Genomic DNA, 72,089 nt, shown 5'->3' on the forward strand with positions numbered 1-72,089 from the left:
AGTACTAAACATGGTGACACTAATAAATTACCATTTGAATTTGTGTATTTGCATTGTTCTAAACATGTCCTTGATCTCATACTAGTTTAGAAAGTTGTTGTATCTAACATTGTTGTTAAGAAAATAACTATATATATGCAAGCTACATTGGATGGATGATGTAAGTCTAAAATTATTAAAAACCAATGCCAAACATACGAAAGCAATCAATAGACACTAGTGAGCTAAAGTATTTAAGGAATGAGATATGTTGATGGTTTTTCTATATAAAGAGAGATTTTTTGTAGGATTGTATGATAATTTTTAGTAGAAGAAATATGATCCTTACACTATAGAATATGTTTGTTTTAGAGGTTGAGGTTGAGTTTTATGTATAAGACTCACCAAAAAAGCTTGAAAAAGCAAGAAAAACTAGCTTTTGTGATTGAGTTTTGTGTATAATTGGGTTTTATCCAACTTCAACCTTTAAAACAAACAATTTATAATAAAGAATATTAATGATAATGCTTATATATAAATATGCTAGATATATGGATATTTTTAGAACCTTTAATATTTTCCAATACTATCTTTATTATGATGACGAGGTATTATATCTAATATTTGATGTGTATTCAAGGTTAAGTCTTTTGTATGTGGAGGGGATTAATATAAAATATGTTATAAATATATTTATATAATATATAAATAATATAAAGCTAGCAAAGAAGCCTATAAATAAGTTTAGACAAGTCAAACACACAACCTAACAAAAACATTTATAATTTTATATCTCATCGTTACATTGAACCATAATTTTAAGACCCGGCCTGGTCCAAGACCCGAGTTTTGAGTTTTGACCTGATCACTGGGTTGGCTGGGTCAAATTTTATTTTTTTAAAAAAATTAAAACGACGTCGTTTTAATAAAAAACAAAAGTTAACAGATTTGCAATCGGGTCTTGCAAGGTCAACCGGGTTGCCGATCAACCAACCAGGTCAGCCAGGTTACACTGAGTTTTTTTTTTCTTTAACCCGACCCGGTTCCAACCTTGGGTCGGTCGGGTCCCAGGTCAGGTTTCAAAATCATACATCAAACTCAAATTTTATCAGATAATTCTGCAGGTATATTTTTATAGAAAAAGGAATTGAATGTAACCATTTAAGGTTTGGAAGACCCTTAAATTAGACCTGATTTAAACCTGAAATATGTTATTTTTTCTATTTTAATTATTTTTCTAGTTAAATTTGGATTTTAATCACTTTTCTTACTTAGATTTAGATTCATTTTGGTTATGTCAATTTTAAATTTTATATAAACAATTAGTTTAATAATTTTTTGTTTGATTATTGAATTTTAAACTTTTCAAAAAATATCATAATTTTCTTTTCCAATTTCTTTACAATTTATTGGTGTATTCTTGGGGATTGAGAATCATAGTTTTTATCCATGATATATATTGCATCATTAACTATCTAGTCCAGGCATCGATTCTATAAATACCAAGAAGATTAGGCACAAAATCGAGTTAATCATCCTTTTTATTTTTCATGATCACATTATGGTGCTATGGTGTTATAGAGAGTTTACACCAACTAAGTTGATCGTAAAATCCAAAGAGAAATACCTTTGATTCCTTACTCATTGAAAATGATATGTCTTCTTCAAGTGTAACTTTTCACCATGGCTTTTCAAAGCCATACACAAAAACAAATGAAATGAGTTCTCATGACATATCCTTTTTATCCATTCACTATTTTACGATGCTTATTATTAGCCAAACTCATCAAAAAACTGTAGGCTTTACAATGACCAAGATAGATTGTGTTGGTTGGCTGGCTACTTTTGTAGTTTAGAAATTGAGAGGATAAATTAGGTAATTAGAATATAAAATTAAAAAAAAATTAATATAAAAGTAAAATTTTTTGGTGAAATAGCATAGTTTGATTATGTCATGCTTTTAAAATGTGATATTGACTAAATATCATTATTTCTAAGTATAGCAAAATAGTTATCATACTTTAAAACAACAATAGTTTGACCACGTCACATTTTTGAAAGTATCACATGGTCAAACTATACTATTTTTAATTTAACTGGTTAATCAATTCATAATAGTTAGTGAAATCAAGAGATCAATTTCAAAAATAATATGAAAAATCTAAAAACTAATAAAACTAAAGGGTCTAGCTTGATTTTTAATATTTAAAGATTTGATGGTTCATATAGTGACATAGTCACAAATATAAGAAAATCAATATTCAAAAACTCTTGTAAAAATAATTTTTAAGATTTTAATTAAAATTTATTTTTTAGTTTATAATGTGGACAAAAACAATTTTGATTTATAAAATATATTTAGAAGAAAAATTTCATAAAATTATGGTTTTATATGAAATAATGGATTAGTTAATATAACTGAATTCAACTAATCAACTAGTTAAGGTAAGAGATTGGAGTTTTACCATGTTGCATTTTAAATAAATATCATATTTTTAAAACTCTATATGATTTTACTGAATTTTTTTGAAACAATGATATTCTGCCAGGTATTTACATTTACCGCGCCAATTGTTTTTTAAAAAATTCCAAATGAAGATGGCAATATGATGAGTCGGTGGGTCGGTCTTTTTGGTTCCATTTGAATTATAAAAGGAGCTAGAAAAAGGCTAGTAGAAGTCAAAAAGGGTGAGGATAACAAGAGTGAGTGCCACTTTATATCAATTTTCACTCTCTTTAAGCGGTGGGGTTTATAGAAGGTTGAACAGTGGGATATAAAAGAGAAACAAACAAAACGCCCCTTAATTTGCCGGCTTAAGGCCCCCAAAAAGCGTCCAAAAGAATGAGTCGACATGTCTTCCTTTTTTTTTTTCCTCCAATCCTCTTTATTTCTTCAAAGTTCTGACAAACACGACACCATCACCACCACCACCACCACCAAGAGAATTATTGAAAAAACACTCTCTCCTCCAAGTTAATTTACCTTATAGTAATTCAAGTGAGTAATTTTTCGTTGCAAGTTAATGGCAGAAAGCTAATCCATTTGACACGGTATGGGTTCGAAGACAAGCTAAGGAACAGTCAACATCCAAGCCACTTGATAAAGCATTTGCAATGGGACTTGGCATGACCTTCTCCACGTGCATATGTTGGTATTGTAGTTCTGGGTTTTTATATCTATATTTGATACTTTACTACGTTGTGAAGCCTCCTTGAGCAAACCATGTTTTCTAGGAATTTTTTAAGATATGGCAGTAAAGGGAAATTCTTTGTATCGAACTTTTTAACAGAACGAAAATGGAATTGGACTAAATTAACGCTAGTTAAAGTCGAGGGACCAAAATTACCAATATATGTCAATGCCTACTAGATAGATTTCTTGGGCTGCGGGATGAAGCTTCTTTCTTTTTCTTTTTTCACAACGCCAAAAAAACAATGTGGGCATTGTTAACGTCTTTTAATCGTCAAGAACAAAAAATTAATTTAAATTAAAAGGATTATATATGCATTTAATAACATAAATTAAAAATTATGTGTTTATAAATGATATAACAAGTATGTTGATTTCAATTAAAGATTGAGTTGAGAAGGGAAAGTATAATGAATATTTATTTCAGTTTTAAATAGAATCTTTGAAATTTTAATTGTTTTAAATAAATAAAATAAAATTTTATTTTATTAAATTGAGAATTAATTCAACATCAAAATCTATTTTAAACATGATGAGAGCCTTATATAAACTCAATCTCAAGTTAACTTAATATGAAATGATTAAATTGAAAAAAAAAAATCAAGTGATAAAAAAATATTAAAAAAAAAAGAAAAAGAAAATAGTGTTGATCATTATTGCAACCCATAGTGTTGGTTATTATTGTAACTCATAATTAATTGTATATTTTTTTATGTTGTATTTTCATTATTTTTTTATTATTTCTTTAATCCCACATTATCTTGCATTTTCATAAGTTCAAATATCATTTTATGGTTTGTTGAGGATCAATTTTATAAAACCGAACTACAATTGTTAAATAAAAAGAAAAATAATTCAATAAAAAAAGGTTATAAAAATTAAAAAATTAAAGGACCCAAAAAAAATATGAAAGTAAAAAAAAAGAAGAAGAAGAAAGAAATGAGGTGGTAAAAAAAGTTGAAGGACCCAATTAAAAAAGAGGATTCAAATGGAAAAAGAAAAACTTAAGGTGATTCAATGTTAATATAAACAATGTTACCACGCCAAGTTTTTTAATATATGATACAATATTTCAATTGGATTTATACCTCTCATTCTTTAAGAGATCTTAGGTACGAAGCTCTTTTTTGTTTTAAAAAAATTGGGATATCGTGTTGATGAATGAATGCAAAATGTCGATCTTTACCTTAGTATCGTTACAATCACAATTACATGGATGGCAATTAATTGTACCGGCCTTTATGAAAATTCATCTCTATTTATTTGAATGTAGCTAGGTACAAAGGAGCTTTTGCCTTTATATGTAGAAGATGAGGACAACTAAAAATACATGGTTTTTTTTTTTTTGGCATGGAGGTGAAGATGTTACCTTTTGACTTGATAATAATTATTATATATAATATACTAGGAGGAAACTCACTTTCGTGGTAGCAATCAACCGTAGAAATCACAGATTTGTAATTTAATTCAATTCTTTAAAGAATGTAGTATTGTCAAATCTGTAATTTAAAAAAAAAAAATTCTTTATGTTTGTTCTATTTATCACCTTTCTTTTTTTTCTTTTTTTTTTTCATTCATTCATTCACTATTTTGTTAATTTTTAAGTTTTCATTAAGACAAAATACCTTTTCAATTCCATGGCACAACCATGGCATGCTTGATGTGAAATTACTTAGAATTTAGTGGACTCCTTAATTATCGTTTATTTTCTTTGTATTATCACTAACAACTACTTTTATATTGGTTTGATTTGTAGGTGCTTCTCCCTTTGTATTATTACCAACAACTGCTTTTACTTTCGATACTATCTTTTTTATTATGTGTGGCTTCTTTTGGTTTGTATTTACTTTTAAAAGACACTGGATTTACACATGTTATATCTAGTGCTTAAGGTTGTGTTTATATTCATAGATTTGGTTGTCTCTCTCTCTCTCTCTCTCTCTCTCTCTCTAAGTTGGTGCCGAGGATGTGGACTAGAAAGGAAAAGAAAATGTATTCTTACTGGTATTTTATAACAGTATTCAACCATTCAGTCCCTTGCTCTTTTTTTATTTGTATTTTCATTATTACATAATAAAATTGAAATAGGTTTTAGAAATCCACCCGCAGCAGCGAGCAATTTTTTTTATATAGTTAAATATATCAAAATGAAGTTTGTTAAAAAAAAAAAATAGATAAACTGACCAGATAAGATATTCAATATTTAAAGGTAGAAATTCCTTGGTAACATGCACAAATAATTAACAATATTTGGCTGATAAACAAGTGCGAAATCTAGGAATCATCAAGTTATCCTATTCTTGGCCGCTACCAATGTGCACGACAAAGCCAAAAAAAAAAAAAAGTCAAACAGGTTTAGTAAAAAACTAGTTCACAGATCAGTGCTACAATTCTGCTCTCAAAATAAAATATATATATATATTTAAAAAAATTCAGACTATAAAGAATTATTATTATTATTATTTTAAAACTAGTTTAACAATCTTGAAATCAGCTTTTTAATTAATTTAAATTTAAAATTAAATTATATGAAAGTTGTTTTGACAACGCTTTGTCATCTAGATAGATGTAACGAGAAAAAAAAAAGATCAAGTTAATTTGTCAAACTCATGACCCGGATTATGGATTTCATTGATTCAAATTAATTTTTTTATTTTATTATATGATAGAAAATATAAAAAAATATATTGTTATCTATCTAATATATATTAAAGAATAAAATTAAATAAAAATATCAAATTAGAAGATAAAATAAAAAAAAACTAAAAGAATAAAAAAAGGCTCAAAAAACTCAAAGGGTCAATTGAAAAATCCAATCTAAATATTAAAAGATATAATTATTATCAATGATTATATTTTATGTCCTTAAATTTAATTTTTCACAAATTAATATAGACGATCTCAATGCAAGTAGCTTACCATAATTCTAGCAATATTATCTTAAAATGATGCATTTTTAATCTTTAATCAAGTTCTACAAACTAGAAAATTTACTTCTATGATGACAGAACCTAAAACTAGAGAGAAAAAGAACAAGATAATAGGCAGAGAGTACCAAAAAAACTTGTGTCTCAAAACAAAGTCCTCCACCCCTATTTATACAAGAGATCAGGGATGCAAAATCAATTCAAACGCCTAAAAAATAAAGACAAAAATTTGAAACATGAACACCAAAACTGTTTAGGAAATAAAACTTATTAGACATGACACATTCAATGATTATCATATATAAATAATCATGGGTCAGCAAAAAATACTTTTCTATACCAAAAATTATTTTACAGGTAGCTCTAGCCCAAGCCAAGCATGTATTTTGCACACAATGCCTTTTCATCCCTAGCTAAGAAATATTTTTTACATTTGATAGAAGGCATAGAAAACTGTTGAAAGAAAAGTTTATAATAATCTTCCAATATGGATATGTTAATATTTTATATTATAGAATTTATGTTGGGGAATATTTTTCAACAAGTTTGTAACCCCAAATGAATCTATTTTTAGTTTGGCTTCAAACATATTAATTCATTAATTATGTAATAACCAAATTTGTAATACTTAATTACAAACTTTACAGCCTAACTGCCATTAAGCAGAGAGACCTTTCATGACTTTTATTACAAGAAGATTTCCATTACCTAACATGTGATATATCGAGCAAGTCCCCAACAGCCAAACCTTTGAAAAATGACACATCCTTGCAGCCTCGGCTTGGATAATCCAAAGTCGCACAAGACGTACGCCTATGCCCCTAAATATTTGACAAGAAGAGATCCATTTTTTCTCTCTCTCTCTAATTCTCAGCAAGCAAGCAAAGGATTTGAACTTCAAGAATAGGTTTGTATTTAATCATAAAAATGGCTCCTTGACCACTTGTTACCATAAATTTAGGACATCTAAAAGAAAGGATCTTTCTTTCTGGGTTGCATTCGTTCTTCCACATGTTTCTTTTGGTTCCCTTCCTTCTTTTCGGGCTCGTTAGCTATGAACTATTTTATTGCTTTAATATCTTTCTTTATGCCATATGTAGACGACATTGCCTTTGGTTCACGCCACAAACACCATGATTCCATGCCCCTCCCTGGCCATACACACTCGAATGCCTCTCACACTACCAAGCTACTAGCGTTGTGTCTCACATGTGATCTTTAATCCTTGGTGACTGCAACAACCCATATACCTTTTGTTTTGACGAAAGTGGAGTACAAGTTGCTCTGCTTAGTGAGGGAAATCTGCAATGAACACACCACTCTATATATTAATATTTTAATTAAAATCTGATTCTGAAAAAAAAAATCATTTTATTGTGCGAAAACAGTTGGTTCTAATATACCTTCGGATCTCCGGCCTCATGTCATTATTTCAGAAGTTGCTGCATGCTTACCCCAAACTATATGACCCATTTGAGAGATGGCTCTAGATTTAATTCCCTTTACTTCAAATTTGAGCAAAAAATAACTTATCATAAAAAAGAAATTAAAACAGTCGGTTCGGAAATATCCTATAATATACGAGCCGCTTTAGAGATTTCCCTTTCTTCTTTTGTACTTCACTACGTTTAAACATGTGCAATGTCTAATAAAATTGTTCGATATCTGAAGTGATTTAAAATCAAACTTGGCTTAGATCACAATGACACCCACCATAATATTGATTGTTTTATAATTAAACTTTTAATTTGATATTAAATTAAATTGATTTATTAAAAATTTAATTAAGTTTTTAAATTTAATTTTTTATACAAATTCTTTCAATAATGATTTAATTTAACCTTAAATTTGCATTATTTCTCTAATTTTTTATTCAATAAGGTATGATCAAGTTCATAATTCTATTGGAAATTTTAGTTCGATTCTCCTACCTATTTGAAACCTTCCTTAATTTTGTTTTTTTTTTTATTGAAGTTGTTAGTCTTTTTATTATTGTTGTAAACCTTCCTTAATTTTGTTTTTTTTTTTTTATTGAAGTTGTTAGTTTTTTTATTATTGTTGTTTTTTTTTAATTTCTAATTTTAAAAAAATTATAAATTTAAAGAAAAAAACCTGAAAATAAATTATGACACCACAAGTAAAAGAAGTCAAATCTCAATATCAACCCTATGACTCAATCTGTACTTTGAGATTGAACCGATATTCTTTCCTTCTCTAAAATCAACCTTGGGTTATGCCACAATTTTCCATTCACTCTTTTTTCATCTCCCAAATTTCAATATTTAGTTTTACGCTTGAATAAAACCAAAAAGCAATAGCCCAACAATTTCATAATCTTTCACTCTATTAAAAGCTCATCAAATCTGCAGACGTAGAGATTTTGGGCATATAATAACAAGAGAACCAGGCATGGCTTGAGGAAGATTCTTGACTGAATACTCTTGTATTGAAGGTGGTGGACTGGTGGTGGTTTTTTTTTTTTTCCTTCTACGGTGATGGTAATGCGGGCGTGATTTGGTTTTTTATTTCTTAATTTCATCTTTGAATAAGTTTCTAGGTGATGAAAGAGCAAGAAAGATGAGGAAAGTATTGAGTCTTCAACTGTTCTTAGATCTTGAATTTCTAAATTTTCAATATCTTATTGTAATACAGTGAAATAAATCAATGAAAATAACTTGCAATGGTGTTGACAGGCTCACATAGAATAGCCCTTGCTCATTTTACTAATATCCAAGTCTAAACTGATGAGTTCGTGAAGGGTCCAGGAGTCCCCACCCCCATCTCTAGACGTGCTCCAGGAGCCACAATTCAAGGTTATTGCCCGGGTCTATATTCTGGCCACCAACCTCTACATTTTTTATCCCTAACATTAAATATTTATGTGACACCTCACCACTCCTTGTTATCTGAACATAAAATTCCCTAGCTCATTTTACTAAAATCGAGGTCTAAAGTGATGGGCTCGGGAAAGGGTTCACGAGTTCAGCCATCCCTAGAGTCCTAGACGCGCTGATCCTTAACGGGCTGTTTAGAATAATGTGAATTGAATTAAGTTTATATAGTTAAATCCTTTTTTTTTGGAAGTATTAATCTGAATTTTAAATAAAATTTAATTTATGAAAAATATACAAAGTCAAATCATAAAGAAGATTACCAGTAATTTCTTTTAAAATTAACATTGCAAATGACATTCCAAAAATACCAATGCCTTAGCAAGGGATAGTGTTACAGTAACGTTTAAAGAAGCATCAGTTATAGTTGTAAGACAAAATTTTAGCAGATTAGGGGGGAGTAGTTGGATTTGCAGAAGAACATGTATATTTAAATGCTAGCATAGCGGGAGAAAGAGAGCCTACTGCATCTGGTTTCTTCTTTCAAGAGCTTCAGCAACCATATTCTGATTGCCTTCCTACTAGATACAATAGCTTTTCCACTATCAAGACTTCTATTTCTCGTGTTAGCCTTCCTAATTTTATAAAGGACTTTGACAATTATTGGGGTGCTAGTTGCGGAGATTTTCCAGGGGATTTCAGATTGATTAAGCAGCTTGTTGTTATGGGCAAAAGTTTGTGTATCTGGAACAAAACAGTGTTTGGAAATCAGAATCTCAAGCTTGTTGGAGTTTTTTTTACGAACTCTGGTCTCTTAAAAAGTTGGGTGATAACCGGCCTCTTTCTTAGTCCAAAAAAGGAAAGGAATAAGAATCTTTTTATTTATTGAAAAATAATTTTTTTTAGAAAATAAATTTTAAAAAAATAAATTATTTTTTGTTTAATCATATATTAAAAACTAAGTTAGAAAATATTTTCCAGTATTTAGTTATATAATAAAAAATAAGCTAAAAATAACTTATTAATGTTTTATTTTCTTCAAGTTTATTAAAATAATTAGGAACAGATCTTACAAATTAAAAAGTTAAATAAGAATGAAATTGAAAAAAATATAATTTCATAAATTATTTTTTTAATAATAAATAATTACAAAAAAAATTAAAAATTATTTGTTTTTAAATTATTTTTCAAGAAACAATCGTATCCTTGTTTCTTTCTTCCGAGCATTGGGATATCACTGGGAGGATGGAGGATATCTGGAGGCAGAAATCTAGTCTGAATTGGTGTAAATTGGGTGGCAGAAATACCTCATTTTTCCATATATCAACTAGTCTGCGCAAGTCTAGGAAAAGGATCTCTCAGATTGAGCATGAAGGAAGGGTTTTGATTACTCCTAAAGAAATCAAAGATGCTGCTGTGGCTTTTTATTCTAATCTCTTCACAAAGACGACATGCCTAGAATTTCTATGGGTAGCTCATGGTTCAAAAAAAAATATCTTTGGCAGTTTCGGATTGGTTGGACCGAGCTCCCGATCTAGAGGAAGTGAAGCGAGTCGTTTGGGATTGTGATAACTCTAAAGCTCCAGAGCCTGATGGATACACTTTCGCTTTCTACAAAAAGACTCGGCAAAGAGATTTTCTTGATGGTGACAGAGTTCTTCAGAAACTGTAAGTTACTTAAAGGTATTAGCTCCTCTTTTGTTGCTTTAATCCCTAAGAATAAAAATCCTGAAAGTATTTCTGTGTACTTGCCTATCCTTCCCATACATGGTCTTTACAAAATTGTGGCGAAGCAGCTTTCTTCTCGGCTGAGGATTGCAATGTCAGATATTAAAAGTGTGAATCAGTCAGCATTTATTGCGGGGCGGCAGATTCTGGATGGTTTTATGATAGAAAACGAGGTTGTTCATAAAATTAAAAAAGAGGTGGCCACGGTTTCTTGTTTAAGGTGAATTCTCACAAGGCTTTTGACTCCATCCCGTGGGAGCACCTTGATCAAACTTTGGGTTAAATGGGTTTTAGTGGCCATTGAAGGGGTTTAATTTATGAGTGCCTTTCCACTTCCAAGATGGTTGTCCTGATCAATGGATCTCCTAATAATGAATTCAGTTTACAGAGGGGGTTAAGGCAGGGTGATCCTCTTTCTCCATTCTTGTTTGGCATTGCAGTGGAAGGTCTGACGGTTCTTTTTAATAGAGCCTATTCAATCAGATACTTTAAGGGATTAGAGATTGATCATGGTTTTATCAATCATCTGCAATATACCTCTCGTACTAACCATGAATCCCTTCAACATGTCGAAAGAATTCCACGCTGGTATGAAATTATTTCAGGGTGTCAAGTTAAGTCTTACAAGAGCTCTCTGATTGGCATAAATCTGGAGGAGAACTTCACTTCAGGGATTGCTAGGGGTATTTTCTGTCGTAATGATCATTTTCCTGTTAATTGCCTAGGCTTGCCTTTGGGTGTGAATCCGGGCAGATTACCGACCTGGAAGCCGGTGTTAACATCTATTCGGGTCAAACTAGGATCATGGAAAGGATCTTTGCTGAGTATGGCGGGGAGAATCTGCTTGATTAAGTCTGTTTTAAGCTCTTTGCCAATTTATTATGTCTGTTTTTCTAATTTCCCGAGGCATTATTAAGACAATTTCTTCGATCCTTAGGAGATTTCTTTGGAGTGGAAGCTCAAACGTCAGTAAAATGTGTAAAGTTGCATGGAATAAGGTTATTAAACCGAAAGATCCTGGAGGGTTGGGGCTCGGTTCTTTACAAGGGAAAAACTTGGCTTTGATGTTCAAGTGGATTTGGCACCTTGATAGTTGAAATGTTGGCGGGTGGCTGGAGATTATTTAGCAACGGCCTTCCATCCTTTAACCACCATCTATCCCCTACGTGGCGTGCTATTCAGAGTTCATTTTCCTCAGCAAGATCAATTGCAGCTCTCAATTCCGGCGTTTGTTTCAAACTTGGTAATGGGTGGACAACCAGGTTTTGGGAGGATTGTTGGTGTGGCATTGCTCCATTGAAGTCCTAATTTCCGAGACTTTACCGTCTCTCAAATCAACAGCAGGCAACAGTTTGTGCGGTACTTTGTCCAGCTAATAACTGCTTTAATCTTAGCTGGAGTCGTGACCTGATGAACAGAGAATCAGATTTGCGTGAGTCTCTAATTGCTGAAGTTGAGGGGCATTTTATTTTACATGGTAGCGAGGATATAAAATTGTGGAAGCACAACACCTCGGTTGCATATTCAACAAAATCAGGCACCAATTTTTTTTATTATTATTGTATTTTGTCTCCAGGAGAACATTCCTTTCCTAATATCCTTTGGAATTGTCAAGCACCTCCAAAAATTGATGTCTTCATGTGGTTACTACTTCATGGTAGTCTCAGCACTCGGGATTTCCTTGCTAGCAGAGGACTTATTAGGTGGGAAGATGCTCGGTGTCCTTCCTGTAATGTTGAGGGTGAAAGTATTGATCATTTATTTCTTCACTGCCATGTTACTTAGAGGTTATGGACAAGTATTATATATTAGGTGGATTGGCTTTCAAGGTTGTATTCAGTTTAATGTGGATTGGTCCTGACAGAATGGTAGTCTTCTAAAAGGTCAGTTTCGGTGTCAGGCAGTTTTTTGGCTTTGTCATGGCATCTTCTGGGTTATTTGGGTGGCGCGTGATAAGTTAATTTCTGAGGGTAAAGTGCCGGACTGAGAGTCTATATATGACTCTAGCTTGAACTGCAGATGGTATTCGCTTTCGGTCTAACAGCAGCATGTTAGCAATTATGTGATTTCAAGCGGATTTGGCTATGCCAGTGGATTCGGGCTTCCAAACCCACCTTCAGCTACACAAGAAATTATCTAGCTTGAACTGCAGATGGTATTCGCTTTCGGTCTAACAGCAGCATGTTAGCAATTATGTGATTTCAAGCGGTCATTTCTTATGGGTTTTGGCTTTTGGATAGATGACTTTTGCTTTTGGATGTTTTCTCCAACTGGATCTTTTCTTCGACTTGTTCTTTTTTCGGTGTGTGTGTTGTGTTTTGGGGGGTTTGGGTAGTTCTTGGGCTAGGTTAATGTGGTTTGTGTGGAGAGTTTGTTGGTGTTTAGCTGTGAGAATGGGTTTTGATCTGTTATTGGATTGTTCAGACTGCTGAACTATGCTAGAACTTAGCTTCTTTTTTTTTACTTGTTTTTTTTTTTTTTCCGGTTCATCCTTTTTGTATCAGACTCCAGTTTTTTTGTCTTTAACTAAATGGCTATTTTTAATGTAATTATAGATTATTATTATAAAAAACTAAAAGAAAGGGAAAGTGGTGTTAATCCAACTCATAGATCCACTAATACATACATATTTGTAGTCTGTAGAAAGATAAAAGAGTTGTGATGCAATATTCACCGCACAGGAAATAATTTTTAGAGAGTAATTAGGCCATTAATAGGGTTAGTTGCATTTTGCCATCTCCTGCTGTCACGGGCATCGGTGTGGCCAGTGGAAAGATTAGATTCCACTAGTGTGGAGTCTATTATGGTGTAGTTTTATGTTGACAACTCTGATAGAGAAAGGGGATTTCTATCTCTGCTCATGATTCAGATATGATGATATTTGTTAAATTATTAGAACTAAGAATTATAATGTTTTTTTCAGCTATAACTTCTAAATACGTAAGTTCAAGGGTGGGTGGTGCAAGGAGCTTCCTCTCCCTGGCTTTCATGTACTATTTTACACAATTTGTGCAGAAGAAAGAGAACATTTACGACAAGAGCTTCTTGTCAGCTCCTTATTTATTGTTCTTTTTTGTTCCAACATGAATTTGTTTTTCTTGTAGTCCACCCTTCTGGGGTGTTTCGTACAATTTGGAGGATTCTTCACGTAATTTCCTGTGACGAAGCTTTTTTCTCTTTTAATTTCATCATGGGGTCTGGATTTTGTCCATCAGCATGCAATTTGTATTCATGGAAGAGCAAGTTGGTATGATTTGATCAAACATTGGAATTTTTTCACGTAGCGAGTTAGAATGTTGCATCGACCTCTAATTTACCTTCAGCTCTGATTAATTGCGATCAAGAGCATATAAGACTATTGTTCTTCACAAGATCTCTCGTTCTTCTTCAATTATATACTCAAACTATTTTTTTTCCCCCTTTAAATCTCAAATGCCACAGCTTCGAACTTGGATTAACGAAAAGAGGAAGAAGAAATACGTTTTTTTCACAAATTTGTGGAACCATCACAAAAGAGAGAACAAAAATAAGAAAGAGACTGATTTTCTTTCTTTAGGTGGCGTTTGATTTTAGATTAAAAAATGAGGATGAAATATTTCAAGAACAATCTTTAAGGGTATAAAAATTAATTTTTAAAGATATGTTAACAAATTGAAAGATAAATGGTTAATGGAAAGAGAGAAATAGTTGAAATATTATTAATGGTTGGACAAAATATTAATAGAAATTAGGGGTTAAAATTTTATTTAACCCACTTTTGGCCATTTTAAGGGTAAATTTTACACTCTCTTGGAGAGTGGGGATGACAATGTTTTGAATAGTAGAAGGGCAGCAGTGAGAAACTCAAAAACCATAGGGGTGGAAATGGAACATTGAAGAAAAAATCTACTATTAATTAATTACATCTTCTCTTATACTTCTCATCTTGGGTCACAAATATAATATTATTCACTTCTTTATAATTTTATTTAATTTCAACATTGATTTGATTTATATTAGGATCCACTTTTATCACTATTTTTTTCATTTTTTATCAAATATCCTTAATATTTCTCATGCTTAACACTTTAACTTTACATCTCTAATGCTTTATCTTTAAATTTTAGTTTATTAGTATTTAAATTTTAAATTCTTGACCATAAAAAATGAAGAATCTCATCGGCAAATGTGGAGAGGGAAGAAACGACACAGGACGTCGAAAGCGGATATTGGAAAGGAAAAAAGCAAGGGTTTGCACGTGTAAGCTGAGACGTTCAGTCGTTCACCTAAGAGTTGAGACGAGTGAAGACAAAAACACAAATAGAAATAATAATATTTGGATTGAGACGTTCTTGCTCCGTACTTCTTCTTTTTTAAGGAAAAGATGCCAAAATCACAATTATATTATAAAAATATACTAAAATATCTAAGTAATATACATCAACAATTCACAATAGTTTGAACGTTTTTTTTTCATCCTAAGTTTTTTTTAATTGTAATCTTCTATATCTAAATTAATGATTAATTTATTAAAATTTGTTAAGAAAAAAAAATCAACAATAGATGACCACAATGTAAAACAAAAAAAAATCTCATTATCCATATCAATTTTGCTAGAAAAATTAAGTTCTTTTTATTTTATTTTTTCTTACTTTACAATCCATTTAGTTTTTACAATGTTAATTTTCACCCAAAAGTATATTCTTTTAATATTTTAGTCTCCAGATTAAAAAAAAAAGAGTATATTCTTTTAATATTTTAGTCTCCAGGTTAAAAAAAAAAATTCATATAAAACAACAAAGAAAAAGGAAAGTTAAGAAATAGCTTTTTTTTTAGCAACAAAACTCGCTAAATGTTAATATTAATAAATTTTATTCGATGAAAAAATTTGATGGTGGTAATTTTTTTTAAACATACATAAAACAATAAATTGGGTTTCATTTATATTTCTTTGATTCACTTATTTTTTAATAAATTGGGTTTCATTTATATTTCTTTTATTCACTTATTTTTTAAGTGATTTTGAGGTATTTTTTGTTTGGTAAGTAATTTATAAAAAAAATTTATAGTATTTATCATGTATTTTGGGGTGAGAATTGGTTGAAAATAGATTTTCATGCTAAAAAAACTTCAATCCTACTTTTTTAGCTAACATAATGGGTGCTAAATTATAGACACACAACTTAATTGGCAACAGGTTGCCTGCTTAATAATAATAATAAAAAAAACAAATAGGTGCTGGCCTGGGCCGTCAATGTCTAATTTTTTTCTTTGTTTTTTTATTCCTTTCCATTAATTATTTATGCTGAGTAAGTTTTGTGCTTTTTTAATTTTTTTAATTGCATGATATTTCAAAGAGATTAGTTTGATTTATAATGAGTTTTATTTTTTTATATTATTTATAAATTAGATGTATTTGTATAAAGTTTTTATAAAAATAAAAATCATTTTTTATTAACAATAAAAATTAGCAGGTAAGATAGAATGAATGAAAATATTTAAAATAAAAGTTTAAAACATTTTAAATGGATGAAAATATTTAAAATAAACTAGACAACCTCAAGACCCAGTAAGTTGTCCCATTTGCTAAAATTTAATATAGAAACATACCATAAAGTAATTTTTCATAAATCTGGTCTTTGCCGAGACTATAGTAACCGAATATGCTCTTCGAAATCTCATGCCCCAACGACTCCTCACATAGCTTTTCTGACCCTCACTTCACCACGCCAAGCATATGCCCTCCGATATTCTACTACTCCTTTGCTAATAAATACCCCCACTAGCTAAGTCATCTCTTTCCCACAGCACAACACACTCTTTACAATTCCAGTTTTTTGGCCTTGCATTTTTGAAACTCTGGTAAGAAAGTATTAGGAGTTGATTTTTCGAGACACATAGTTTCAGACATAACAATGAAGTTCGGTAAGAGATTGAAGCAACAAGTCCAAGAAACTTTGCCAGATTGGCGTGACAAGTTTTTGTCTTACAAGGAATTGAAGAAGCTTGTTCGTTTGATTTCATCGGCACCACCTTTCTTGAATGGATCGAGTGAATATGGAAAGTCGGAGGCTGAGTTTGTGCGTTTGCTGAATTGTGAAATCGACAAGTTCAATGCTTTTTTCATGGAACAAGAAGAGGATTTCATTATCCGGCATGAGGTAAGCTCTTCTTTCTTTTACCAGTTTTTCCTCTTCTTGCTTTCTTTCAAACTGAAGTACGAGAGAAGATATGAAGTTGGATATCCATGCTAGTTTTGGTGGGTAATTAAGGGAGGCAAAGTAAGTTGAGTAAAAAATTACTAAGCTATCATGTTAGTTATACTTGTCAGGTTAGATAATGAAATTGATCATCAACTAGAGTTCTAAAATGAGGTCAAAAGGTTTCTTGAAAACTGGTGAGTCAACCGAGTTGACCCAATAAAAACGTTTTATCTTGATGAAATTTAGAAATAACAGCTTCACGAGCAATTAAAGAAGGCTATGAAATTCATGAGTGTGGATCCTACATAAAAAAACTCCATGTAATTTTTTATGATTGGTTGTCGAACAGCATTCTTCCAAGACTAGCGTATTTTGAACAATTTTTATTACGCCGCTCTCGAATCTTTGATAACTCTTTAACATTTTATGTCTTGAAGAAGATATTTGATATTCGAAAATAACCTTGTGCATGGGAATCCTGAATTATTTTTTTATACCAAGATACTAGACGCAACATGAATGTATATATAAAATAACCTTATAAGAGAAAAATCTATAGCAACTTTTGAAGACCCGCAACAGTGGGCCAGCGAAGTAATTACAGAAAATCTGTAAATGCAGGAGTTAAAGCAGCGGATTCAGAAAGTGATTGATGCTTGGGGGCCCAGTGCAAAACAGCCTTCAGAGGCAGAGTATAAAGAGGAGATGGGTAAGATTAGAGTAGAAATCGTCAACTTCCATGGTGAGATGGTGCTTTTGGAGAATTACAGCAATATCAATTACACAGGTATTTAGATTTTTGCCGAGCAAGCTCAATTTCATCTTTTAAAGATCAATTAAATTCTAGAAAAAAGCTAATAACATTTGATTTATTAAACATTTGTGATAAATTATACCCACACAATGTGATCTAGTAATCTAATGGCAGAAAAGTCACTTAACTTTACTATCCCCTAGTCAATAAGCTTTTAGCTATGTATTAATCTTGCATAAATAAAAGGGGTGAAGTGTCTCATGTTGGAAGCTCAACTTTAACATAAACCTAGTAAAACTGGAACATAGAAAAACAAAACAAAAACCCACCACCATCCCCTCCGCGTGGAAGGAGAAAGCGTCCAAGCTTAAATATAAGATTTAGACATTGCTACTATTTCAATGAATAAATTTCCCGCTTTTTCATTGATAAATATTGTGTGCTATATATACAGTGGTAGGGAAGCCAATTTAGAAAACATATAAATAATAATGCTAAAACTATACTTCTATTACAATGAACAACTACAAAATTCAAGTTTAGAATCAGCTTCAAATATAGCATTGATGATAAAATCTTGGCCATGATTTTTGGCTACACATGCTTTGTTTTGATTTAAGTAGATTCTCTACAAGTTTCCCTAATAAACTCCCACAATATTAAGCTTTCATCGGCAAGACCAACCTTGTTACGTAGGACAGTCATTTGTTGTTTGGACAATGGCTTAGTTAACAAATCAGCTAGTTGATCTTGTATGTGTACATGTCGGACTTAAAGACTTCCTTATTGTACTAAATCACACACAAATTAAAGGTTAATTTGAATATGTTTCATACACGAGTGGTTCACTAAATTAAAGCTGAGGTGTGTGGCTTCGAGATTCTCACATAACAGTAGAGAAGATTCTTGGATTGGAAAAGTAAGTTCTTTGAAAAGAGTGGACAACCATATTGTTTCTGAGGCCACATTGGTCAATGCCCAGTATTCAGCCTCTGTTGTGAATCGTGTAGCTACTCTTTGTTTCTTAGATATCTACAAAATGGGATTAGATCCTAAAAAACTGATGTATGCAGACTTCGACGTGCGACCATCCATATTCCCAGCCTAATTGGCATCAAAGTATGTTTTTAAAATTGAAGTTCCAATTTTGTGGATTTGAATACCATAAAAAATTGTTTGTTTTAAATATCACAAAAGCCGTTTGGTTGCTACCCAATAAGTTGCAATAGGCTTATGCATAAATTAAGAGAGTTTGTTAATAGCAAATGATATATCTGGTCATGTCAAAGAGAGGTATTAAAGGTTACCTATAATTCGATGAAATTATATGTTGTCCACAACAGCAATGCCATCAACCAGTTGAAGTGATTGTGTTGTAAATAGGGGTATGGAGATATCTTTTGCACCACTCATGTTGGTATTAGCTAGAAGTTCATGAACATATTTGTGTTGTGTGCGGAATAAGTTTGCCCAAGTAGGAATTACCTTAACTCCCAAGAAGAAGTGAAGAGAGCCAAGAAAACGTGTCTCCTAACTACTAAATAATAGTGGTCACAACAGTTGGATTATTCCATGTTATGATAAAATTATCAACATAAACCAATAAGTAACAAAGATTGGATTCATTGTTGTAAATGAATAGAGAAGAGTCTGTTTTGGAGTTGTGAGATTCCAACTGAAAGATAGCAGTTTTGAGTGTTGTATACCAAGCTCTTGGTGCTTGTTAAGCCCATAAATGGCCTTGTTTAACCTGTAAACATGGTTAGGTTTGGACAAATCTCTAAACCCAATCATATCTTATGACCTCATCTAGCTAAAAGCTTAAGCTATTAGGTTAAGATGGTTTTTTGACATGGTATCAAAACATTGATGACTAAGCGATCATAATTTTGAATCTTACTGTCTCTATTTATTTGATAAAAATTAAGCATAAGATAATATGGACTTGTGCAAGTTTCAAGCCCAAAGGGCTTTCACTTGAAGAGGTGTGTTAGGGAACAATATAAATCATATCTTAGGACCTCATCTAAAAATTTAAGCTATTTGGTTGAGATGTTTTTTTTTTTAAATTAAAAAAAAAATGGTTGTCATTTGGTTTGAGGGATCACTATTGATTCCCTCTATACATAGAATGTTTCCTCTTTGTGTAGTTAGCGGGAGCTACCAGTTGCTGCGTTGCTATTTCCAATCATCTCAGATATGCCTCGTGTCTCACCAACAAATCATGCAGCTCCTCAAAGGCTAGTGATGATTCTCAGGCTCGAATAGGCGTTACAATCTCTTGTAATTTTAAACCTAAGCCATTCAATACATAAAGAGTTAGGTCATTATTTGAAATTGAGTGATCAATAATGGCTATTTTATCAACCATGGTCTTTACAATGTCGTGATATTCTGTGATTGACCGATGTCCATGCTGGATTAAGGTGAGTTCCTCCTTTAACTACATAGCACGTGTTCTTAATCAGCTAGCATGTAGATTTTTTAGCTTTTTCCAAGCTTCATGAGATGTCTTTACTGTAGCAATAAATGGTGTGATTGAAGGTGATGTGGAGGCTAAAATGGCACTCAGGATAAGTTTGTCCTGTCAAACCTAGTAAATCTTACAGAGCTCATTAGTGGCGGTTCCAAAGGAGGAGGGACACAAAAATGTGCCTTTGACATAGTCGAGTAAATCATAACTAATAAGGAGTACTTGAAATTAAGCACGCCATTAAGGAAAGGTGGAGGGGATTAATTTTTCATTGATTCGTGCAATAATATTGAAAGTAATGAGTGGTTTATTTGTTGTGGAAGGGGGTTGGATATTAAAGGTAAAGTGTAGGTTTTGATCGGAGGATAATGACATTATGGTGTCTTAGATTGGTTGTTTGTTAGAAATTAGCAACTCTGATACCATATAAGATTTAGACATTGTTGTTATTTCAATGAATAAATTTCTCGCACCTTTATTGATAAATTTTTTATGCTATATATACAGTGGTGAGAAAGCAAGTTTAAAAAACATATAAATGGTAATACTAAAACTATGTTCCCATTATAATGTACAACTGCAGAATTCAAGTTTAGAATCAGCTCCAGATATAATGTTAATGGCAAAATCTTTTCCATGATTTTCAGCTACACATGCTTTGTTTTGATTTGAGCAGATTCTTTGCCAGTTTCCTTGATAACAAACCCATTAAAGATTGGCATATGGTGTTGTGTTAATTGTGGAAACATGACTAAAATGTAAAATAAACTTATTTTAAAATTAACTAGAGTTAACGAGTTTATATATGCAGGATTGGCCAAGATATTGAAAAAATATGACAAGCGAACTGGTGGATTACTACGTTGTGCGTTCATTCAAAAGGTATTGGAGCAACCTTTTTTCATCACCGATCTCATATCAAAGCTTGTCAAGCAATGCGAAAACATGATAGAAGCAGTCTTCCCAGTAAAGGAAGAAGAAAAGGGAAATAAAGGAAGAGAAACAATAACAGTTGCTGGAGAAGAAATTTTTAGGAATGCAATTACAGCTCTAATGACCATGAAAGAAATTAGAAGAGGCAGCTCTACTTATAGTCATTTCTCCCTACCTCCTCTAAACTTAACAGACTCTGATCTAATCCCATCATTCCAGCTAAACTCTCCCATATCCATTGTCCAATAAAATTGGATTTATGAGATATTGTTGTCACATGACAGTATAGTTCACATTTTATTTTACTCGTGCTATATATATAAATATATAGTCAAAAGCACTTATTTATGTAGTTATAATGTGCTGTTTTTTCAAAGATGCAAATATATTTGATTATTAGTGAGTAAAATTTAGTTTATTATCATAAACTAATGAAATAGTAAAAAAAATTCACACACAAAAGATTTTGGGGTTTCCATATGAAATTTGGTCATATGAGCTAGGAATTTCTGAAAAAAAACAAGTTTTTTATGTCGAATGATAGATTCTCTTATATTTAAGTTAGTACCTATGGAGAGAAAAAAATGATGTATAGAAAAGGAAAGGTAAAGGTATGTTCTAGGCATGTATGGGTTCATTCCTTTATTTGGCTTTGTAAAAAAAAAAATCGATCCTCTTACTTACTAAGACTGAAATCGATCCTCTTACTTGTTGAGACCAAGTGTATTTGTACAGTACCTACCTTCAAATTTCTTCTTCAATAAGGAAATCATGTCATTGGTAAACAATAGTGACTCATTAATAGTTGTGATCTGTCATGGGTTTTGTGCATGATATATGATTGAAGGAGAAGTTGGTGCACCATAAATATATTTATTTTTAGATACTGTTTGGAAACACGGTTGAAACTGCTAAAAATTATTTTTTTATGTTTTCAAATCATTTTGATCTATTAATCTTAAAAATAATTTTTAAAAAATAAAAAATATTATTTTAATATATTTTTAAGTGAAAAATACTTTGAACTGTCACTGCTATCTCAATACTAAATAAGCTCTTATTGGCATTCATGTTGGGTGGTAAGTGTACAAAAAAGTAACTATTGGTGATAAAATATGACACATATCCTACAATAATCTTGTGTGGACAAGACATAAAAAGTGTTTGCTGCATATAAAAATATCTTACAATAATTCATAAAATAGTATATAAAGTACATGTCATGTAGTTTTATTTGTTAAAAAAATAAAATAGAAAATAAAGGAAAAAATAAAAGAGAGAAAAAAAAATTGTTTGATTACTAAGCCAGCCAGGCCAATCAATTTTGTTGCCTAATAGGTGACCTATTGTCGTGGTTGCCCAAAAAAGGGCCAACCATGATAGTTGCCCACTTATGGGCACTTGAGTGAGTAGCTTATGACAACTGAAAAGATTAGTCGTTGGGACTAGGCCAAGAATAATTTAAAATTTAAGTTTTTTTTAATGATTTTTTTTTTGTATACCATCTCATATAAAACATAAAAAAAAAAGTTATTTAATGAAAGTCTAGAGTGCGTATAATTTTAAATCTATAAAAATATAAAAATCAAAATCAAAACAAGCATACTTTCAAGACAAATATAATAAAAGAATACTAACATGTAAATTAATATATATTCAAACTTAAAATTGATATAAAATCAAAGTCCTAGCTAGCCTGCATACTAATAATAAAAATAATTAATAATTATACTTAAATTAAAATAAAAAATAATACCTACTTATTAGAGCATTTTAAAGTAATAATTTTTTGTTGTTGTAAAATGAGTCATTTATCCTTAATGATTTATTGTTCCTTACTTGTATAACTAGAATATTTTCAATATGCCTTCCAATATTACAACACCATCACCTTGATTTAGATGCATTTTTAAATAAAAATCTTTGAACTAAAGTAAAATGATTTAATTATCTCTCAACAAAATAAACATAAACTCTAGATTTGAAAAGAAAGCTAAAGCATAAAAAAAGAAGAAAAACACTAAAAATGAGGTAAGGAAGAAATTGTAAAATTTTTAAAAACAATATTTTAAACTCTTCTTTCACCTCCTTTTTTTATAGTAGATTTTGAAAATTAACAAATTGAAGAATTAATTTTGGCATCAATCAAAATTAGTTCCCACCATTATTAATATTTAATTATCTACCATAAACCAAGAATAGTATCTAAACATATTGGTCATCTATAAATTTGAATTTTTTGAGTTGAAAAAAACTATCCAGATTTGCAATAAAAGCTTTCAGAAGAGGCTACTTATGGACTAAAAGAAAAAATTCTTTATATAGACTAAACTCCAGTTCAGATTTAAGTTAGTAAAAATTATTTTTTTGTGGCCCAAAATATTATTATACAACCAAAGCATACTTTATCTAGGATCTCTCATCTCTAAAGGTTTGGGTGATTTATAGGCTCAATTTTAATTTTTCAATTATCCACTTTATAAATAGTAAGAAATTTTTATTTTTTTTCTATATAGAATATAGATCTTTTAAAGGGATTTGAGTTTTATTAAAACATCATATAAACAAAGTACTATTTGATATTAATTTACCATTCATTATAATTTGTTTAAAACATAATAGTATTATTCTATGTTAAAAGATTTACATTACAGATTAAACTCCAACAAAATTTTTTAAAAAAAAACGTTATTTCTAATTTAATTTAATCTTAAATATATTCATTAATCATGTTTTAACAATTTTTCTAATACTTACAAGTGTCTTTATTGGTTAATTTAAAATATAGCATTTAATTTCCTAAAAATATATTGGAAAGTATTTGACGGGGGGTACAAGAATCGGACAATGGTCACTCCTGCTATGGAGTTTAAGGTCCATTGTACCTTCCATTAAACAAGAAATCGTGACGTTCGTAATTAGTAGTAGATTGTTAGCAAATTGAGATTGTCAATGATGAGCTCGTACATAAGTTGAGTAATTGTTTAGACCCTGCAAGCACAGCAGCAGCCTGGCGAGAGTGTAGGAAGAATAAATATATGGTACCCTAAACTTTTTAATCTTGATCGTTTTAACTTTAATTATGACGTGTCAATGCTCATAATTCCATATATTTGTGTTTGACATGTAGCCCATTCATTCACTTGTAGGCAAAAATGTAATAACAAATGGTAGCATTTGATGAAAACATTAATTGTATAATTAAAGACATCAGATGTTACTATAAATCGAAGTTACGAGGCTTATCATGCATGGTACAGGATTAAAATGATGGGGAGAAAGTTTAATAGTCAAACCCAAACATTCAACTCCACAAGCAGCCGTGAAAAGCCGAAGATATAAATTAGAAGAATGGTCTTCTAATATAAATTAATCATATAAATTAGAAGACCATGCTACCATGTGATGATTGAGTTAGCATAACGAAGAGGAGAAAAATAAAGGGGATTAGATAAATAATGGGGAGACCGTTTAATATAATGGTTGAGAGGGGTTGTTTTAATTCGTCCGTGTGTGTGTGGGTATGGGTAGCCGGACAAATAAAGTTTGTTTGTTTTTATTTTTTAAAAAATATTTTTGAACTTTTGAATTATTTTTTTATGGTTTTGGTAGGTTAATGTTAAAAATAAATTTTAAAAAATAAAAAAAATATTATTTTAATATATTTTTAAATTAAAATTATTTTAAAAAATAATTACTTATATATTAGTCACTAAAGTTACATGGCTTAGAAATTTATTGAATGGAACTGGGAGTAGTGAGTATTAAACCCTATCTGATTAATAGTTAAGAATGATATTAAAATAAAATTTAATTAATCAATTTTTAAATTTATTTTTTAGATTAATTTAAATGTTATAAGCTTTAAAACTATTAAATATTTATCTAATTATTAATTTTAAAATTTTAAAAAATTAATTAAAATACATGTAAACTATTCTATACACTAAAAAAACAGAGGGGGTCAAGAATGATGTTACGAAATCGTTTGATTCCTGAGCAATTAAAAGAGCAAAGACCGCGCATTTAGCAAACAATTAAGGGAATATTCTTTTCACATACATGGATTAATTAGAAGACTTGTACAGTGAAAATCTTTCACGCTGCAATTACTTCCAAAATCGACGATCAGATGGCGTCACACTGGCTTCTTAGAAGTCGTCACACAATATTGTTTGGTGTCCTCACATCCACTCATCGACGAGGACCGAGGCTTAGGACTCTGTTTGGGGTAGGCCCAAACAGACAGTGGTGGACAACCACTGTGTTTGTTTGGGCTGCCTAAACGAGAATGGCTGCCTTTTCTTTTCTTTTCTTTTCTTTTTTAAAACAACTGAGATCATCGATGATCAAATAATTCCTGGTACAGTCATTTCATTTCTTTTCTGCTCACTGTAAATTTGTGTTTTTTTTTATTTTTATTTATATGGATGTTCGGACTAATTTGTGTATATCATGACTAATTTTACGATTCATTGAACATCTTACAAACTCAATGGGCATATGAAGCACCGCGAGGATGACAAGTTTGCAAATGAGGACTCGAATCTAGAAGCAGTGAAAGGAGACAAGTTCCTCCCACCACCATGCTAAGATTCTTAATGTAAAATTTTATATTTTTATCTATAAAAAATGATGTATATTTATATTAAACACGTTATTTATTATGTCAAGAGGCTGATTGATATAGTTGTCAAAGTATTTTTTATTTAAAAATATATTAATTATTTTTATTTTTATTTTTATAAAATTATTATTGATATCAATGTATTAAAATGATTTAAAAACACTAAAAATTATTAATTTAAAATAAAAAATTAAATAATTTTAAAATACAAAATCAGACGGACAAAACCCATATAAACAAGATAGTGTTGGCAACAATTGAGCTCCTACCTTTCGCAGCATAATATTGTTGTTATTATAGAAAAACTAGAAGAGATGGTAGCTTTACTGTGGAGAAAACATGGTTCTCCCGTGAACAAATCATTCTGGATTTTAAAAATGATTTTTTTTTAGTTATCAAACTTCTTTTGTTTCATTGACTGAGTTTTTCTATTGCAAAATTGATATTCAATTGCTTCTGAGATCTGTTAACCAAGAGCAATTCATAGTAAAACGAATGATGAGCCCTTCATGACCAAAAAAACGAGCACACATCTAGAGGTAGAATTGTATTTTTATATATTTATTACATAGTAAAATTTCTGAAAGAAAGCAACAAAACTAATGTCGGAGGAGTGTTTTTGAATTTTTATATTTTTTTATATAGTATAATTACTGCATAGCCTCTCGGATCAACATTTTTTCTATGATCACTCAAGATAACAGAGAAGTGCTATTGCTAGATGTTTGGAATGAAAAGTAGTTATAAATATTGACATAGATAGGGAGTTTTGGATCTTTTGAGCAACGGACTCGATCGGGACAGTGTAGCTCAGCAGTATATTGACAGAGGAATTCTAGATGTTGACATGAAGAGGAAGATATGTTTAATCGGAGCAGTGAACATGGGATTGGACAAGCAAAGTTCAGAGGGGCACTGTTATGTTTAATCGGAGCAGTGAACATGGGATTGGACGAGCGAAGTTCAGAGGGGCACTGTTTCCACTCTCCACTCCTACCCAAGATATACTCAACAGTCACTGCTATTCATTGCATGTTCATGTCTGCACTGTGCTACAAAAGCTCCCATGTTGTTTCCCTTTGAGCCCAAGTTTCGTAGATTCTTAAGCTTGTTGTCATCATCCCATTAACCAGATGGCTCCATTCTTCATCACTAAGGAAGCATCATAGAGGGAAGGTTCATGAAGAATGAACTGCTTCATCTTGATTTTCCTACTTTCCCAGAATTAAACTCAAATCTGCGAAACTGCTGTACAAGGCTGCCTAACCGTATCAAAACATATCAGTGCTCATCCCACCTGTTTGCAGGATCATCATGAGTCAAATTTGACTATTATCCCAGCGCAATGATTCTCAACCTTCTTTTTGTTTTTTCCCTGTAGCCGTTCTTTTTTATTTTTTACTCGGTTGATGGAGTGCTTTTCAACTTTATATTATTGTGTTCATTGTTGCAGGTTGACCATGGTCAGAAATTATAAAAATAAAACTACATGGAAAGACAACAAGGACCCGATTATCAATAGCATACCATTCTTTTATTCCGCGTCCACAATGAACTTGCAGAAGTATCTGCTTAGAAAATTATTTTTTAATTAAAATTATATTTTTTTCATGTTTTTTAATTCTCACCACTCACATGTTATCCTGAGGTGAATCTACTGTTCATGGAAGAATTCTTTTGTTTTTTTATTTAGTTTTTTTTTATTTTATTTTTTAATATTAAGTTGGTTAGAAATGAACTTTATAATTTCTTTCAACATATTTTTTATAGAATTATATTGATTTTATAACTCAAGTTACGAGTTTATTTGCTTAATTTAAATTGGTTCAGGTTGATTTTTTTCAATTTAATTCCTTTAATATTGAGTTAATTAAAAATTAAATTTTATAATTTATTTTGATTTTTTATGGGGTTATCCTGATTTTATAATCTGAGTCACGAGTTTTACTGGTTAACTCGTGTTATTTTTTATTTTTTAATTTATTTATTTTTTAATTTTATTATTAAACATTGACTTAATTGAAAATCATGATTCATAATTTATTTCTATTTATTTTTTATAAAATTATCATGATTGCATGACACAGATTATAGATTTGATAGATTAATATAGAACAATTTAACTTTTTATTATTTCAGTATTTAAAAAAAATATCGTTTTAAAATTATTGAATCCAACCATGATTTCATAGATCATAAAAAATATTATTGGAACCATAAATTTTTTTAAATAACATTAAGTTAATTTTTATAGTTTAATTTTTTTTATTTATTAAAAAACATGCTCACAATGTAACAAAAAAATTACAATAATGGAAACAAAATTTAATTTGATTTATTTTATTTTTTAAAAAAAAATTAATTTAATTTGCAACATAGCTTGAATCAATGATCAGTAACATCCAAACGAGATGATGAGAATATGTTTCCAAGGCGTTGCTCCGAAATGGGTGTCCTCCCATCACGACGAAAAATAATTTCCACCATCAATGAGCTTAATAAGCAATCAAGATTTTGAACGCTTTCGACAATGATGGCTGGACCCCTCAATGACAATAACCTTACAAATTATTATTATTATTTTGTTTTTGGTTCGGCCATAAGTATATTAATCGATATCACCACCAAATTTTTTTATATAACATAGATATACTTTTAGAGTTCAAAATCAAATCAAAATATATCTTAACAGGTGTGTTTGGGATTTTTTTAAAAAATGTTTTTAACTTGAAAAATATTAAATTAATATTTTTTATAATTTTATTAACTTTAATATAAAAATAAAAATTTTAAAAATTATTTTAATATATTTTAAATAAAAAATTATTTTAATATATTTTAATATATTTTAAATAAAAAATTATTTAAAAAACACCTCTTATCTCAAAAATTCTAATGGTTAATAAGATGAGATAAGTGAACCCAAGTTAGATGGAAACTCCAACATGACATGGCATCACTGTCCCAGGTAAGTAACGTCGTTACTTTACAAATTCTACTCCTCTTCTAGGATTCCACTTGCGTCTCTCCCTCACTCTCATTCCTTTCTTCTCACTCCCTCGTCTCTCTCTCACCGTAAGACCAGACTCTCCTCCCTCCTTCACGGCAAACCACTTTACTCTCAAGGGAGACCATCTCCAGCTTCTATCTCCGGTGACTCTCGCCGATCCCATCAAAATGAGTACCGATGAGCTTCTCAGCATCGAGCCTCAAGAGCTCCAATTCCCTTGTACGTACCATTTTGTGAAGAAATTATTGTTGTTGTTGTTGTATCTGTTTCCTTTGAAGATTTTTTTTAAGAAAACCTTGTCTTTGCTATGAATGTGCTTTTATTTTTTACATGATTTTTGTAGTTGAATTAAGGAAGCAGATCTCGTGTTCTCTCCGGTTGTTAAATAAGAGTGAATATTATGTTGCTTTCAAGGTAATAATTAATTAATCCAAAATTTAGTTAATATTTTGCATTTCTTTTTTCAAATGGGTTTGTTTCATAATCTTGATTTGCATGTTTTATTATTATAGATTAAGACAACAAATCCAAAGAAGTATTGTGTTAGGCCTAACACTGGAGTTGTGTTACCAGGGTCCACTTGTGATGTTATAGGTTTGTCTCTTCAATCTTTGTGCTTTAACTATTAACAATTTTACTAATTGTATCTTACTTAATTTGTGTTTATTTATTGATGGGATGTTTGTTTATGTCAGTTACAATGCAAGCACAAAAGGAGATGCCACCTGATATGCAATGCAAGGACAAGTTCTTACTTCAGAGTGTAATTACAAGTCCTGGAGCTACTCATAAGGATGTCACTCCAGAGATGGTAACGATACAATTGCGAGCATTTTATGCTTTTGAGTTTTGATTAGTTTGTTTTATGGGTTATGCAAATTGTTTCTTAATGTTCTGTGTTTTGCAGTTTAATAAGGAGGCAGGACATGAAGTTGAAGAGTGCAAATTGAGGGTTGCTTATGGTGCTCCACCTAGACCACCGTCTCCGGTGCATGAAGGATCAGAGGAAGGTTCTTCACCTAGAGTTTCTATGTCGGATAATGGGAATCTTAGTTCTTCTGAACAGACTGCTGTCAGTGTCTGATGCCCTGGTCTTTGAGTTGAATAATGGCTGGCTTTAGTTTTTATATTTGCCTTTTCATTTTGATTGATTGTTTCTCTGTAACGTGGATCATTTCTGTAGGTTTCACGGTCTTATGTCCAGGGACCAGAACCTGAAGAAAACTCGTCTGAGGTATGTCATTTTTTCCTATGTTAATAAATTTTGGAGCCCAAATGTTGGAAAAACTAAGAATGATGCATGATTGGACATGTTAAATGAGTGGTTGATGTTTTCATTTGTTTATCTTGTATAATATGGTCAATTTTGTGTTTGATGAGTGTCGTTACATTTAACAAAAAATATTCTTTTGCTTGTGAAGCAGCTATCTTGGCAGCATCGCTGCCCCTAAGTGATAATCTTCTCTTTTCCTATTTAATCCCAGTTCTTGGGATTTTCATTGTTTTTTTAAATTGTACCAATTATCTCTTGAGTGGGAGGGGATATGTGTTAGGATGAAACATGCTGTTGGTACTAGTAGGGGTCTTTTGATAAGAGGAAGAAAATCCTCCTGTTTTGGTTGATTGGCGCATCACTATGATTGATGGAGCTACTCAGATTCCACATCTATCCTCTAGTATGAACCAGTTTTGATAATGAGGTAGTCCTTCCTCTCGTTAGATCTCAAAATACCTCGTTAGCTGTTCAGCCAAGCCAGTTTGAACAAGCTTTGATAATTAGGTAGTCCTGCCTTGCATTAGATTCTATTACATCTCAGCCAAGCCATTTATCAATTCCAACTTCTGGGCTGCATTTGTCTCCCATTCATTGACAATTGCATGACTAGGCTTTGGCCACCACTCGTGATATTTTATGCAACCTCTGGATAATTTTGATGAGACTGCACCTCTAATTTTCTCCACATTATGGGATATATCACAGAGATACTATTCTCCCTGCTTCTTATTTCAGCGTCACATGCATAGAAAACAAAAAAAATTATGAACTCATGGTGTATGAATGCTGTTTCTTTGACACTGAATAGACTTGTTAGGATGTAGATGGGAAGACCTTGTCATGTGCATGAACAGATACTTGTGATTTCAGGAAAGGGCTCTTATTTCCAAGCTGACAGAGGAAAGAAATTCTGCTATTCAGGAAAAAAAGCAACTTCAGCAAGAACTGGTAAGGCACTTAGTTTGTGAATATATCATGTAAGCTTAATTGGTGAAATTCTTTTAGGACCACCTTTTGCCTTTAGATCAGTTGTGACTCCAAGAAATATTAGGTACCAAGTAAAGAAAAATGCTAAGAGAAATCCGTATTCTTCGATGAATTCAGTAAGGGAGGATTAGAGGAAGCTTATCTAGCAAATGCTACAAATTATACAACAATTTTGAGTCAATTTCTGGTTAAACTTTTTTAGAGATGGCAAATAAATGTGTTTTTATGCACTTGATCCTGTTGCTTTGTATGCATTTTTCTCTGTATGGAAGCAATTTTATACTTAAGTGTGATACCTCTTTTCATTTCTTGTGCGAGGAAATATATGCATAACATGTTTTCTTGTATTTCACCTTTAATGGTGAAATGTTATGAAAAACGACAGCCATGATCCAGTTTGTATTTTCCTGATTATGATCATTATACTTGCACTCCCTCTCCCAATCCAAAAAATGAAAAAACTAAACAGAATTACGATCTAGTTTCTGTGATATAAAATTAATAGCAGTTAACATTAATGGCAGTATGAGCGGAGCCCATTTTTAAAATGAATTCGTGTGCAATGTATGCAGGAGCTGTTGAGGCATCATTCTAGCAAAAGTCGAGGAGGTATCCCCTTCATGTACATAATTCTTGTTGGCTTGGTAGGCATCATTTTGGGGTACCTCATGAAATGGGCATGACCAGTATCTGTCAGTCATGACTCACATCTGTAGCGAAATAGTCGAAATGTGGAATACTTGGGTCATCAGATTTGTGGATGATCGGATGTGGAATACTAGGGTCATGAGATGTGTGGATGATCGGATGGAACTCTGTATTGTACTGGTCTGTATCTATCCTAGGGGAACATGCCAAAAGTGACTGGTAAGATGGAACTGCTGTTCCTTTTTTTACTTTTTACCAGAAATTGACATCAAGGAACTGAGTGTTTTGTGATTGCCGACGCCCCAGGTTTGCTAAATTGTGACCGATTTCGAAAGAAATTATATCACTCCACCAGTAACTTTTTGTGTCTCTCTATGAAGTAAATATGGAGTAACAAAGTTTCTCGAGTTTCGAGGAACCTCTCTTGGGAAACTCTTTCTCGTACCAGCATCGCCAGTGCTTGAACAAAACAAAGAAGTAGAGGCTAAATATGCTTAAGGTTTTCCTGAAGTAAAAACAAGATAATATTGATCAGACCTTGCAGTCTGCTCCGAGGAGTAATCTCAGATTCTCAGCCAGAGGGCGGAACCATTGCGCGACCAGAGCCATCACCTAGTGCCATCAGGTGATGGCTCTGGTACTGATAATGACGGGTCGCCCGCAATCACCTCCATGGACGCACCACATCGTGGTCTCAGTGATCACTAGCCTCTGTTGCTGCTGCTGCCTAAGAGCTCAGAGAGAATTAAAGCCTAATAATTTCAACCCATCGAACTGTTCTTTTCATAATGTCCTTAACAAGTAGAAATTCTCTAGGAAGAAATAAAGTTGGGCATGGAGTTCTGAACGTCTCGAATATCAATTTGGTTCCCACCAATTTAATATGAAAATCGGGGGTTTATTTATTTATTTACCATTATGTATTCTGCACAAACTCATGCACAAGAATATGCGATAAAGATAATAAAACAATCGTCTACGTTCTATATGACAATTTGGAAGCATAAATTATGGTTGAAGGCGAAGAATGTACTGATAGGGTAGGCAACGGCTTCATACAGTTCGGTAAAAAGTGATCCAATAAGCAAATATGAAGTGGGCATCGAACCAAATTTGATTGACGTTGCATGAAAGGGTTTCCTGCACAAATTTGGCAAAGGTGAAAGGAGAAGAAATCCATAGAATTTTTGCAGTCACTTGGTATCTAAAACTGTTACGTACACGAAAATTTGAGTTTACTCCAACACAACTTCATTACTTTGGCATCAAGGGTCGGATGTCACAACCTTTCACCGAACCATTTCTGCAATTGCGCTACCATTACAATTCCATCTTTTGCTGTCATCTTAGCTTTGGGGTCAGTTTATGGTTACTTATCTCTGACAGAGAAATTGGGGTTCAGAGACATTTCAATCTCCTGCAGAGATCGCCCTTCAGTTTCCACTATGGAATACTTGCAAATATTGCTGCTAACAAGGACACGCTACCAAGGCCAGTATAAACTCCAAAAATCTCGAAGTCAAGAAATAATAAACCCACCAAGAAATTGCAAGCCTGAAAGAAGATACATCAAATGTCCAAGGAGAATTCACAAGGAGCATCATGAAGCAGAAATCATAGGATATGAAAGCACTTGCAATCAAAATACACAAGAAAGGAAACAGCAACGGTGCTGCTTCTTTTCTGTTTTCCATTACAATTCCAATTAGAAACGTGGAAAAAAAGCCACTGCTTTAAATGCTAGATATTTTGACATGGACTTTCAACAAGATTTGGTAAAACTTTTCTTTTCCTTTCTCCAGAGAATAAATTATGAAAAATTACCGAGTACCTACCCAATGAACAGAAAAACTGAACCCCATAATCTTCCCACGCATCTTGGCACTGATAAGTTCTGGTATGATAAGACCAGTTACTGGGCCAGCTCCAATGGCAACCGTGAAAATGTACATAGATGCGAGAACCAAAAGCGATATCAACAAAAAGGCAGCTTTCTGTGTTGTTCCCTGATCCAAAGAACTTTTTATTTTCTACTCTTTTCTTCGTCCTCCTTCCCGCATCTCCTTGAACATGAGCATCTCCCTTTATTTCTTTAGAAGTCACATCATTTGCAGAATCTTGTAATGACAGGGCAATTGCCTGTGCAAGAATATTCAACAATTAAATTTACCAACATCTCTACAATAATGTGGAATACAAATAGTATAACCTGGCAAAAAAACTACACCGTACGCTTCAAAATATACCTGCATTAATTCACCATCATCTTCATCAATGTAATCTGCACTACTAAGATGCTTGTGAACAGCAATTCTTAGGTTTTGAGCCTTTCCTCTTACCCTGGAATAAAAAAGATACGCAAATAGACTCCCCATTATAACAAGCAAAGTACTTCAAGGCAAAGCTCAAAGGTCATAGCCTTGCAAATCTAAAATCGAAAAAATACACAAGACAACACAATAAAATAGAGAGCTGTGCACTAACAATGGTCAGATAGAGAGGCAAATAGATGAGTGCGAGGCATGATATGAGAAGCGGACAATCGGAATTCTTAACGTGATAGGATTTACGTGGAAGGGGAAGAAAGCATGCATGGAAGGGTGTGTATAATATAAATTAAATGTGGAAACAAGGGCGCACACCATATCAAGTAGAGGAGGAGTTCATGCCATCACACCATCAGTGTCCGTTTGTGAAAACTGTGGCTTTTAGCTATGATTGTGACTTTTGAATAGCTAAAAACTGTAGCTTCTGAAAACAACACATGGAAAAGACTGTCATATTAGCTTTTAAAATATTTAACAACAAACACTTGGAAGAAACAGCAACAGCTAAAATGGTGATTCACAATCGAACAGAAAAAGTCTCCACGTTGCGTGATCATGAGTTCCAGCTTGAGCCCGAGGTATCCTAGTGGCCCTCGAGGGCACGCCTCCTTCGATTTGGACCTGGGGTGCCTTGATAGCCCAACACGCCACAAGATGCTAACACCCTCGGGCAAGAAGAGTTTCCTATGGACCGTTCAAATTCCAGATGAGGCATCTATACCCAAGTATAAATAGCTCTGTGATTAATTATAAGCGATGTAACTTATTTTTCATGTAATAGATTTATTTTTACAAAATTATCAATTTAAATTTTATATATTTTAAGATTATTGAAAGTTTAAATAGTTATTAATTTTAAAACTCATGTGATTAATTAAAATATACATAACTTATTCAAATATTCATATTAATAAATAAATAAAAAGTAGTTTTTGTAATGACTTCAGTGTCATTTTAGACACTTTTCCTAACTTACGGGTGGCAAATGTATAGACCATTTAGCCCCTACATAGACATGCCCACTTGGATTCGAAGTTATATAAATAGTCTTAAACTCTACGGTAAAAACCATTCATCTTCATCTTCATGCGTATTTGGTATCATGAGGTACAGGGTGTTTTAAACTTTTTTTTAATAACATAGTAAAATAAATTTATTTTTTTTATTTTCAATATCAATAAATTAAAAATATTAATTTAATACTTTTTTAAAACATACCCAAAAAAACTAAATATTAAACAGACACATTCATTTCTTTTTCTTTCAACCTTAATATTTTTTTATGCAGTAAGGCACACAAAATTACAATCTTACTGGGTTTTAATCCCTTACCTAAACTAACTTACGTATTATACGATCCTCAAAAATTCATGATGTGATTTATTTTGGAAATGTTGTAGCTTCTCCAACTTAGCATTGTTAACTTTTATTATGTAGTATTTATTTTAAAAAAATTAGTTATTTAGAAATTTATTAAATTAATATTTTTTTTATTTTTAATATCAGCACATAAAAAAGATTTAAAATTGAAAAAAAATTATTTGAAGCAAAAAAATTCAAATTAAAAAAAAAAGCTTCAAAATGAAAAAAACAAACATTTTTATAATTAAGGTTTTCAACAACATCGATGTCTAATTGAAAACCAACTATTCTTTCAATACATAAAACAAATAAGGTGGTCATAGTTACATATGACTAGAATTGGGAGAAATTATACTTATTTAATAGTTAATAATTGCTCTTAGATTGAGTTCTGCACTTGGAAATTATTTATATATTCAGAGAAACTATAAATAACTCTCAAATTATTGTATCATAAAACTATACTCTTTGACGTGACCAAGCCTGTAGCCAAGTACTAAGCACTTGTAATTTCTTCCAAATACAATTTATTAGAGTAGTTTTAGTGTATGTATGCTAAAACGGTGCATAGTGATTGTGTAAAAATACTTCTTAATTAGAAATATATAAAAATAATATCTTTTATGTTTTTTAAATTTTTAATGTTAACATATTAAAATTATTAAATATATATATAAAATAAAATTATTTTTGAAAAAAAAGTTGAATAAAAAAACACAGCTTACATGGAGTTGAGAGGTTGGAACCAAAGAAATTCATGCAGAGTTTAATCACAGAGCTCACTTTGTTAAAAAAAAATATCATAAAACGATCCCAAATCATGACGTTTCGCTATGGAGGGGTAAAGTATCAGTAAAACGAGCATGTATCCATGTCGGATGTACTACGGTGGGCTGGCAGATGTGGGAGCCCTTTTTATCCATTGATCATGGATTTTAATGATCAAAGAACAGGTACTGTCACCGTACACGTGGTTAGGATTATGACCCTTCATTCTTCATTTTTGGGTCCCCTTGAAGGATATGTATCTGTCCCACTTGTCATTTTGCAATGTCATCGTCTCCTAGCAATTGCAATGAATGAGACAATAGGTCACCATCGTTGGATCCATGTTCGGTGCACCCAAAGGACTCGCTAGTTTGGATTGTGGATCCGAGAGGTTTTTTTTTTTTTTTAACAATCGAGATAATGTTAATTAACAAACACCAAGTTATATGGCCAAAAAACCTATAGCATTTTTGTTGTTTATTATTTTATAAATTATTGTGGATTAAAATGGTCAAGTTTATAAAAAAAATTAATTTAATTCTTAAATTTTTTTGTTTAATTAAGTTTTTTAAGCTCAAATTAATATCAAATTACATATTTTTTTAAGAGAGTATTAAATTGAAAAACAAAAAACTAAAATATAAATGATTGTAAAATAGATGGTGTAATCCATTGACTAGATGGTGTCATCCAATTCATTAAAATATATGATTTTAAAAAAATTTATATTCATGAATTTTGCGTGAATCTAAAATAATACAAATAGATCAAATAATTTTTTATATCTTAGTATTAGATTGAAATATCATTTAATCTATAGTTAAAATCTATTTTTTTTTAAAAAAAGTGTTACCAATATCTTGACTTTTTATTTGTACTTAAAATAAATTTTATTATAATTTATAGTATAGTCCTACTAATTTTATTATCTATGGTGACATGTTTATATATAAAATTGAAAAAAAAAAGAGCAAAAGATTCTTCTCGCAATTGGATTTTGAACAAAGCTTTAATCTGTAAGAGTTTGTAAAATAATCTTAGTCACCTTTGCTTTTTATTTCAAAATTCTATTAATTTGATGGTGAATATTTTCTAGATTTCATCTCGTTAATAATTGATTTTATTTATAAGATGAGGGGACATTATTCATATATCTACCTTTGTTACAATTTTCCACGTAGAAATCATAGTTGTTAGAACAAACTGTGGTGCTGTTTGTGTATCACATGTTAGCAGAACTTATTGGAGACACCTCTCGACACTTCCAACCATTTCAAGTATGTTTTTTTGAAGTTCTTTGAAATGGAAGATTTGTTGGCAACAATATAATTATTGGAGAATGTGATTTACCTGTATGTTTTAAAAAATATATTTTTTATTAGTATTAAATTAAAAAAAATTATTTTTTAAAATTATTTTCATGTGATGATATCAAGAATAATTTTAAAAATAAAAAAATTATTTTAAAAATCAACTTCTACTTCTATATCAAGTTATTTTGCTAGTGATCTGCATTGATGGAAGGCAAGACATCCATTCCTACGCAAGGAATAAATTTATTTAAAGCCATTCATATGGCTCTGTTTACCATTGAAGGCAAGTATACTATTATTTTTTGAATTTAATTATTCATTTGAATTCTCTATTCACATATTTAAACTCGTAAAATAACAATAGCACTAATTTTCCTTAAACCGAAAAGTTAAATGAAACGAAAGACTTGTGCATTATAGCATTTGATAAACAAAATAAAAACAATGAAATTGGCATTTAATATGTTATTGTTGACTACTATTTGTAATAGTATCAATGATTATTATTATTATTTAAAAAAAAGAAAAAGAGATATGGAAAAGGAATTGCTTTTCGGCCACAGCAATTTGGTAGTTATCATGACATAACAACTTGTAATGATGTATTCTTTTAATACATCACTTGGAATATAATAATATAATAAGGATTGCTTTTTAAAATAATATTTTTTTATTTTTTAAAAATTATTTTTAATAATAACATATCAAAACAATTTTTTAAAAAATAATTTTAAATATAAAAAAATCAAATTTTAGCCAACCCTGTCTTGAACACTATATGGGGCTAAGTATAATCGTGTTGCTTGCCCTTGTATACTTGCATCTTTGCCCTTGTCGATTTTCATGGCTACCCTCAAACCCTTTAAGAAATTGGGTGCCGTGCTGCTCCTCTCTAGGTGAAAGGGGTAGTAGTGCTTTCCCGATTGGACCACCTCTTTTCTCCCACCATAGGACCACAAAGGCGCTCAAGTAACAGCGTTACTCAATGATCGGAGGTTGACAGAATAACATCATCATTAACGACCGTATTAAGGTTGTCAATTTGCAGGACCATTCGAGCATTCATACAGAGTTCATCGAGCCGACGGTGTGGCTTTCTATTATTCATTTATTTTGAGATATAATATTAAATAAGGGGTCGTCGCTCTTTCCACATGGCTTTTATCGTATAATAGTGCGATTGGTGTTCACCTAAAGTGTATTTATTGATGAGGATGACGCGAAAGCGGGACTTAAATAATCATGCAATGGTCCAAGGACACAAGGTCCCATGTGACTGACTCCATGGGAGGGAGGGATAAAGAAACACAAAGGAAAAATAAAAGTGAACTCAGTGTATATATAATACCAGGGAGGGGGGGTTATACTGAAAACATAAATATCACTATACGATCCTTGAGACCTTCAAGGACACAAATCCATAAAGCCTGGAAGACTGTAATCGAATTTACTAAATTTACTTTTATCATATTGGTAAAACTATAAAACTACATCTCCAAACTCATTTATAGATGCATCCGTTTTGCCCGAGAGCTAGGGCTAACGTCAACCGAGACAAAAAAGAGAACTAAACAATCCAATCCTGTAAAACTTTTAAGACTAAATGGGGCTTGGACGCATCCCATATGAAAAGAACATTCAGATTCTGATGACGCTAACCAAATATCATGAAAGATTTTGATCGCCTTAGCCAAAGATTCTAGTGATGGTTTTTGAGCGCAGATCTGATTAGATCATGTGGCATACTACTACAAAATCAATGAAGCAGGTAAGTTATTGAGATTATAAGAAGAACCATTGTCACGATGCTTTCTTAAACTAAATCAAGAACATAATCATTTTGAACATCAGAAACAAGAGCATCTGCGAAGAGAACTAGCAAACCCTGGACAAGTTGTTAAAACTTAACAGAAGATGAGTCATGAATCAAATCGAGGAAAAAACCTACTGCAGCAAAACTGCCAAAGATGCACATCTAGTTTGCCTTGTTGTCAGGTGCACAACAAACAATTACCACCTTAAAACCAGCTATGAGCAGATAACTTCAGTGACAGCAACTGAGAACTGTACACCCATCCAGTTACTAACATCTTCAGTTCCTTGATGGGAAATAACAGGCCTAGAGCACATAGACAATTGGCGAAGGCGAACCAGAGAACACAATTCAAAAAAGATTAGAAATTAAACGGGGGATTATGAGCTGTGCACCTTCGAACCAATATCCAAAATGCTAATTCTCGTTTCTTAACAGCTCCAAGCAGAAACTGATACGAGGTCCCTCTGTTGCCAGCAAAGAACAAGTGAAGACTGCTTCATTTCAACATGGAAACCCTTAACAGGAGCACGTTGCACCAAACACTCAGCTTGTGACTCAGTAAAGTTACTGAAAGTCAATGGAGAAAAACCAGACTGCAAAAACAGACTCCTCCAAGGGGTCGTCCTATCAGAGCAACCATGTCGACCCAGTACCATTCTTTCAATGCATGGTTGGACCAAGAACCTCTCAATCTTTTGCAGTACATCTAAGTTCACATTCACAGCATCAAGTGATTCAAGCAGGCTTGTATAAGATTGAATGGCATGATTTATATGGTGAGCAAATGGGAGATCACTGCGGTCATAACCACTGTCCAAAGAGACCACAACTTTGGGCGAGAGCTGCTTTACAAAGCGAAGCACAACAGGAAGAGTCGATGGGTAATTAGAAAAGAAGCCAAGTGGAAGATTCACAGCAATTACTTCCTTGTCCAGTGTGCAAAGAGTCATTGGCCCAGAACCACAGCCCAAGGATTCAAGGCTTAAAATTTCAAGCTCGAATGGCATGTTGATTTCACTAGCAAAGATTCTTAAATTTTCTTGAGTAAAACCAAGCTCAAGCTCAAGCTCATCATGTGAGGAAGGAGAAACAAAAGCAGTGATTTTAAGAGAAGGGGCGCCTCCATTCCTCAAAGCTAGTTCTTGCATAAGAGAAGCCCACTGCCCACCATACCCAATATCAAAATCAACAACGTGAATCCTCTGAAACCCCTCAAAAGCCTCAAGAAGGGCTTGGTTACAAGTAAAATTTGCAAACTGAAGGATCGGTGAGATCTCAGAGAAGGATTTATAAGCACCAATCTTGAAAATCAGGTTACAAGCAGTACCAATAGAGTTGTTATTGTTCATATTGAGAAGTAACTGCAAGGCCTCCTTGAAGTAAAAAGCAGTCCTTTGATAAGGCTTACCGATTGGAACAGAGAGCTGGTGATTGAGCCGCGCCAATATCCCTTGCGCAAGTACCGGATTCCCAGTTTCGATCAGCTCTGCTGCTTGACATATCGGGTTTATTATTGCGTGTTGAAGCTGCTGCTGGTTTGCCAATTCATCACTTGCAATTTTCTGCTTCGTAATCATTCCCTGCCTTTGCTGCTGCATCATTTGAAACTGATGATTATGCTGCTGCTGCTGTTGTCGCGGAAGAAACAACTCTGGAGGCCTCAAATCCAAGAGTTTGGGCATATAATTGGCTCCAACATGCCCTGCATTCAGCCTTTTCAATGGCGGTGGTGATAAGAAATGCAGGTTATCATGATGCTCTTCTAATTGTGGATATGACAATGGCAAAAGCGTAGCTGGGTTTTGCACAAACTGATGTTGATTTTGGTTGGTTATCACCCAAGGATTCAAAATCTGAGGCTTCTCGTCTTGATCAAATGCTGCCTGCTGCTGGTGTTGCTGAAACAAACCTGGCAAAAGACTGGTCCCTGAAGTAAACAAAACAGGATTTGGTGTTGGATTTTGGTGAAGTAGACAACCAATATTAACAATTCTAGTAATTTTGTGGTTAACCAGAGGGAAATCAAGGAAAGTACCATGGATTGAAGAAGGGTCAATATTGTTGTTGTTGACAGCCAAGTTGGCACTTGCAGTACACATATTGGGTACTTCAAAGCCAAAAACTTGATCTACCACACCGAAACCTGATGCATTAAGCTCCATATCTTGAGACCTACTTCCACTTTGTACCAGCTTGTTAAGTCCTACAGATGGGTCCTCAATATCACCCATAATTAACCTTAATATGGACTGTTCTTGACTAGGAGACCCTGACAACACACTCTCCCAGTCCTCCATTCCAAGTTGCGGTCCGCATTTTTCATCTAGACTAGGGCTGCTTCCACCAGCAGCTGCCACGCCGTTGATGGTTTCGGTGGAGGCTCCTCCGCCACCAGCTCCTCCGCCTTGAGAAGAGGACAGTGTTGAGGAAGATGTTGGCGGGCTTTGTCTACTTATTGTGTCAAGCACAGATGTGGGCTCAGTACTGCCCACAAGAAAACCACAACTTTCTATGCTGTTGTTGTTTTGCCACTTGTGGTAGTGTTGATAGAATGGATCTGGAGAGGAAGCAGTAGAAGAAGAAGAAGAGAAATCTGACAGCCCCTTCCCTTGAAAGTCCTCAAAGGGTAGGGGATTGGCCTTCATTTAACAAAATCAACAATAAGATAAAAGAACTGAATAAACCAAGATATCTCCAGATTATTTTCAAGAAAATCAAGAAACTACTCCACCCCACCACTACCAGCTACGACTAACTCTTTCAGAGTTTAATACTTTGCCGAGGAAAGGGGTTTAGTTGCAACAGAAGAAAAAAAAAAAACTTTAAAAATCAAAATCTGATTTTTTTAGAGGAGACAAGTTGTTAGTAATAAAGCTTGTAGAACACACACAGAGAGCTTAAAATAAAGCTTCTCTTCTTCTTCTTCTTCTTGGGCACTCATCTAGCTAGCTCATTTTTTGGTGCCATCTTTTATCTCCATGGTTATTCTAAGTAAGTAGTTGTCTTTGCAGGGTTTTTTTTGTGTTTTTTTGCTTTCTCTCTCAGCTTCTTCTTGTCCTGCCCTTCGGCTGTGGCTCTGCCGTACTCCGTCCTGCAAAATTTAAAGCCCTCTCTCCCTCGTCTTGTTGCCTCTCTCTCTCTCGTTTCTTTTTTGTTTCTATTTTATTTTTTAATTTGTGCAAAATATTTTTTTTTCTGTGGCTTTTGTCTTTAGATTGTAGAAGTGGTTATCTCTCTTGCGGGTTTTCTTGTTGATCGTTATCCCACTCTCACTTCCATCGCGAGTGTAAGAGAAGAAGATTAGCTTGAAAAAAAGCAAATGAATAAATTCAAGAAAAAAAAAGGTAATGATTTCGTCAGCATGTGATTATGATTGTTATAAAAAAGTCAAACAGGATTGTTTAATCTAAATATAAATGATAGATAAATAAAATTTATATAATTACAAAATTAAAATTTAATTCATTTTCTTTTATATATTATTTTTATTAATTTCATTTCATATATTATCTTTATTATTTTCATTTTATTTCTTAAAAGAATCTTTAAAAAAAATTGAAAGATGAGTATTTTAGAGAAACTAGTTTTGATAGTAAATTCCTTCTTATTATAATTGTAAATCCGAGTGGTTAGTTTATAATTTATTTTTATAATTTTTGGAGGTTAAATTATATTTTGAATTCAATTCTTGATATTAAATAATTCTAAACATGAGATTACTGTAAAACATTTTAATTGAATTCAATTTTGAAAATTTCAAACATGCTACAAACAAGATATTTATTATAATTGAAACATTGTACACATTCTCACACTTCATTATGAATTTATTATGTTTTTCTTTTTATTTTAACCCTTAAACTTTATTTTAAACTATTGCGTTTTTCTATGTTCAAATTAAAGTATAATTACTTCAAATTTATTAACCAATGACAAGATTAAAAGAAAAAAAACTAAAGTGATAAAAAAAAACATATGATTAAGATGGAAATTTCAAAAATAATACATAAAAATTCACTTTGATCATCATATTTTTTTAAATTATAAACTTTCAGTTTTTTGATTTTTTGAAAAAAAAATTAATTCTAGTCTAACACTTTATTTTCCTTGTATTTTTATTTTTAGTCTTTTATTTGGGAAATAAGTGAAAATTTGAACAAATTCTATTGGTAGAGAAATAAGTATTGATTTATACCAATTTCAACCATAAAAAATAATAATTTTAATATTGATAATTTTCATTCGATAAAAAAAGTTTATTTTGCATATTCTCTGCTCTTTAATTTATGTGAGGCTATAGATTTGAGTTTAAATTTTTTTTTATTTTAGATTGATTTTGGATTTTTGTGTTGCATAAAATTATATATTGGTTTATCAAAGAGTTTATGGTATTTTATAAATGTTTTGAATAAAAAAAATTACAAAATATATTGTAAGTTAAAAGAATTATCAACCCTGATTTTCTAACCATCATTAAAATTAGAATATGAATAAAAATAAATAACACATCATGCACTTTTATTTTTTTTTAAATAATTAGAGTATATGACATTATCAAATAAAAAAAATATAAGGTCTCTCGCATGCGTGTTTACCTTTTCAAAATGAACTAGGCAATCGGTTTTGATTTGTTAGGCTTACACCTTTGAATCTTTTTTAGACTGTATACTTAGTCTTTTTAAAAAACCTGTATGCACGGGTCCATGCCCCTAGACCTTTTTTATCTTTTTTTTTGGCTTCCAATTTCATTGTTTAGTTTTGGATATTTATCAAAAAAATTATTGGATTATTTTTTTAGTTCTTACAAATTTTTATGATGTATTTTTAATAAAATATGATTTTTTTACTTAGTTGACAAATATAATTTTGAAAACAAATTCTGACCTTATAAAGTATTCTTTCCATGGATCCTTACTTCAATTTTTTTTTCTTTTTAATCTTTCAGATCACTTTTCTATACATGTTTTTTTTATTGTTGTTTTATTAAATAAAACATTGATTTCAGTGCAATTTTATTAAAACAGCAAAGTTTATATAGCATGTTTTGATATTAAATATCTACATTAATATATATTTTTTAACTTTTCAACTTATTATTTGGCCAAGTATTATTCATTTTTTACTTGGTTTTCACATAAAATGATAACATTTTTTTTTAACATCTGTAACATTATATAATATTTTTTTTTCATTTGATTTTTTTAATTAGTTTTATATATGTATTTATTTTTATTATCATTTAATTAAATAAAAAATTAATTTTAATAAATAAAATCATTAAACAAAATCAGGTATATAGCTCATTTTACGAGATTAATATCTTGATCTATATCTATTTTTCTAGTTTTCTAGTTTTTCTTTAATTATCATTAATGACTTTTTTTTTTCATTTATTGATACTCATGATTCTCAATTTATTTAATTAAATAAATATATAAGCTTTTTGGTTTTGATTTATGTTCAGGATTTTTTATATCAAAAAATATATTAAAAAAACTTTTATATATATATATATATATATATATCTATTTTTTTATTGAAAAAAAATTATTTGACCGGAGCACATATCAAATAACTACAAGAACTTGTTGCGCATACATTTCCGGTTCATTGATATTCTTCTAAAGCAAAGGGGATTAGATTTTCATCGGTAGTTTCAATTTTGATAATGTATGGTTAGTTCATTTTTCCTCCTTTAAAAGGAACTAGATCTTAACTAATAATTGAAACTTTGATATATATATAATTTCAACCATTAACTGAATTTCTTTCTCTTAATATTTACTAATAACTGAATTCTTCTAAATATGATTGGTTTATGCCTTTTAATATATAAATAGCATTATCTTTAAGGTATTTTTTTTTTATTTTTAAAATGTTATTTACTTTCATTATAAAAACAGATATTACTGGGTTGAGACAAATATATACTTTCAAAATTTACAAATATTCCAAGTCTTGCGTAGCAAAACAAGGACTCTTCTAAGAATATTTCAAAAAAAAACTTATTGAATCTTGTGTAAAAAGACAAAAACAAAAAATCCAAACAACCAAAAGACTTATAATTATAATGCTGAGTGGCCAATAATTAATCAATTACTAATAATTTTTACAGTAAAAATGAAAGAACAATGGGGATTATTATCCAACAAACTATTTACAAGATTAATGGAAAAATGAATAAAGTGTACATGTGAATGATAAAAATCCAAATTGTTGCTTGTGACATGTATGTTCGCTATCTTTATGTATATCATCCAGTCATCACTAACACCAGAGTCTTGGCTCATCTCATCCAAATCCTTCTAGCTTGATCAATATTTAGAGTTGTAGATATCAAGAGCTAGCAATCTTCTGACGTTTCAGTTCTTCAATAAATAGAGAGACTTTCTCTAGTTGTTCAACTGACATGTACAAAGCCATCATCTCATTGTACATGAGAGCAGTGAAGGACGACAAGCTTGATGCCTTTATTCTCTTGTAAGATTTCCCAGCACTTTCAATCAGTTTTTCCGCAATATAAGAGTGGAGGAGATCAGCAGTGTAGGTTCCAATAGTTTTTGCTACAAGAGGGAGACCATCAAAGTAGCGCTCAACAACATCATCACCAAGTCAATATATACAGCTTGCATGGTCAAGTCTGATAACTCAGATTCTTCCTGAGTAACCATCCATTCTGATATCACAATGGTTTATATGACAGAAAAACATAACAGTTAAGACTCCTATAAAAACACAAGGATTTCACAGTACGACCAAAACAGGACCATCGTAAGGTAACCCAACGGCATGGACACCAAGAAGTGAAGATTTGAGGAGAACCCAGATGACAAACAAGAGAGGAAAGCCCCTGAAAGGGCAGCGTACAAGTGCTTGCCAAATGAACTCAGCACGAATTGGTGGATGAAACTCACTGGAATCATCACCACAAAGCATAGAAGAGACCTAAACACTGGGACTGAGACCCCGATTGTCGCAGCCATGGATTCCATCTCCAAACCCTTTCAGCAACAGTTCTCAATTTCTCAAATCTCAAACCCACTGCTAGGCTTGTTTTATTGGACTTGATTTTCACACCCAATCAAGACGAGGAAGCAAAAGTTGCTGAGAGACACAAATTCAAAATAAAATGAGATGCAAATGGTGATAATACATAGAGAGAGAGAGCGAACAGACCAAGCATTTTGTTTTCCTGCAATTTATTTTCCCTATGTACGTCGTCCAACAGTTTTTATACCAACATCAATTAACGAGTGCTACAGTGCTCGCTATGGTAGCAAACACTGTTCACTAAGCTAGAGTAGAGAGTCTTTTGGAGAGCGTGGGTGCGATGGGAAAAAACCATGCTTGCTGGCTATTGTAGCTATAAAGCCGTGATAAAAAAGCATGGGTGTGGCCAAATAGAGTTTGTGCAGGATTTTGTCCTTTTAAAAAAGATTTTATGAACAACAACTAGTTTTCTGAAACCTCTATAAACATCAATCTTTTCCATGCATTTTAATATACAGAGTTTGGAAGAGTTAAGAAATCTTTCTTAAGAGCTTTGCTGGCTATATCTCTATAATGCTTTAAGCTTTATTTGATTTGTTCTCAGGGTGATCATAATTATCTAAGTTAGTGAACTAATCATTATAAAGGTATGAATGGCACCGCATCAATATTAAAAAATACATGGTGTGAGTAACGTCGAATAACTTTCGGGCCACTCACGAGATTTCCTTGAGAATTGTGGTAAAATATTTAAAAAATATATATAATGTAACCTGGATAAATTAATATATGATTTTCAATTGAAAACTTTTGAATTTGACAGATAAGGAAATTGCTATCTTTTTATTTTCAAAACAAAAAATATCAACTTTACCTTGAAATCAAAGAAATTAAAACATGTGTCAGGGCTCTTAGTCCATTCAATATGTTTCTTTTATGTTATTACTAGTTTTATAGATGCCAATTTTATATTTTTATATAGATTAAATATTATTTAAATAAAAAAATCTATTAGCGCTATGGATGATTTATGCAGCTCCTACTGATAAATAAAAATACTTTTTTTTTATTTTGTTAAAAAATGTTATTGTATCCTCTTTTTATTAATATGATAAAGCAATTTTTCATCAAAGAAGTTTTTATTTCTTTTTTATTTCTTAAAAATTACTGCTTGGTTTTTTTTTTGTTACTGGTATTTCAACATCAATTCTTATTTTTTTAATTCTTTATAAAAGTTTTATTTATTTTTAATTTCATCATTTAATCCTAATTTATCATATATTTTTTTAAAAAAATTTGATCCTTGTCCTTTTGATTTCTATTTTTTTTAATGGATTTTTTTATAAATGTTTTATTGTTTTCAATTTCATCCTTCAATTCAAATTTATAGTATATATATATATATATATATATATATATATATTTCAATCTGGTCCTATTCTTAAAATTATTTTTCTTTTCAATTTCACCCTCCAATAAAAAATTTATGGTTGCCCTCTAATTTATTTTTTATTTCAATCTTGATCCTTTTTTATTTTTTATTTTTTATTCTAAATTATTTTGTGTATTTTTATTTTTTTCTGATTTTATCATTCAACATTTGATTTGTTGAGGATTAGACTTAACAGTTTTTATGTATATAGTGTTTCAGGTTTAATTATTCAGGTCACGGTTTTGAAAAGTTAGCAAGGATTAATATTTTTTTTTGTTTTTTTATTTTATCTTTTAACATTATTTTTATTTATAAAAAATTAGCCTTTTATTTTATTTGTTTATTTTTATTGAGTCATCTTGATCTTATGATTTAAATGGAGATTTGACGAGTTAATTTGAGTTAAGTAGACCCTTATTGCTTAAATTATATATATCATGTTAATTTGAATTAACTTAATTTTTTTATTTAATTTTTTAGTTTTGTATTTTAAGTAGCTGACAATTAAATTATATCATTTTTTGCTCTTGAAAAAATATTTACTTTCCAAGTTATTGCTATTACTTTTGGAATAACCGACTAAATTTTAAAGAAAGAAAATTTTAATGCTAGACACAAAAACTTTTATGAGTACCGTGACCATTAAAATCACAAAGGAAAAGAAAAGTAAAAGTAAAAATGTTTTAGAAATTAAATTAAGTTTTTTTTACTATTTTATTTTTGTAAGGGGCAATAGAGGAGTACACTCAATGAGAGCGCGTGAGCTTCTCACTCTCTGTGCTCTCTTGTTAATAATTTCCTTTTACAGCGACCAATGAAACACGTAAAAAGTGATCTAAATTTTATTTATTTAAAAATAAATTTTAAAAAAATAAATTATTTTATAATTTTTAATAATATGATAAAAAATAAATTAAAAATATTTTTTAATATGTAATTATATCATAAAAATAAATTAAAAAATAACTTATTAATATTTTATTTTTTAAAATTTATTAAAAAAATAAAAAAATCTTACAAATTAAAAGGTTGAATAAAAATGAAATTACAAAAATATATTTTTTAAAATTATTTTAAAAATAAATAATTAAAATAATTAAAATAATAAAGATCAAATCTAACAAATTAAAAAATTAAATAATAATAATAATAATAATTATTATTATTATTATTATTTAATTTTTTAATTTGTTAGATTTGATCTTTATTATTTTAATTATTTTAATTATTTATTTTTAAAATAATTTTAAAAAATATATTTTTGTAATTTCATTTTTACATTTTTTAATTTTTTTATAACTTTTAAGAACTGTTTTCGTATAAAATAAAAAAAATTATAAAAACTAATTTAATTTTTTTATTAAAAAATATTTTTTATTGACTAATTTTTATAATAATAATAAATATAAAAAAATTAAAAAAATATTTCTTAAAAAACTAATTTTTATTGAATAAACGAGACCCGAATTCATATTGTTTTTGTAATTTATCCTTATTGCCATAATACCCTTACCAGCCTCGTTTTGCTTACGAGGAAGGATCGGTGAAGGAAGGGGTATTTAAGTAATCATGAGAATCAGGCTCTGCTAGTCAGGATTTTGACACTGAATATGACCACACGAGATAACGGAGTTTTGAAAATATCGATACAGATTCAACGATTGAGATCTTTTTCTAAAGTTAAAAATGTGTGGATGTGATCTTACTTTATTATTTATTTTCTTACATGCTTTGGTCCAAAAATAGAAAAATAATAAAAGAAAATGAAAAATCAGTTTTGGGTCCCAATTCCTCGGTAGGAGCAATGATTGAACAATGAATGTGGGTTTTGATTTATTTTTAAAAATAAAAATATTTTAAAAAACACTTGTGTGTTAGTTGTTATTTTAAAAGATTTTTTTTTATTTTTTAAAAATAATATTTCTAATCACTACATAAAAAATCTAAAAACATACAAAAATTATTTAAAAAAATCAAAATATAAAAAAATATAATTTCAAACATAATTTTACTGCATCATAATAATAATGATAAAATAATTTTATGACGATTCTATTTATTTAAAATATTGTGTTTGTGTTTTATTTAAAATACAAATAAATAAATAAAAACAATATTTATTATTCATGAGGTTTATTAAAATATGTATTTGTAACACATGGCAAGATAAAAAGCATGCTAAAGCTACTTTTGTGGAGAGTTGGTAGCTTATTTTTTTTGCATTGTTTATTTTTTTTAGTGAACAGTACAGAGTTAATTAATTTACTCGTGCAGTTTCATGAACAATATTTTTTAAAAAAAACACAATGCAATAAATTAAAATTTATTCACATTGTTCATGTTCATGAAAACAATAATACATATACACACTGAAAAATTAATTTAGAGTAAAATAAATTTACCTGTATTGTAATCTTAATTTTATTTTTAATAATATTTTATTTAATTTTATTATGCATTCAAAAAATTATGGAAATTATAGTTTTTATCTAATAAATTTTATATGTAATGGAATTGTAGATAGTTTAATGAAATAATAAAAAATATTTTATATAAATTATTATTTATTTCATGATGTAATAATAGTAGTTAAATATACAATATTTAAATTTAAAATCATATATATATATATATATATATATTATAACCTTCATTTAAAAGGTATTCTTAATCAAATATGTTAAATTATTTTTTAATTTTAATTTCAATTATAATTTTAATTAGATATATATAAATATCAAATTAATTCTAATTAAAAATACCTTTATAAAATATTTTTTTTAATTATAATTATAAGAACTACTATAATACCCACCGCGTCATTGTTCAAACCAGAAAACACGAGCCTGAACGACTTATAATGACGACTGGAGATAGAGACGATGGACACCAGGCGAGACAATGTTTCAAATGGTTTCCAGCCAGCCTTTCCAGCATTTTGTAGAATTTTCAGTGTAGACAAGGGTCTCAGTATTATAAGATTATATTTTATTTGATTAATTGAATTTATTTTTGTTAATGCTATATAACAAAAAAAATATTAAAAAAACTATAGATATAAATATAAAATAAATTTTTATACTTTTAAAATAGAAAATACATGTATTTTGTTGTGAATTCTATTAGTTCGAGATAGAACTTTAAAGAGTAATAAAACTAACCCACCAATAAGAGGGAGTTAAGATAAAATCACTTGTACATATGACCGTTTTATGATTAACCTCATTTGTGAATTATTGTGTTAATTTTTTTCCAATAAAAACAATATTTAGTTAATGCCAAAGTTTTTTTAAAAAAATATACATGAGAAATGAACCATTGGTTTAATCAGCGTCAACAAGCTTAACTGATTTAATAATATAATTAAAATACATTGATAATAAATAAAGTAAAAAATAATTCTATTAAAAAAAACTAAAAAGGATAGCATTTTTATTGTATTTATAGATTCATCGAAATTGTGAGTTGAAATAATGAATAATGCTTTTGCCCTTGTGAACATGACATAATTGACATTAAGAGTGGGGGTAAAAATGGTTTTTTCTCTTATCATTAGCTGCAGAATGGAATTACTGATATGCTTTAGGAGGTAAAAATTAAAACATTGACAAGCGAGGGTGCTTGCAACTTTTTCACTTGATTTGGACAATAAAATTATTACATTGCCATTGAATCAGAATTGTCTTTGCCTTGGCTAAAAAGGTGTTTTTATTTTTTAATTATCGAGTTTGGTAAGGGTGCTTTAGTATTTTTATATAAATAAAATATTATTTAATCTGAAAAAAATAATTATAGTTGGAGCTAACATGTGTGAGTTGTACCGTGATTTTTGAATAGTATATATAGAGTTATTTGATGGTCAAACTCCAACTTCAATAATAATATTTTTATCTTTAAATTATCACCTCAATTCTTGAGATGATATATATGGTAAAAATATTTTTACGAGATAAAAACTCAATTATACTCATCTTATGACGAGAAACCTAATGACATTAGAAGTGATTATTTTGGTGTTAGAATGTGGCTAATCAACCACTTTTTTTCCTCTTAAAATATTTTTAAATTAATAAAAAATCAAAAATTAAAACCAATAAATGAGTATTGATTTATTTTTTCTGATAAGACAAAAATTCAAAAATACCTTAATTATACTCTTCTCATCATAAAAAAAACTAATAACACCAAAACCAACTTTATTTTATTGGTGCTAGAATGTGGCCATGGCTACTTTCTTTATCTCTCCTTCCTAATTTTCTAGTGAATTTTCCTCTTTTTTTTCAAAGTTTGGTACTATAACTTAAAGGAAATGAAGTTTAGGATCTAAATATAAAATCTTAAAAGTCAAAAGGATTGAAAATGAGCAAATGGACAAGTTATGGATGGAAATGAACTTTTTTGTGTGAATATGGAAAAACCCTATTATTATTATTATTATTTTGGTCCTTCTTCTTTTATTTTTTTAATCAATAAATTTAATTTTTATTGCTTAAAATTGACCTTTAATTTAATTACAAAGTTGCATCAAACACATTAATTGTCAAGAAAATACAAGAAAAAGAAAATACCATCGCATAAAATATCTCGGGCATCACATAACAGGTTAAAATTGAAAAAGAGAAATCGTTGACCAAAACAAACGACACTATTCACCCAACATGCCATACATAATCATAATAAATTGAGAGAGCGTATTACTATAATAATAATAAAAAACTAGAGCAATTTATTTCATGAACACTAGCACTTGATTTTCATTTTGGTAACCCGCGAGTCTAAACTTTTAAACGATTTTTTTTTTAATAAAAAATAGTTTTTTAATCCCAAATTATTAAACCTAGTTTACAATTTAAGCTTTTATTGGGCTTCAATAACCAGCCCTTTGCTTTTGTTGTTAAAGATGACAATTTCATCAGACACATCGATTTCAAAATATAAGTGAAGGATTCACTCATCTAATCACAAGTTGTATATATATTCTGGTACTATATATGCCATGATTGTCACCTGATATGTAGCGATGAACGATGATGTTACCTCTTCAATCCCATTAATTCTTGATAAATTAGTATTTGTTTTAAATAAACACCACGTATATTATTTTGTATAAAATTCTTAAGCGATAATGTATGGTAAATTTATTCATTCCATAACTACAATGTAATTATCATTTTGCAATTTCTAAAAAAATGAAATGTATTGATAATAAGAGTATTTTAGTTTTTTTTTATATTACTCATTAGTTATTAAATGATTGATTAAAGGTGTGTGTTGTTTTTAATTTTTAAAATATAATAAAATAATTTAATTATCTTTTAAAGTTAAAAAAGTTTAAATTGATTGACTAAGATATTTATGTCTTTTCACATTTGAAACATAATAAAATGACAACTATACCCTTAAAAAACCAATATATCTAAAGGCATTATTGTCTTTTCTGTATGATTTTTTTAATTACTAGTTTCATTGAGTGTTATTTAATCTTTTTATATAGATTAAATATTATTTAAATAAAAAAAACCGTTAATGTCTATGTAATGCATGCTAACGCGTGCAACGTCTCCTAACAACAAAAAATATGCTTCAACCATGTTATTAGAAACATCATCATGTTCTTTCTTTGTTGATGCAATGATGTCAACTACATTGAGATGGTTTCTCACTGGTGTAACTTTTTTTTTTTTTATTTCTCCTCTATAAAATTACAGTTTGGTTTTCTTTGTTTATAATATTTTGACTATAATTTTTATTATTTTGATTTGTGATTTTTGTTCATAGTCTTTTGGTAAAGGTTTTTTTTTGTTTTTAACTTTATCCTTTAATCCCAATTTATTATATTTATATTTTTTTTTAATTTGGTTCTTATCCTTTTGATTTATAAGTTTTTTTGGCCTTTTTATAAATGTTTTATTGATTTTTAATTTTATCATTCAATCCAAATTTATAGTACATTATTTTTTTCAATTTGATCCTTATTTTTTTTTTAGTTTTTTTATCATTTTGTTAAAATTATTTTTCTTTTCACTTTCATCATCCAATAGAAAATTCTTAGTTGCCCTTTAATTTATTTTGATTTTTACTCTCATTCTTTTAATTGCTATATTTTTTTTAATAAAAATTGTAACATTCTATGTAATTGATTTTTTTCAATTTCATCTTTCAACGTCTGATTTATTAAAAATTGAGCTTTAAGATTTTTTTATGTATAGTGCTTTCGGTTTAATAATCTAAGTCACGAGTTTAAAAAGTTGATAGAAGTTAACATCCTTTTATTTGCTTATTTTATATTTTGATTTCATTGTTTAACAATATTTTTTTAAAAAAATTGGTTTTATGGGTTAACCCGGGCTGAGTCGACCATTATTATTCAAGTTATATATTTATCATACTAAATTGGGTTGACTTTAAATGTTTTTTTTTTTTTTTTTATTTAATTTCATCATTCTATATTTAATTAGTTGAAAATTAAATTATATTTTCTTCGCTCTTTTCCAAGTTACTGTGATTATTATTTTTTCATTTAACTTATACCTGTATACTATTGTTGCCTATTTTTTTTTAATAATTTGATTAAAAAAATCTAGCTTATATGACCAAGGCTATAATTCAAGTTGATTTTTTTTTTTAAAAAAAACATGCTTGTGATATTTAAATATTATTTTTTATGAAAAAAATAATACGGACATGTGAGTATAGTGGAATTAAACATCTAGTATTTTGTATAGAATACATAAGTGATGATTAATTATACTTCGGTACATTCCATGGTACATTGCAAATACTTTATTTTATTTTATTTCTGGTGGCTAGTGGGAAGGGGGGACTAGTTGGAGTGCAGTTTCAACCCTGTGATTGATGAGTGGGAAAATGTTTCATTCACCGGCATATCGCTCAACGCTAAAGTTTCAACAATGGATGTCTGTGTTTGTATTACAGTAAGAAAATCTGTTTTCTTTTTTCGGATCTTCTTTATTGGGATTTTAAATTTTTGAAAGAGTAGAATTATTTCTTTTGGAAACACTCTGGGAACTGATGCATATCATGTTTCCTGTTAGGTCCCGAGCCTGCCTGAAGATCGTCTCTAAGAGCGAATTTAGTTTGGAACACACCCACACACATATACAAGTACATGGAGATCTGTATTGTCTTTGATTTGTCGTGTCAAAATTAAAATACTCTAGAAACCAGAAACGACTCGGTCAGCCATCTTCACAGAAACGACTAAAAGACCTTCGATTACATTTTGACTATATTTTCTTTTGTCGTTGAGAGTTTTCTGAGCATGAATCCAAGTTTAAAGGGCAAAGAACTCTATTGCTGACGAGCTATGACCATAAATTAGTTCTTCTCCATACAGAAAAAATCATTTCTCAAAAAAAAAGAAGAAAAAATAATGTCCATTTTCATATGAATTTATATAGAAATATCCGAATTAGTTTTCCAATCTTTCTATGTTGCGAGTGCTCCTTTCATCTCCAATTAAGTTTCTATTGATCACACACGTATAACCTTGCACAGAGAAATCAAGGAAAAAAATGGTAAGAAATTTGGCAAATTAAGTTTGGAATTAATGGAGTTGCAAGTTTTAAACTCCACCGAAGCTTGCATTTGTTAGGAGGTGCACAGCAATCAAATTTAACAGTTGTTTTTATAAAACTCTCGTGTTTCATTAATAAAATAAAAATTAAATTGCTATTCATTTTTGTCTTTTGCTTCACCGTCATTTAGCAATTCTTGAAATGCTGTTTAAAATATAAAAATGCCTTTTATTAATTTAACCTCTGTGAATGGTCTAGATCAAATAGCTACGACTAGCTAGCCAAAGTTTCCAAAAGAGCAGTCTAGTCACTTAAAAACATTATCCCCTCCTCCATTCACTGCGAAGATAAAGAAATTCATTGCTTGGGACCAAAACACCAATTCCCCATGTGGGCAGAGAATTTCAAACGTTGATTGTAACTGTAGCAACCGATGATAAACAAGTGCAGAAATCAACTATATATCATACTCATAAATATGCTAACCTGCTTGGTTGCTTACCCGTATAATATCAATGTCATTGGCTGCCTTCTTCTTCTTCTTCTCTTTTGCTTTTCTTTCATTTAAAAGAGAAGAAGAAGAAGGCAGATTATTCAACAATGAAAGAAAAGCAAAAGAGAAGAAAAGGAAGGCATGTAATTAATATCCTTCATTTAAAACCCTTGAAGTTACAAATTCATTATTTTATAGAAATTCCATTTACGTGAAAGTTAACAAGAAATCATCGGTCCATATTCTTATAATTACGTGGAATTACATCATGCCACTATCTAAACAAACACAGTTTCTGCACTTACAAGTTACAGCCACACACTCACATTTAACCAGTCCAATCAATACGTTTAAATGGCATGCACATAATGTGATTAGATTGCATCCAATGGATAATGACACTCGCAGAAGATCTTTGCATGCAATGAGAGATGAACCATTTTAATGTTGGTGCAATTATCCTGCACAGGACATGTTTGCATCAAAATGATAAAAAGGAAAACCTCGTCTAGTAATTTTAACATAAACAAGAAGAAGAATAAGATGAAGAGAGGCCTTGGCCAGCGATAATCATGAGTCATGACATTGTAATATTTAGTGATGCAAAAATAACAATTTGATGTACATCAACTAAAAAGATAGAGGCTCTTGCCAGCACAGTACTAAATCTAGCAGCCTATGCCATATAATCTAAAATATGATGTTATAGCTATGCGGAAGGCAGCGATCATTCTATCAAAACTAGGGTTCACCAGACCAGTCCCTCTAACTTCATATTCTTCATTACTCTTTATTTATATAGTACTTGGGATTGTTTTGGCTGACAGTGGGACTTATAGAGAGACATAGGTTTACAAGATAACCTTAAAAAACGTGGGTTTAAGTATTCAGTTATGGGAAGGAGGGTGAGTCTTTGGTGGAGAATAATCCAAGTGGAAACCAGGATGTCTTTCACCACGTTTCTTTTGAGGCACACGCCAAGAAACTGAAAAAGGAGACTCTTTTTTAACAGCACCTGAATTTTTCTCTATCTCATCGACCGAGTCCAACTTCTGTTTGGCTTTCGAGTCCTTCAGCTTTTGAGCACTATCACCCAATTGAGTCTTAGCAATGCTATCTTTTTTCGCTGCTCCAAATTCATTTGACGAAGAGGACTCCACTGTGGGTACTGTAGCAACTGAAATCTCCTTCTGATCATTCTGTGAAAAGACCTAGGTAATGTTACAGCACGTCATGCAAGCAATTGAAACTCAAAAAAAAAAAAAAAACTAGCAACTTGCACCAACCTGATAGGGAATTATGTGAAATTTCTTCTCAGGGTCATTGTTAATGTCAGCAAGTGGTCTGGCGTTACATGCATGCAAAGAAAGGCATAAAAGTGAAAGAAGAAAATAGCAAGGATATGTGATCACTGACATATTAAGGAAGACAAGCTTTAGCTGGCTAGAGAGTGTTTTAAGGTTCTAAAAATACAAGAAAAGCTTCCTGTATATGAGTGCTGGTGAGTAGAAGTGGTAGTAGTTAGGCCAGTAGCACTGGTGGGATTTGTTGGAAGAGCATTAAATGCAAGTATCTCAGGAGATTAAAGTCTTTGTTTTGCAGAACATGCAAATGTATGGTGTGAGGAAACGGAAGGAGAAAGTGTGAAGATATGGTCGGTTTCCTTGTCCCTTCTCTTTCACAATTATATCAATGGGGTCCCAAGACTCAGAGCCCCCACCAGAGAAACAGGAGTTTAGAGCCTCTCCAGTAGATATACTGGGGAGAGAAGTAGAGAGAGAGTCAAAAGAGAGATTTTCCTTACAAAAATATCACAATATATAATTAAGAAGCAAATGGAAGCAGGAATAGAGAATATGCAATGTTAAATTAACATTGACAAATTCAAGAAAGCTAGTGCAGCCCTCATTCGAGTCATTGTTTCTACCGAAGAACTCCATTCTTTGTCTGTGTTAAACCTTCGCTCCTTGCATACTTCCTGCCTCGTTTCTAACCCTTGCCTGCCTTTTTTTTTACCTTGAAAAACTTGTTATGAATATTTTACGAGTCATATATTGTATTATTAATGAAAAGTAGGTTGCCTTTTTAGTTTATGTTTATTATAACTGTTGCTTGTATGTCAATCTGTGTATTATGATTAATTTAAATCACCTTAATAGGAGACAAAAAAAGACAGAGGCAGCCAACATGCGTTACATTGTTTGATGCATGCATCCATTTTAAAGGTACCATGTATCCATATACAAATTTTGAAGTGCTATACAGTGTAGGGTAAATTCTTCAATGTCTTGGTAAATGCAACGTGCTTTGACACATATCTTTTCGGAGGTTTTATATGGGAAATAGGAGGATTTTTTTATCACCGTTTTAAAAAAAATTGTAAAGTAACATAATGAAAAACAATTTAGGGATATAGTGCAGTTTTACAAGTAGTAGATAACAACTGCAACATATGAGTTACAGATATCAACTTTTTTTTAGCATCTTTATTGATAAAGTTAAGGTGGAGAAGGAAGATTAAGAAAATAAGGAAAACAAAAATGCTGAGTTCGTTGAGCCTCTTGATCAAAACATGGCTTTTTTTATTTCTAAATCTGAGATTGTGAGTGCGAATGACCAATACAAATACAATGACCACGTTAATAGCCACATGCATTCAAGTTCATCAATCAATGAATTGAAGGTTGGAAAAAATTCAAAGACAGTTTTCAATGTATCACTGTAGTTCGTTCAGCTAAAATTTATATTTAGTTGCTATGTATTTAGAAACCAATTTATAAACGGTATTTGTATGAGAGAAATCACCAAAGATCTAATTTATAGAAAATTTCAAAACTAAAAAGGTTATACACATATTAGAACCCTTTTATATTGTAACACTATCATAAGATTGACTTAGATCTTATTGTCAAGGTGATGTGGACACTTATAAAGAGAAATTTAAGTACAAATGTTGCAATAATTCAAGTTAATATGGAGAGAGATTATGAGCATAAAGCCTTCAATTGGAAGGCATATTTGATATTCTCGAAGAGCCATTTCAAAACCTACCTAAAATGTTGCTAGCCATCAAATATTCAAATCTAGAAACAATTGTCACTTAGAATTATAAAATGGTTAATGAAAATAAAGCAACATTTAGGAGTATTTTAGGCATTTAATGGATCAATTGATGAGTTTTAATATTGTTATCCTCTAATTAATATTGATAGTACTTGCTTTTATGTTAAGTACAAGGCAAAGTTACTAGTTGCAATGATTATGTTGCGAACAATAAAATTTATTTGCTGTGTTTTTCTATTGTTGAACAAAAGAAGATAAACAATAATTGGAGTTGGTTTTTAGATTTACTTTAATGATATGTGATTGGTGATCACATCAGTTTATGTATTATATCAAATAGAAATGCAGCAATTAAAAATTTCATGATCTAGATTTTATCAATGTTCACAATATTTTATGAGTAACTTCAATATTAAATTAAAAAATGTTACCTTGAAAAATATGTTATATAGGATGTGTACAAATCCTTTTAAATAGAATTTTAACATTTTATATAAGAATTTGATAGAGACTGATGATGCGATCAGAGCATGACTAGAAGTTAAACTTAAAGAAATTGTCATATAATTCTAGTGGTTGTTGTTATGGCAATACAACCACGAATAAGTTAGAGATTTTTAATAATGTTTTAAATTATTCATGGCTTGTTTATATCGGTTATAGTGCAAATAATATTTTTGAGGTGTAATAAATATCTTGTGGATCGTAGAGAAAAAGATGAAGATTTTTTAAATCGTGTTGTATTCCAGCTTCTAAAGGTCCTAGTTGAATTACTTGTTAATGTGACAACTTCTAGATCACACATGATGTAATAGTCCAGCCCAACTTGCCAGATGTTATCTGTTTTCAGCCTTACCACCCTCACAGTTTTGTTTCTGGTGACGTGAGCCCACATCTGAGCTTGACGTTCGAAAACGGGTATGACAAGTTAGCAACCATAACTCTTAATAAGACTAGTTACCAATCTCTCACCCGCTGATGTGGGATATGACAATCCACCCTTTTTAAGGAGTCCGACAAACCCGTCGACACAACTGGACAGTCAGTGAGGTTGGCTCTGATACCAAATGTAACAGCTTGACCCAACTTGCCATATATTGTCCGTTTTGGGCCTTACCACCCTTACGGTTTTGTTCCTGATGACAAGAGCCCACATCTGAGTCTGATGCCCCAAAACACAAATGACAAATTACCAATCAATACTCTTAATAAAGTCAGCTTTAATCTTTCACCTGTCGATGTGGGATATGACACATGATATTTCTATTTAATTCTAAAATTTAGATATTTCAATCTAAGACACCTCTAACAATTGGTGTTACAAGAGAAGTATAATAAATGGTTAACATCAATGAAGCAACCTGTACTTGTGGCAAATGGCAACAATATCATCGACCATGTTTATACCTAATATGTGTTACACTTTATAAAACATAGATTATTTGTAATTTGTTGATGATTTCTACTCCAACTTGTCATACAAAAAAGTATATGGTCCTCATTTTCAACCTTCGTCTAATCGCCATTGTAGCATATATATATATATATATATATATTGGTCTAGATGTATAAGGATATCCAATTATATGATGAATGAATTAGGGTCAAAGAAAATCCCCTCGTCTATATATGTCTATATATTAAGATTGATTCTAAAGAGGGGTACTCATTGAATAGATGCAGTATATGCTATCAGAAAAGTTATAATAAAAAAACTTATGAAACTAGACAATATATATTACTTTTATTTTTGTTTTAAATCATGTAAACTTTAATTGTTGTTTGTAATTCAACTATATGAATGTAAACCAATAATTTGTTGATAAACCTCAAAGGAAGTATGGTTTAGACTAAAAGAGGTTTTACTACTTTTAAGAGTGTCGATAGATAGAACCACGTGGTTGTTGAAGTAAGTTTTGATGAAAAATTGATTGTATATATGCAGGATCAGTATTATTCCAATGATAATTAGAGCGGAGAGGTAATATGTTTAGATTATTAGCATTTGTAAATAACTATTTTAATTAAACATTGTAAATTATTAAACTTTAATGATTTTAATTGTTTAAATAACTAAATTACTTGATTTTTAGGATGGTGATCTTGTAACACCTTGAAAACATGCACCAATGAAGTTGCATGGTGTATCTACTTATTTGTTATTAACAGTGGTGTTTTTTAGATCAATCATTTGCATAGTATATTCTTGATTAGGTATTGATTGCAACTCTAATTGAGTGATGGAAATATGAGACATTTTACATTTAAAATATATATACAAAGTTAACTCTCTCTTCTTCTTTTTTGGTATATATGATTTAGATTAAAAACATTTCGAAGATCACGTAAAAAAAAGGACAGAAAATCTGAACATTGAATATAACAAACGGCTTGTCTTGATATCAGTTTCAAGTGTTCAGATTCTTGGGGTACAAGTGAAGAGGAACACGAAAGCTTTGGTGCTGAAAACTAAATTTAACTCATCGCCCAAACGAATTTGCAACATCAAGATGGTAGTGCAAGGCATCTGCGTGTAGATATTGCAATCCAGCAACATCGAAAAGAAAAGGAAAGGAAAGGTAACGAAAATAGTTTGCAGAAGCCTAGGTGGTTACACCTCAACCAAGAAATAATCCGCAACGACGACAGCCAAATCTTAATTCCAAACTGATTAGAATAGACCATCTATGCTACACGGATCGCAAACCAAATCCACCTCAATATTAAGGGATTTTAACCTCGACGTTGTCTTTTATCAAAAAAATAAAACCTCAATTTCAGCCTGAGGCCTCCAGCCCCTTTTCCTCTGATAACGCAGCGAGTCCTACATTGAGCCAAAATATCTGCACTGTCCTACAATGGCGGCTAAACTATCCAAACAATAATAGCAACAGCTTCCTACAGATAACTTGTCGCTTCTCCAAACCAAAGTCTGCAGCGTCCGACACTGGGAGGGAATCAAAATCACAAGAGGATTAACGGACTGACAACAACCACCTCCACGGTGCAAGCATATCACACGCTCAAAGTTTTCCAGGAAAATCCCATCCTCACTGTTTTCCGTTTTGTCACTCACCACCATATTCATTTTACAGTAAATTATATCTGGGCAAGATTCAAGATTTAACTCTAAAGTAAACTAAGATATTTGTTCCACCATTATGGAGGCGAAAACTGAATTATGAGATAAAAAGAAATCCTGTCGAAGATATTAATTAAGTTTAGCAGTTGATACCATTTAAGTTGCAGAAAAGCTATAAACAACATACAGAACTTTACAAGAAAGACAACAAGGTCGTAAATCATAGGGCATAATACCAGGCCTGTTTTGAGTCCTTGGAAACATGAGCGGTGGTAGCTTCATCTTGTCAATTTGTAACGACAGAGAACGAAAGACACTGAAAGAACTTGGCTATGGCAACCCACGACACCCAAATGTGTTTTCCCCACTGTATGTAACATAGAGAAATCCATCTTCATCCTTGTTTTCATCATAGATTGTGGACATTATTGCTCCTGCATATGTTCGGACTAAATAATTATCACTCCAGGTTTCTGAAAATGTTTTGCCTGGATAATCTAAAAATATCCACGATTTTAATGGGAACACACCAGTTACATAAACAAATACATAGACTAACTGATATACGTGCACTGCGTATGAACTAATTTGTGTTAAACAAAGTTAATATTGCTATACAAATTAATGTCCATGCATGATGGGAATTTTCGATGTTTGATGAGTAGCAGAACAATTTAAATAAAAAAGAATTTGATCATTAGATGTCTACGTGATAATTTAGTTTCAGCTGGAAAAAAAAATTGCGCACACCATTTAATTTGTGATATAACTAGTTTATTTGGTTGATTTTCAGGAAAAGTTACCCACATAGAAGAGTTTCATTATCATAAAATCAGTTCAGTAGTAGTGTCTTGCAATTGCTCCCAACCAGCAGCCATTGTTATATATATATATATAGAGGGAGAGAGGGAGAGAGAGAGATTTTTACCGGTTGGTGGGAGAACATTGTCCACAAATATAAAAATTGCCTTTTCTGCACTCAGTTGAATTCTCTTCCGGATCACATATACAAATTGACCCACTGTCAGGTCAGCAGGAACTAGATATCTGTAAAATTCAATCCACGTCAATACTATCTTTTGCTCTTCAAAATGTATAAATAAAAAGAACAGGACAAAAAAGTTGCATTACTATCACTAAAAATGCTGAAGAAAGCGCCCTGCCATATTGTGGAAACATGCTGGAAACCAAGAGAGAAAGCATTTGCAATATACAAGTGATTCTTACTTTTTCTTGTCAATATTGGGAATGTCACTTCTCTCAGCCTTCTCCACAATTACCTAAAAGTTGAAAGAGTTAGTAACTAGACAGGCTAACCAGGATGAGAAAGGTACCAAATGACACTGCATCTTAATATTAGGTTATCAATGGTAGAATTTATAGATTAAGCTCCCATTTGACATTACAGTAGCGATTTCTTTTAAAAGTGTTTTTCACTCTGAAATACATCAAAATAATGTTTTTATTTTATTTTTTAATATTTATTTTTGACATCAACTCATTAAACGATCCAAAAACACACAAGAAATTAATTTTAAGCAAAAACAAAATCAAATTTTGGGCAAACAACTTGGCCACAATGTCAATCGCTGTCTATAGTGACATGATTTGAGCAAACAATGTCATTCGGCATGCAAATTGGGCACCATGTATCCGGTCCTGCACATATGTAATCAACATTCAATAGATGAATAAGGTGCTGAGCTACACTCAACCACAAATTTCAGCCCAAGGCAACAATCAGGCTCAAATTATCCAAGCACCCCGAAATCCCATATCAAAAAATACAAGATTAAGGCAAGTCCTGCCACTTAAATTGTTCCAAGATTTAAGAAGCTTCTTTCATCAAGAGAAATAAACGCAAGACTTCGTGTTCTGCTCTCTAAAATGAACAACGAAATATTTAGGAAGTTCTTCCTCAGTAACAACCCAACAATCATTTCGTGCCAAAATTTAAAACTTCAAGCAAATCCCCCATTTTCAATGAAGGACCTTGTTTTCGCGAAGAATAAGAAGACACCCTCGCCCAACAGTCACATAATGAAAGGTTAAAGCTTCAATCAATTGTTAAAAGCAAAAACAGCCTCATAAATCATCATGTAAAAGGAGCAACAGCAGCTCAAGCCCAATCGACAGTAATTGATGAGAGAAAAAGTAAATAAAAAAAACCTTACCGGAATTCTGTCTGGGTATTTCTCCCTGATTCTCGCAGCTTCAGCTCTCCTCTTCTCTGTAGAAGGAAAAAAGAAAGAGAATTTGGGTTTGTTTCCTCAGTAATACGGAATCAGACAATATGATAAACCAATAAAAAAGAAATCACACCAAAATCATGCTCTTGTTTGAAGCTGCTCTTAGTCATATTACTTTTTGTTAAATATTCTGCAAAAAACACAAAATCATCCGCCTATTATTAAGAGACTAAAAAGTTGAATCAAAACATAAAAATAAAAATAAACATAAAAACTCAAAATCCAAGCACTGGTTAAATTTTATCGGCAAACAAAAGCCTTACACAGATACAACTTCTTCAGGAACAATCGATAAAGAAGATGATGGCTTGTTTAAGGATTGGAGTGATGAATTTATTTATACAAAAATCCGATTCCTCTCCGGTTAATTGAGTTAGGTATAGGACAGTTGGCAATTAGAGTTCTCCAGGTCAACAAAAGGGGAGACGTTTGGAGTACGTGGTTTTGTGTGTGTGGTTAATGGAAGAACTTGAAAGCCGATCACCGTAGATGAGGATTTAAGGATAAAAAAAAAAACATTGGGACCCACTATTTCTTTTGCAAAGCTACAAAGAGCTTACGTGTCCTTGTGATCCCACCCATTAAGGGAGGCCCAAATCCAGTGACGAACTTATCCTAACACGTGACATGCCGTCCTCCCCTGCTTTTGCTCTCAAGGAACTCTTCGACCTCCTCCGTTTAGAAAAGCTGTGGCAATAATTTTTAAAAGTAATGCATAAAAGAATTGTTATATTGATTTTTTAAATATTTTAAAACTATAGTCACAGCTAAAAACTGTAATCAAAATCAAATTGGTGATTCTGGAATAGATATTTGAATTCGATTCATAAACGTTTTTTTTATTTGGTTAAATTCTTTTTAGTTGACATAAAGTATTTCTTGCTATCGAATATGAATGTTTGACTGAAGGTAAAAATCTACATATGCCCTTGAGTTAAAAAAAAAAAAAACATTATTTGGTCTTGTAGCTGGAAAATCCATTCCAAATTTGAAACGAAAATATACATATGGATAATATGAATAATGGTGCTGAGGCAGCACACGATCACGAGTTTGAATTGCATGTTAAAAGTTTTTAAATCTGATTGAATAATCAGCTTACTTCAAGATATAGGTTTGGAGTTTTATCTAGATCATTTAAGTCAATTATCTATATTATTTTAATAAAAAATAAAAAAAATAATTAATAAGTTATAACTTGATTTTTTATTAAGATTTATTGGGTCAATTAGGTTATTAAACCGGATTACCCTAAATTGTGACTTCTCTTATTTTTTTAACTCAACCCAATTCCAACCCTGAGTCAATCAGGTTTCAAGTCAACCCATCAGATTGGGCTAAATTTCAAAACAATGCTTTTGACTCCTTTCTATGTTTAGAATTGAACTAGGTTTGAATGCGTAAAGACCAAGTTATTTGTTTATTAAGTGAAAAAATAATGTTTAAATGCTTCAAATGCAATATAAAAAAGCAAGAAAAAAATCATAAACTAGGTTATTAACTCGATTAAATTAAATAAATTTGTTTTATTTAAATTAGATTTAAAAAAAAAGATAATGACAATAGATGAACAATTTATTTTTTAAAAAATAACAATGATAATCTGAAAAAAGATTGAACAACTAAATAGAAAAAATAATCACAAAATCTATTTTTATATTAAAAAAAAGTTAATGTCAACTCATGTTAACTTCTCGAACTCATAACTCTGATCATTAGACCCGAAGTATACTATCTGGAAAAACAATGAAACATAATTCTCAATCAATTAAATATTAAAAGATAAAATTAAAAAAATAAATTCAATCATACAAAAGAATTCAATATATAAAAAAAATCAATCAAAAGAATGAGATCAAAATTGAAATATAAAATAAAATTTATTTTTTACTGAATGAGAAAATTGAAAAGAAAAATAAAAAATGACCTAAAAAATCAAAAGAATGATAGAAATTAACATAAGAAATAAAATTAAAAAAATAATTGAAAGGTGAAATTGAAAAGACAAATTAATTTAACAAAAAGACCTAAAAAATAATTAAAAAAATAAAGAATAAATTTGAAACAATAACATTTCACAAATTATAATTAAATTAAAGGATGAAATTAAAAATAAATCAAAAGTTTACAAGAGGACTATTAACAAAAATTAGAAAATAAACAAGAATGATTAAAGTACAAATCCCAATAAATCAAATGACAACTCTAAAATTTTATATAGTCAGTGTGAAAATTAAAGAAAAATATAAGAAAATATAGAGAAAAAAAACATTGTCAGTAACAAAACGTTTTACTACCAATTTATATACCTTTATAGTAAGAAAAAAAATACTATAATGCTTTCAATGACATAATACAAAGAAGATTTTAGCCATTAGGAGGCGTTGAACATGCCTTCACATACGGATACATGAATTGCAAGGATCAACCACTTTTTTATATATATTTAGTCAAATGCAATATTTACTCTCAATTGATTTGATAATAAAAAAATATTATGAAAATACAAAAAAGTTCTTGGATGTTAATTTTAAGATTTTTACTTTTTAGAACATTTTGGTCATTGCAATATGTTTTTTTAATATATATTTAGTCAAATATCAAATTGTTTCTCGACTGATCTAATACTTGTAAAAAAAATCATTGTTAAAATATAAAAAAACCTTTAGACATTAATTTTACATTTTTTTATTTTCAAAAGTATTTTGGTCATTACATTTTATTTTTGAAACAAGAAAATACTTATTTATTTCCGGTCAATTTAATATTAACTAATATATCTTGTTAAAAGACCTCAATATCCTCAACATCCAATTTAATATTTTTAGATGTGAAGGGAAAAGACATAGTTATATTATTTTATTTAACATTGCAAATGGATTTGTGTCTCCAATGTTTTCTCATACCTATTCAGCATTTGTTAATATTATTAAAAATCTGAATTGTCTATTAACAAATTCATTAAAAAATTAAGAAAATGGATAATTCAGTTAGTTAACAAAAAAAATTTAATAGAGTCAAGTAATATAAAAAAATCGAGTTGCCTGTATTCCAACTTTTTAATTATAAATGCAAAAACATTAAGAATAATGCATCAAATAATTAAAGCTGCCTAAATTATTTGACCATGGTATATTCATCTCAAGAGAAAAGGGTATTTAAATTCAATAAAAAGGGGAAATGACAATTTCTTACTTGGGTTTGAGATAATGCTATTCTTCGTCGTAGTTATTATATCCATAGCTTGGAATTAACTCAATAAATCCATAGTTTCAAATCTAGTACAGGTCATCTTTTAATTTTAAACAATTTTGATACTGATCTGCCTAAATCTAGATAAGTTAATTTCAAGAAAAATAAAATAATAATATTTTAATTTAAAAAAAAAACAAATACAAGTTAACTCAACAATCAAATAAAGGATTAACCCGGACAAGGTCCAGAAATTATGATCCCTGTCAATGTTTTCCTACTATCTCGATTGGTGCAATTCTTTCCTTCAAACCCATCAACTTCCCATGTTAAATTATGTTTTTCCTCCACTGCATAACCTATCAAATAGATTGCCCCAGTTTCTTGTAGTAAAAAAACAAGGTTATTTCCTTAGAGTTGCATCAAATTTTTTCTGAATATTAAAAAATAATATTTAGATTGGATATTTTTTTTTATATTGTTATTAAATCTGATATAACCTGTAAAATTTAAAAACTTTTGATTGAATTCTTTATCTAGTCTAAGCTGCAAATTAAATCAGAAGGAATTTATTATGGCATAATCTTTGTCGACTTGATAAGTTTACAAAAAAAAAAAAAACAAGTTAGGTCAATTTATCAAGCTTATAATCCGAATTATGAACTCCATTAAGTTTTATATTTTATTTTATTATATGATAAGAAATATAAAAACTCATTTAAAATTAAATCATTCAAATATTAAAAGATAATTTTTTTATAAAAAAATATAATATTAAAAAATAAAATTACAAAAAATAAAAAAAATCAAAGAGTTTAAAAAATAGCCCAATGCTTGAGCTTGCCTAACCTATCTAAACTAGATTTTTATTTTATTTATTTATTTTAATGAATGAACAACTTGTTGTAGGTCTCATTTAAAATAATAATACTAAACATGTGAAGTTTTGCATGCTAGGCGTCAGCTTGATGGTGGTAAAAAATCAGGGAAGGATTTTTTAGGTTTAAAATTCTATTCTTGCACTATTTTCACTGAAAAAACCTTCAAATTGACCCTTGACGACAACCTAACCCTAAAACACACCTATAAGCACCGATAAAAATTAAAAACAATTGAATAAAAAAAAGTCTGAATATTTTTTTTGGTATGCTTAGAGAGAGAAAAAATCATCATTAAACTCCTTTAATCGACTGAAAGTTATAGATAATAAGATTTTTAAGTTCAGTCATCGAAAAGTAGCTAACTAATGGTTTTCTCGCCTCTTAATATTTTGATATGATTTTCTCTCTTATCTCTCAAATGCATGAATTAAAAAAATATACAAAATAAATTTTCAGACCAAAATAAAAATTATCAAGAATTTAAAATTAAACATTTTTTTTTCATGTTTTATATTCCAATCCTTTGTCTTTTAGGTTGATATTGTCACCATAATTTTAACCCTAATTTTATCTAATTATGTCCTATAAGGATTCAAATGAAAGGAGAAAAAAAAATCCCAAAAAGAAGTTAAGGAGCTTTATTGTTCATATGAAAATCAAGTTGAGAAGCGCTACAAGAAAATCTAAATCTTTTAGTTGTAAACTTGTTTGATTTTCTGTGCTACTCTACAAAAAGGATCAATACAAAAATAAAAAGAAAAAAAATATTTTAGATAACTATTACAATCCACAATAAATTATGTATTTCTTTTATGTTGCATTTTCATTTGGTTTTTTAAAAATATTTATTTTATCTCTCATTACCTCGTGTATTCATGATCCCAAATATAATTTCATGGTTTCTAAAGAGTTATTTTTGCAAACTCGAACTAGTTTTTAGTCAAAGTTTTTTAATTATATTAATAATGTAGTTAACAATATTCATAAAGCAATTGAAGTTGGAAGCTATTAAGATTGCTTACTTTAATAATTTGGCTCTGTTGGTTGTATGATTAAGATTTAGTGTTTTTAGGGGGTCAATGTGATAATGCCATTGTTCAGGAAAAGGCTCCATGAAAGCCACTTTCAACAAAAGAGTGGGGAGTTTATGGAATTAGCCATGTCAGTTTCATGATCGAAAAAACAAATCACTCGTTGAACGTTTTTAGAATTAAAATTATCTATATAAAAAATATCTAATAATCATTAGAGTTTCATTGTAGCACTAAATTTATTACATTATGGGTTAAAACACTGTAATGATCAATTTTTCCTTTCCAAACAAAATCACTTGATTGTTTATAGGGATAATAATGTCTAGTAATTAATATCAAATTAATTGAGAATAATTAATTTTTTATATTTTTAAAGCATTATAAAATGATTTAATTATTCTTAAAAGCAAAAAATATTTAAATGACATCTAGGAGTTTTTTTTGTATTATTATTTTTTAAAAACACAATAAAATAACTAAATTACTATTAGAAGCAAAAATTCTTGAACTAACATCTAGGGGCTTTTTTTGCATTTTCATAATGATTTTTTTTGTTATAATTTAGTTAACTAATGAGTAATTTAATATTTAAAAAATATAAAATATAATTTAAAAAAATATTAATGCTTCAAAAGTAGATGAGAGACTTCATGCTCATTAAGCAATTCAAGCAACATCTCCTAATGGCTAGAGGCTCCTTTTACAATGGTGTTGTAATCATTTTGGCGCTTTTATTTCTAAATGACATGTGTGGCTTTTTAATATTTTATTTGATATTAACAATTTTTTCTCTTTTATTTTCTTGATTTTCACACATTATCTCTAAATTTTTAAAGCAGGCCTTCAATTTATTTTTTTCTTTAAATTTGGTTGATTTTTTATTTTATTTAAAATAATTTATAAAATTAGAATATTTTTTTAATTTCATCCCCTTTGATTTTTTCACTTGTCAGATCTATTTTTCATTCTTGTAATTACTATTTTCACATATGATCTCTATTTTTTATTATCGTTTTTTTATTTTTATAAAAAATTTAAATTAATATTTATTTTAATTTTATTATTTAATATTAAATTGATTGAGAATTGAGTTTTTTTTATTGAGTTTGAGTATAAGATTTTTATTGAGAAGATTAATTCAAGTTTAAGATATTCGTCTAAATTTAATTGGTTTCTTCTTTTTTAAGCTCATGATTTTTTTTCAGTTTCATTGTTTAATATTTATTTACTTTGAGATTAAACTCTATTATTTTTTTATTTGATTTTTATAGGATTCTTCATTAATTTTAAAAATAAGCATAGTTATCATGAATTTTTTTATTTTTTATTCTTTGTTAAATTTATCTTTTTTTTTAAGAAATTGTATGCGATCCTTTTCATTATTATTATATAGTCTTTTACAATAACATTAGAATAGTGTTGGTGAGTTTTTTTTACAGTGTGGTGTTCATAACAAAGTCACAATGAGTCCTCAACAAGTTTTTTTTTTTGGTGTATGATATTAACAATTTATTTTTTTATAGTTAATTATTGCTAATTTTTTATTTGTTTTATTAAGTGTTGATATTTTTTTTAACTGTATTATTAAATTAAAAAAAAATATTAGACCTAGTAAAATAAATACCTGGGATCCCAAATTTTTATTGCTTCTTTTAAAACAATAATATTGCCTAAAAATCTTTTTTTCATATTAAAAAAAATTAACCCAACAGACAGCAGCAGAACGCAGATGACCGACATGTTGTCGACCTAAGGGGACAACACCCTACACGCTGGAAGGAAATTATTATTTAGAACTAAACAGCTCATGAATTGTGAATCTGTGCTCAACCTTGCAAGGTGCTCATGAATTGTGAGTTTATCATCAACCTTGCAGGCTGCCCATGTATTAAGGGCCTAGGCCCCATATCATAAATAAAAGGGCTAGTTACCTTAGGCCCATTAACATGGCACTTGCCAAACCTATTTGAGCACCAAACTGGGCTCAGAAAGACGATCAACAAGCAAGCTGCCCTCTTTTATGTCATTTCAAGAACCTTTTATCACTCTCAATCCAAATATTCAAAAAATGTACAACGAGGATAATTTTCCTCTCCCAGGAATTATGGAGACTCATGCACACATCGTTGAAGATATAAAACTATCAGAATAAGTGTTGTTACTTATTATAAAATGAAACAATAATTAAAATCACACCATTATTGAAATAAATTACCAATAAGATGGAAAATAAATTGAAATATTTTTAAATTATTACTAATAGGTTATCTAAGGACATTGTTCGCAAATATATTTTAAAGAAATGAAAAATAATTAATATAAATGTCATTGTTATCATTTACTCATCAGTGCAATAACAAATAGTCTATTTAATAATTACATGTTAATTTCATTGATGGATATACTAATAAATAAAAAAATCACTGATGGAATGATATATAATTTTATTTATTTATAATATATTATATTCAAATATAAAAATACTAATAAAATAAAATAAGTAATTTGTTTTTGTGCTTTATCCATAAGTAAATTCACTTATAAAATAATTACTAATAGATTTACTTACATACCACAAATTACTATTAAGATTTTTTTTATGAATATTTTATATTCATAACCTCGTTGATAAAATTTATACCGACAAGATTAAGTTTTGATAATAGTTTTGAAATGCTGATATCACTAATAATTTTTAAAATATTATTTTAATATATTTTAAAATAAAAAATACTTTAAAAAACAATCAAAATTATACTTTCTAACACGTTAGCTATATAACAGAAAGTAGGATAAAGTTTGTCGTTACCTTTGACTCATATCATATCGAAGTATGACCGGAAACATGAAGTCATTGAATTTAAACTATTAAAAAGAAATATACCAGAGACAGAATACAAACAATTGTTTATACAAGAGTTCGTTCATAACAATAGTAGTGGATAAATAAAAGTCAAAGGACAACGCATCTAATAATAATATGCATTTACAAATGCAAATGCAT

At 30.2% G+C, this 72,089-nt stretch overlaps 5 protein-coding genes across 6 annotated transcripts; 2 read left to right on the plus strand and 3 right to left on the minus strand.

The window, feature by feature from the left end:
- Positions 1-16,374: 16,374 nt before the first annotated feature.
- LOC105120779 (SPX domain-containing protein 3-like) lies at positions 16,375-21,299 on the plus strand. Its single transcript, XM_011019153.1, has 3 exons — positions 16,375-16,795; positions 17,459-17,624; positions 20,876-21,299. Exons 1-3 carry the CDS (start codon positions 16,550-16,552, stop codon positions 21,244-21,246), a joined length of 783 nt encoding a protein of 260 aa, XP_011017455.1. The 5' UTR covers positions 16,375-16,549; the 3' UTR covers positions 21,247-21,299.
- Positions 21,300-28,614: 7,315 nt separating this feature from the next.
- Positions 28,615-31,907, plus strand: LOC105120780 (vesicle-associated protein 1-2-like). Of its 2 annotated transcripts, XM_011019155.1 has the most exons (9): positions 28,615-28,853; positions 28,978-29,048; positions 29,147-29,228; positions 29,330-29,445; positions 29,542-29,706; positions 29,818-29,868; positions 30,781-30,858; positions 31,470-31,649; positions 31,689-31,907. In XM_011019155.1, exons 1-8 carry the CDS (start codon positions 28,802-28,804, stop codon positions 31,578-31,580), a joined length of 726 nt encoding a protein of 241 aa, XP_011017457.1. In that variant the 5' UTR covers positions 28,615-28,801; the 3' UTR covers positions 31,581-31,649; positions 31,689-31,907. The 2 variants fall into 2 exon arrangements, with proteins under 2 accessions (XP_011017457.1, XP_011017456.1); XM_011019154.1 differs by having other exon boundaries at positions 28,616-28,853; positions 31,470-31,907.
- Positions 31,908-39,073: 7,166 nt separating this feature from the next.
- On the minus strand, positions 39,074-42,328 carry LOC105120781 (scarecrow-like protein 22). The gene is made up of 2 exons (XM_011019156.1): positions 41,167-42,328; positions 39,074-41,058 (listed from the first exon to the last, which is right to left on the minus strand). Exons 1-2 carry the CDS (start codon positions 41,774-41,776, stop codon positions 39,560-39,562), a joined length of 2,109 nt encoding a protein of 702 aa, XP_011017458.1. The 5' UTR covers positions 41,777-42,328; the 3' UTR covers positions 39,074-39,559.
- Positions 42,329-56,153: 13,825 nt separating this feature from the next.
- Positions 56,154-57,349, minus strand: LOC105120782 (uncharacterized). Its single transcript, XM_011019157.1, has 2 exons — positions 56,871-57,349; positions 56,154-56,783 (listed from the first exon to the last, which is right to left on the minus strand). The coding sequence occupies exons 1-2, from the start codon at positions 57,000-57,002 to the stop codon at positions 56,472-56,474; spliced, it is 444 nt and encodes a 147-aa protein (XP_011017459.1). The 5' UTR covers positions 57,003-57,349; the 3' UTR covers positions 56,154-56,471.
- A 4,475-nt stretch (positions 57,350-61,824) lies between these two features.
- Positions 61,825-64,497, minus strand: LOC105120783 (autophagy-related protein 8f-like). Its single transcript, XM_011019158.1, has 6 exons — positions 64,242-64,497; positions 64,052-64,108; positions 63,904-63,959; positions 62,957-63,009; positions 62,658-62,776; positions 61,825-62,163 (listed from the first exon to the last, which is right to left on the minus strand). The coding sequence occupies exons 2-6, from the start codon at positions 64,086-64,088 to the stop codon at positions 62,060-62,062; spliced, it is 369 nt and encodes a 122-aa protein (XP_011017460.1). The 5' UTR covers positions 64,089-64,108; positions 64,242-64,497; the 3' UTR covers positions 61,825-62,059.
- Between the last annotated feature and the right edge of the window lie 7,592 nt (positions 64,498-72,089).

Source organism: Populus euphratica, unplaced genomic scaffold (assembly GCF_000495115.2).
Source record: "Populus euphratica unplaced genomic scaffold, PopEup_1.0 scaffold6.1, whole genome shotgun sequence".
Classification (NCBI taxonomy): Eukaryota; Viridiplantae; Streptophyta; class Magnoliopsida; order Malpighiales; family Salicaceae; genus Populus; species Populus euphratica.

Bases quoted from the DNA above. Each gene is read 5' to 3' on its own strand.
- LOC105120779 (XM_011019153.1), top strand. From the start codon at position 16,550: ATGAAGTTCGGTAAGAGATTGAAGCAACAAGTCCAAGAAACTTTGCCA. The intron at 16,796-17,458 runs GTAAGCTCTTCT...CTGTAAATGCAG, and splicing joins ATTTCATTATCCGGCATGAG to GAGTTAAAGCAGCGGATTCA. The intron at 17,625-20,875 runs GTATTTAGATTT...TTATATATGCAG, and splicing joins CAGCAATATCAATTACACAG to GATTGGCCAAGATATTGAAA.
- LOC105120783 (XM_011019158.1), bottom strand. From the start codon at position 64,088: ATGACTAAGAGCAGCTTCAAACAAGAGCATGATTTTG. The intron at 63,960-64,051 runs GTGTGATTTCTT...TTCCTTCTACAG, and splicing joins CAAACAAGAGCATGATTTTG to AGAAGAGGAGAGCTGAAGCT. The intron at 62,777-62,956 runs GTAAGAATCACT...TGAATTTTACAG, and splicing joins CCCAATATTGACAAGAAAAA to ATATCTAGTTCCTGCTGACC.
- LOC105120781 (XM_011019156.1), bottom strand. From the start codon at position 41,776: ATGAAGGCCAATCCCCTACCCTTTGAGGACTTTCAAGGGAAGGGGCTG. The intron at 41,059-41,166 runs GTACTTTCCTTG...TGTTTACTTCAG, and splicing joins TGACCCTTCTTCAATCCATG to GGACCAGTCTTTTGCCAGGT.
- LOC105120782 (XM_011019157.1), bottom strand. From the start codon at position 57,002: ATGTCAGTGATCACATATCCTTGCTATTTTCTTCTTTCACTTTTATGC. The intron at 56,784-56,870 runs GTTGGTGCAAGT...GTCTTTTCACAG, and splicing joins TTCACATAATTCCCTATCAG to AATGATCAGAAGGAGATTTC.
- LOC105120780 (XM_011019155.1), top strand. From the start codon at position 28,802: ATGAGTACCGATGAGCTTCTCAGCATCGAGCCTCAAGAGCTCCAATTC. The intron at 28,854-28,977 runs GTACGTACCATT...TGATTTTTGTAG, and splicing joins TCAAGAGCTCCAATTCCCTT to TTGAATTAAGGAAGCAGATC. The intron at 29,869-30,780 runs GTATGTCATTTT...TTGTGATTTCAG, and splicing joins CTGAAGAAAACTCGTCTGAG to GAAAGGGCTCTTATTTCCAA.